This window comes from Lutra lutra, chromosome 2 (assembly GCF_902655055.1).
Source record: "Lutra lutra chromosome 2, mLutLut1.2, whole genome shotgun sequence".
NCBI classification, from domain to species: Eukaryota; Metazoa; Chordata; class Mammalia; order Carnivora; family Mustelidae; genus Lutra; species Lutra lutra.
Window position 1 is genome coordinate 141,137,339 of NC_062279.1, and position 68,805 is coordinate 141,206,143.

At 55.3% G+C, this 68,805-nt stretch overlaps 2 protein-coding genes across 6 annotated transcripts; one reads left to right on the forward strand and one right to left on the reverse strand.

Moving 5' to 3' along the window:
- The first annotated feature begins 792 nt into the window (after positions 1-792).
- On the forward strand, positions 793-36,045 carry UVSSA (UV stimulated scaffold protein A). Of its 5 annotated transcripts, XR_007125246.1 has the most exons (15): positions 1,497-2,645; positions 3,583-3,913; positions 4,547-4,667; positions 5,530-5,922; positions 6,844-6,956; positions 7,215-7,343; positions 15,484-15,589; positions 21,426-21,564; positions 21,978-22,097; positions 22,724-22,907; positions 23,256-23,364; positions 25,899-26,073; positions 27,326-27,432; positions 34,669-34,851; positions 35,258-36,045. XR_007125246.1 is itself a non-coding variant. In XM_047718596.1 (14 exons), exons 2-14 carry the CDS (start codon positions 2,548-2,550, stop codon positions 27,417-27,419), a joined length of 2,112 nt encoding a protein of 703 aa, XP_047574552.1. In that variant the 5' UTR covers positions 793-923; positions 2,546-2,547; the 3' UTR covers positions 27,420-28,669. The 5 variants fall into 5 exon arrangements, 4 of the variants coding, with proteins under 4 accessions (XP_047574552.1, XP_047574551.1, XP_047574553.1 ...); XM_047718596.1 differs by lacking the exons at positions 34,669-34,851; positions 35,258-36,045 and adding an exon at positions 793-923 and having other exon boundaries at positions 2,546-2,645; positions 27,326-28,669; XM_047718595.1 differs by lacking the exons at positions 34,669-34,851; positions 35,258-36,045 and adding an exon at positions 801-923 and having other exon boundaries at positions 2,405-2,645; positions 27,326-28,669.
- Positions 36,046-40,151: 4,106 nt separating this feature from the next.
- On the reverse strand, positions 40,152-44,033 carry NKX1-1 (NK1 homeobox 1). The gene is made up of 2 exons (XM_047719937.1): positions 43,547-44,033; positions 40,152-41,397 (listed from the first exon to the last, which is right to left on the reverse strand). The coding sequence occupies exons 1-2, from the start codon at positions 44,031-44,033 to the stop codon at positions 40,526-40,528; spliced, it is 1,359 nt and encodes a 452-aa protein (XP_047575893.1). The 3' UTR covers positions 40,152-40,525.
- Between the last annotated feature and the right edge of the window lie 24,772 nt (positions 44,034-68,805).

A 68,805-nucleotide genomic window follows, 5' to 3' on the forward strand; every position in this document is an offset into this window, starting at 1 on the left:
AAGAGACCGGAGAGCTGGGCGGATCACCCCCAGGCCCTCCTCCCCAGGTGGGGGTGCCCAGGGAACCCACGGGCGCACACGCGCGGCTGGACGGCACGGGTCGGGACCTGGGCCGCACCAGGGCCGAGCCAGCGCGGGGCCTGGACGAGGCCAGCCTGGCCTGCCCTGCTCAGCGGGCAGGGGCGAGGGGCGTCCTGGAGAAGGACAAAGCCTGGCAAGCACCCTGGCCAGCGCCAGGAGGGGTCCCTGCCTGCACGGCGAGGGCTCCCCGAGCTCACCGCCTCCGGAAGCGGTCACCAGCGCGGGTCGGACAGCGGGGCAGGGAGGGCCAGGGCCTAGTTTGCCGTCCGTGCCAGGCAGCAGGCAGCGCGGGGCGGCGGGGTGTCTGGCACCCCCGGGAGAAGGGCGCACCGGCTCCCACCCGGGCCATCCCGGCCTGCCTGTCGCGGTGTCAGGGCCCGGGAATCGCACACTCCTGGGCGACCGCGGCATGGAGACCACACTCGCACCCCTCGGGCCTGCCCCGCCTTGTCTCGCCCCGGCACCCGCGTACGCGGCCCCTTTAAGAATTTGCTGCGCCCGCCCGCTTCCTTTCTCGCGCCCGCCTCCGCCGTCCCGACCCTCCGGGAGCGCGCCTGAGTCACCGCGCAGATCTCGGCCCCGCCCCGGCGCTCGCGCCTCAGGGCGAGCCACTGGCTGCCGAGCTCGGGGCAACGTGACAGGAGGTGGGCGGGGTCCCCGCCGGAAGGGCGGGCTAAGGGGAGAGCGGTCGCGTCGCCCCTAGGCGCGGTCGTCGCCTCATTGACCTTCGTCACCGCGCCCTTCGTGCCCGGGCGAGCCAATGACTGTGGCGAATTGGGGCACGTGATAGGGGCGGGGTCCCCGTCGGAAGGGGCGGGGCGAGGCGAGCGGCCTGGTACGCGGTAGGTGTCGCGGTCGTCGCGATACCCGGCAGGGGCTGCGGCCGGGCTGGGGTCCTGAGGGTCGGCCTCGTCCCGGGACTGTTTCCGTCCTTCTCCCCAGGACGCGCCCCTCAGCCCCGCTTTCTTCCTGGGACACCAACCCTTCCTCCTCTCCCTCCTTCTCCCCCCTCTTCCTCCTCGTCACACTCTTCGTCCTCCTCCCCTTCCTCCTCTCCATCCTTCTCCTCCCTGGGACACCACCCCTCCTCCTCCCACTCCCCTTCTTCTTCATCCTCCTCCGCCTCCTCCCTCCCCCCACCACCCCCCTCCCCCCGCCGCCCCCCTCCTCCCACTCCTCCTCTCTGCCCTCCCTTGGGAAACTGTTCCCCCTCCGCCTCCTCCTCCTCCTTGGGACACCATCCCTCTTTCCTCTCCTCCTCTAAGGGACACCAGCCCTTCTCCACTCCCTCCACCACCACCACCACCTCCTCCTCCTCCCTGGGACACTATCCCTCCTCCCTCTCCTTCTCCCCCTCCCACACCTCCACCACCACCTCCTCCTCCTCCCCCCCACACCATCTCTCTTCCCCCTTCCCCTCAGGACATTGTCCCTCCTTCTCCCCACCCAGGACGCCATCCCTCCTCCCCCGCTCCCTGGGACACCTATCCATCCTCTTCCGCTGCCCCCTCCTCCTCCTCCTCTTCCCCTCACCCCACTGTCCCCTTCTTCTCGCTAGAACATTGACCCTGACCCCTTCTGCTTTCTGGACGCTCCCTCCTCCCTGGTCACTGCTTTCTTCTCCTCCCTGAGACACCCCCTCTTCTGTCTTGTGTGGCCATGGTGCCCTGGGCTTAGGAACTCTGGCAGAGTCCATGGGGAGGGACCCATGGTCAGTGGGGGATACCAGGAGGGTGCTCCGATGAGATGAGCAGCTCCCTACACCTTCCAAGAGGGTACTGAGTTAGTGTCAGTGACAAACATTACTGCTTGAGAGTGGCTCCTGGAGGGGCGCGTGTACAGTGCTGGGCCCGGGCCCTCCTTCTACCAAATAAAGCAGCCCCCCAGCCAGCCTGGCCCCCGTGCTGCCCCCAGTTTCAGTTCCTGCTGAGTGACCGACTTCCTGGGCCGTCGGGCGCGAGCCTCGCCCTTCGTTTCCCTTCCTGCAAACCTGCTGTGTGCTCAGCCCTGGAGTTCTGGGTGCAAGTGATGCTGGCCCATAGCCACTCGCTCTGCCGTCTGCAGAGGCTTTCTGTGGGTTGTGATCTACAGAGGCTTCCTGTGGGTTGTGAATGAGCCGTGTGCTGAAGGGAGAAAGGACCACAGGCACCTTTGGGAAAAGCTCATTTAAATTTTATCTAGGCAGTTGAATTCTTGGGTTGCTGAGGTACCTCCCACATGTGGAATTGGAGAACTCTAGAGTTACTCTTGTGTTGTGCTTTTCCTGATTTACCACCCAAAATGCTGTGCCCAGAATACCATCTGCATTGTTGTATTTCCGCAGCCAGGTCACATCAGAGGCTAGGGCTGGAGGGGCAAGCCTTGCAGCTCCCCGGAATGCCCAGGACACAGTGAGCTCAGGAAACGTGTAACAGACCGCGAAGGCTAGGTGGTCCTTCCGTGTCTCTGCCACACGTGTTTCTAGATATGGATCAGAAACTGTCCAACCTGGTCGAAGAGCTCACGACTTCGGGAGAACCCCAGCTGAGTCCTGAGAAAATGAAGGAACTGAAGAAAATTTGCAAGTATGTCTTAAGGTTCCGCGTTTCACACTGCCTGGCTCTGCGGGTCCAGACACTCCTGGGGGCAGGCCTCCTGCCACTTTTGTCTGTCAGCCCTGCCTGTCTGCCCCCACCATGGCCTCTGTACAGGGAAGGAACGGCCCAAGATGTTTCCCCCAGGACCCTGCAGGTCCCAGCTCTGGTGGGCGGTCACCTTGTGGGGCAGTGGTCCCAGGGTTGAGGGGGAGGGCATGTTGGGCTTTAATGCTTCAAAGGTGGCCTCAGCTGGGACAAAGTTGAGATTCATTGATTGTCCTTATCCTGTATTTACAAAACAGGAAAACGCAAGTGATTTTGAGTAATGAAGTTTTTAGCTTTTGACAAAAAAATTGCAGCCCAGATCAGGTTTCCCTGGAGACCCAGAACAGCCCAGAACATTGGTGGCTTCTTTTGCAGGGAAGGTAGCTGGGAGGGGAGGCAGGAGGGGGCAGGGTGTATGCGGGCTTCTGCGGGGGGAGGGGCGGCAGGTCCCTTCCTCCTTGCTTCAGTGCCCTGGCACGCCTGCAGGGGAGGCTGGTGACCAGGGGTCTCTGCTCCGGTCGGACGGTGACTCCTTGAGGCTTTGCAGGCCATAAAGTCTCTGTGATGGCCTCTCAGCCGTGGACAGTAACGGGCACGATGTGACGAGGCGGCTGTGCTTGTGTCCCAATAAAACTTGATGGGCACTGACGCTGGCTCTCGTGGTTTTCACATGTCATGAAGTATTATTCTTTCATTAAAAAACGTAAAAGCCATTCTTGCTTGTGGGTCATACAGAAGCATGTGGGAACCTGAGGGCAGTCGTTGGTCCAGCCTGCTCTGGACCGAGGGGAGGGGAGTGGGAGAGTGTACGTCCCTGCTGCTTTGCACACTATGCACACACACAGGATCAGGCCTTGGCAAGGATGACTGGTGTCCCTAGGTCTTCGGAGGAGCAACTTGGCCGTGCCTACCACCTGCTCATGGCCCAGCTGAGCCAGGACCATGCCGAGATCCGCCTCTCTGCATTCCAGGCCATAGATGAGCTCTTCACCCGGTCCCACCAGTTCAGGATGCTGGTTGTTTCCAACTTCCAGGAGTTTCTGGAGCTCACACTGGGCACTGACCATGAGCAGCCCCTGCCGCCCCCCAGGGAGGTGGCCCAGAGGCTGCGGCAGGCTGCCACCCGGGCCATCCAAGGGTGGAATGAGAAGTACGGCGCGGCCTACAAGAAGCTGGCTCTGGGCTACCACTTTCTAAGACACAGCAAACAGGTGGGCAGGCCGCATGCTCTGTGCTGCATTAGTGGACAGACTTGCCTCTCAGGGCCAGCCAGTGTTGGGGGCAGGGCTCCCGGGAGCAGGGCAGCAGGTCCGGGTGGAGGGAGCTGGGACTCTGGTCCTGACTTCATAGAAAGCCAAATGAGAGAAAGGGGTCAGCTTCTCAGATGCAACCCTGTTCTGTGTCCTGGAGTTGAGTCCCTCCTGGGTCTGCTGTGGGCCCTGGTGGTCCTGGGTGCGTGAGACCCACCAGGATTGGCTGCCACCACCCCTGCCCTCCTGTCCGGGCAGCTGGCTGGTCCCCTCTACAGCCTGAGCATGCTGCCTGACACTGCATGTCCAGGTCCCCTCCTGGGGTGTTTCTAGGCCCCGGGGTGGGGCGAGTGGCTCCTTCCACTCCCCCGCACACACGCTCTTCTCAGAGGCATGCTGCTTTCTGGACTGTGGGCTGGCTGTGCTCAGCTGGGGATCAATCATTGCTGTCAAGTGTGTTTCCTTGTGTTTGGAAGTGCTGGACCCCAGGGACCCGGAGGATCTGGCTCTGTGCTGGCACGTCTACTGGGTCTGTCTGACTTATTTTCTTTGTGTTCTGTGCAGTCAGGTCTCACGTCCCCTTCAATTTCCCAGGTGGATTTTCAGGACCTGAGTGCGCGGACTGTGGCAGAGAGAAAGCGGGAGGAGGAGAAGCAGAAGCGCTTGGATAGAATCTACCGGGAGAAGTCTGAGCGGGCCATCAGGGAGATGGAGGGTGAGTGCTTATCAGGCCTGAGGGCGCTGGGCCTGCTGAGCTGCATCAGGGCTTTGTGCAGCCCACCCTCCGTGCCCAGGTTAGGGCAGACCTGAGCCCTGTTCTCAGGAACCTCTGGGTGGCCACTTCTCTCCCGCGCCCCCTGGCGGTGCCGAATGGAAGGTCTCCTTCATGCCTCCTGGAAGGTCTCTTCGCTGGGGGAAGCAGGGGACATGTGTCTGTTCATCTCATGGCCCTTGTTTCCTCTTGCCAGCACCCCCCACTTCCAAAACCTGATGCCTCTGAGCACCCGGCCCTTTCCATGACAGGCAGGCCCCAGCTTAAGGCATTTCTGGCTCTCCTGGCCTAGGAGGAGCCTGGAAGCAGGCCTCTGTTGCCTGAGGAGGGTGCTGGTTGGCCCCAGGCAGATCCCATTGGCAAGTGGCTGGCAGGAATGGAATGGTCGAGATGTGCTCCAAAGGGAGGACTGGGAAGTGGTGTGTGTCCTGATGGCTCCCCACGGGCCTCCCTTGTCCGAAAGCTCTGTCCATGGTGGCACGTCCCACTTGGTGTCCGGGGCACCGTGACCCTCATGGCCAAAGTCCAAACCTGAGGGTGTCTCTGAGGACGTCCCAGAGGGAAGCCTCGTGCTGCTGAGCTGGTGGTTTCCCAGTGATCACCAAGCCTCTGCACGCCCAGGGCACTGGCCTCTGCTGGGGGGCAGGAGGAGACCTATACTTCCATGTGACATGTCACCACCCAGCCTGCCTGCCCCTGGGCCCACCTGCTCCCGGAACATCGCCCTACCCTTGATCCTGGGCCCTGCACCAGGGGAGGCTGTGCCCTGTGCTGGTGGCCCCTACAGGCCATACGTGGTTTGCAGAAATGGCCGAGGAGATCCGGCGCTGCCTCACAGAGGTGGAGAGCTGCTTTCGGCTGCTGGTGCCACTGGACTTTGCCACAGGCCTGGGCACCTCATTGCCCACAGTGGGCTTCAATGTGTCTATGGAGAGTGCCTCTAGCTGGGCCAGTGCCGGGAATCACGGAGACGAGGAGCAGCCCTGCTGTAGCAAGACCCTGCTTGCCTCTGCCGGCTGTCCAGGAGCCAGCAGTGGGGTGGGGCCCCCTCAGACCACCGCAGGGGCCAAGGACGAAGAGGAGGAGGAGGAGGACGAGGAGGAGGAGGACAGTGACAGAGACAGTGACCAGGAAGAATTCGTGCGGTGCCATGGGCTGGGTTCCCACAAGTACATGCTGGATGTGGAGCTCTCCTCAGGTAACTTGTAGCTCCTGCTGGCTGGCCAGGGCTCTCTCCCCTCAGCCATGGGCCTTAGGGCTGCTGGTGAGAGCCCAGACTTTCCCAGACAGTGAGCAGGGCAGAGACTCCAAGGTTGGGGTGAGGGGTGACTTAAGGCTCAGAGTCCGCGGCTCCACCCTGAGGTCCTCCTTGTGATGGGCTGGCCTCATTTTCTGGGGGACTGGGGAGCCCTTGGGGAGGCTGCAGTGCCTGGTCCCCGGCCCATCGGGATCAGAGGGTGACTGTCAGGGATCATGTGCCCCCCACTCTGCTTTGGAGGGAAACATAGTTGGATCGCAACTTCCCACCACGTTCACAAGGATGCCACGTAAGAGGTGGGGCCCCATATGGCCCGGCAGTGTGTGGGGTGTGGGTGGTTGGGGGCCCGTTAGGGGTGTTCACAGGTCAGACTGTGAAGGCTGGTCAGACTAGTTGTGTGAAGACCTGCTGCCCCTGGATCTCTTGGGTGTCAGCAGCCCCAGGGAGCTAACAGCTGTTGGGGGCCAGGGAGCAGGCCATGTGCAGGAGGTGGGGTGCCCGACTAGAGACAGACCAGGTGGCAGGAGCAGAGGGGGGCCCGTGGGACTGAGCCGCGGTATGGGCTGTATGGGGGAGGGGGCTCCACAGCTCCCCGGGCTTGCTGGATGGCCTGGGGCTTGTGTACCTGTGTGAATGCCGTGTGGGGCCTTGGGGTGTGGTGTGGGGGGAGGCATTAGCTTCAGGGTGAGACAGTCCCCACCAAAGCCAGATCTTTAAGTAGCGCATCTGTTTCTCAGGCATGAGGTGCAGGGTCCCGGGCAGAACGTGGCTGGGGCAGGGTGGGCAGCAGTGCGGGTGGTCCCTCTGCAGTGCTGGGTGACCCACCCTGGCTCCTTCAGTGACCCTCATGCTTTGTTCCAGACAGCCTGAGGGTGCATGAGGATGAGGACAACCATGCCGTCATCCAGTCAGCCCGGGATGCGCTCAAGGTTATCCAGAACAAGTTCCTGCCAGCTGTGCGCTCCTGGGTCCAGGTGAGGTCCGCGTGTGCCGGGGTCCTGGGGCAGAGTCAGGGGCCCACGGGGTGTGCAGGGGTGACGCTGCAGGGGGGTGGGGAGGGCTGTGCCATCCAGGGTCGAGGTGAGGTCGCACATGCCGGGGTGTGCAGGGATGACGCGGGGAGGGGAGGCTGGTGGGGAAGGACTGTGTACTCCATGGGGTGTGCAGGGGTGAGTTGAGGGGTTGGGGAGGGTGCCCTGGCCCGCCCAAGTGATGTGCCCCCTCATTGGCAGCTGTTCACCCGCGCGGGGATCCATGGCAGACACTTAGAAGCTGCCATTGACCTGAAGGCAGAATTGGAAACCACCCTGCAGCGGTCGGAAGAGCTGGACATTAAGCCTGAGGAGGGGCGCCAGAGGGAGGTGAGTGCCACCACTGGGCTGGGGAGGGGTGACAGCAAGGAGATCTCCTCTTTGAACTCTTTTCTGAGTCAGCAAGCATCACTGGGCCTTGGGAATATTCTGGTTCCTACTTCAGTGGGAGCTCCTCTCCTGAAATGGAAGCTTTGGCCCAGGGGCCAGAGAGCAACAGGCTTCCCTGCGGATGGAGGGTTGGGACAGGGTCCAGGCAGGAGGGAGTGGCAGAGCTGGGGGGGGGCGGGGGGGGAGTGGTCTAGTCTGGAGAGAGATCCCAGGGCCCTGGAGGAGGAGAAGAAGGCCGTGGGCTGAGCTGAGACCTAGTCTAGCCCCGCTGCACAGCTGCACCCTGTGCTCCCCAAGCACCCTAGCAGAGCCTCCTGTGAGCTGGTAAGGGCCTTCCAAGCTTCAGGGCCTCGTCCCGTCCACCTACATTGCAGCCGAGGGCGCTCAGTGTCAGGGTGCTCGTGACAGACCGAGAATCAGGACTTGGCCTTGGCTTTATGCAGAGGGCCATGTCCTGGCTTAGGGAGGTGGGAGGCCCTCCCAAGCAGGGCCCCACAAAAGAGCTTCTGGGTGGCGAGGTGGGGTGAACATGTGGCCTGGTGCCCCATTTGGGGAAGCCAGTCTAGGCCAGGTGTCTGCTGGTCGTGTGGCACCTCACGGGCCCCATGTGGTGTGGTAGCGGGTGGCTGGTCCCCTTGAGTGCTGGGTCCTGGGGCAAGATTGTAGAGCTGGGACAGGCCCACACTTGTTGATGGGGCACAGGTGAAGTCCATCAGTTCCTGAGATACCTCCCATGGCCTGTGCCAGGACCTAGACCTTGATGTCTGGCATGGACTTGAGAGCCGTCTCCTTTGTAGGTGTCCTCAGGGCCTGCCAGCAGGGTGGAACAGCCAGAGCTGGACTGCGGGGGTGGGGGGGTGTCAGCACAGCTGCTGGCCTCTCAGAACTGAAAAGGCAGATCCCAGAGTGCCCCTCTTTGCCAGGATGCTGGGACCCCGGACCTGGCCCACTGAGAGGGGCCCTGGCTCTGGGTGGATATAACTGTTTCCAGCAGGAGCTCTGGGGTGGGAGGAACAGCATTCCGCAGTGGGGAAGAGAGCAGATTTGGAGCCACTCAGATCTAGGATGGACAGTAGGTGACATGCTGGGTCTTGGCCCTTAGTGACCTTGATCTCTCCAGGGCCACTGGACACCTGTTGCAAGCCCATTGCCCTCGTGTGAGTTTCTGAGCATCCGCCCCCCTGGCTGTCCTCCAGGTGCAGGTGTGGGGGTCCCCGGAGACCGGCAGAGGGCGGTCTTGCCTTTCTTCCACAAAGCTGTGGCATCAGAGGAAAGTTCTGGGCAGGGAGCCCAGCCTTCATGCTCCCTGGTATTTGCTGACCGATGTCCTAGAGGTGTTTCTGTGGGCACAAGATTCCTTGAAGAGCCTTGTTTTGGGGATGTGACCTCATTAAGAAGTTAGTTGTGTGAATTTTGACCAAGGTGGTTTTTTTCTTTTACAGCAAAGGAAGGTTGTTTTCTGGTCTCAGGAGGGAGGTGATCTGGTCAGCTCTTCCCAGCATGTCAGGATTTAGCTCTGAACGTTAGACGAGCCAGGATCATGGCATCAGAGCAGAGGCTGGCCTGAGAGCAGGGAGGGGTGGGGAATCGGGCTGGCTCCTCTGGGTGCCCCCTTTATGGCGCCCTGAGGACCAGCCCCCCTCCCCACCTAGCAGGGGCTTGCACTGGGAAGGAGCTGGGGAGGCACCCTCAGAGCAGCAGGGGCTTTGGGGAGAGCCCTGGCAGCCGTGAGGGCTGGTTGGGCAGCATGACATTGTCCCTCTGGGCCTGGGGTCCACAGTACCATTGGGGCCCACAGGGCCCCGAGCCTAGAGCTGGTGGAAGAACCATCTTGCCTTGTGGCTGTAGAGCCCCCAGGGGAAGGGCCCGTCTCCTAATGAACCCAATGAGGCAGGGGTCCGCGTGTCCCTGGAAGCCGCAGCCTCCCAGCAGGAGGCACAAGGTGCTCAGTGTGGTGGGTTCCAGCCTGCGGCGGCCAGTGAACAGCAGCTGGGAGGCCTCTCTCCGGATGCCCCAAGGGCTGGAGGAGACAGAGTGGGCTCAGGCTCCCTGTGTGGAAGTAGCCCTGCCCTGGGTGCCCTGGGACTGCCAGGGTTGGGCTGCTAGCTCTGCTGTGGCTGCTGTTGTCCCCGCATGGACTCCTGGGGCCCCCACAGGGCCTTGACTATGCTGGGACTGTTGGGTAGCTCCTGCACTGCCTCCAGACAACCAAGCTGGTGGGGGCAGCTCCATGCCACTCCACGGAGCATCGGGGGTACTAGGGGCATTGGGGATGCTGGGGGCACTGGCAAGGGTGGGAGGCCAACCCGGAGGAGCGCTGTAGGAGAAGGGGCCCAGCCCCTCCTGCGCAGGGATAGCAAGGCCAACCTGGGTTGCCTGGGGGAAGGTGGCGCAGTGGGAAGGGAGCGTCCCTGCCTCTGTCAGCGCGCTGACGCTTTCCAGCCGCTTCTCCACAAGCTGATTGAAAAAAGGAACTGCTCTGAAATCCTTGGAGATTGTGCTTACCGCGCTAGCGGGCTGCGGCGCCTGGAGATAAAGCGATTGGGGCACGAGTGGCTGAGTGGCAGCGCCCCGCTCAGGTGAGCGCCGCTTCCCAGAATAGCCGCTGTGTATCTGCCCATCAGCTCCCGCTCCACGAAGGGCCTATGGCTGCAGGAACCACTGCGGTCCCTAGAAATCACAAGCGAGCTGCTCTACATGGTTTGCCTTAGCGTTTCCCCTCCCACAGGGGCTCAGCGTCCTAACTCTGCACAGTAGGCCGAGCTGGGGGTGATGACTTGGGAACGAGGGATTCAGTATTGGAGAACTTCGGACGGATGGGCCGGAGATGAGAACAGACACAGGGCTTCTGGCTGGTATGCCGCCACAGTCAGGGGCCCATGGGGAACAAGCCCTTGGGGTGGGGGTGTTGGAAGGTGGCCCTTTCTGGTTTGGGGTTGCTGTTGGTTTGTACATACTGTTTTTCCTTTGACACAGAGGTTCTGACTTTGAGAAGTATTTAAGCCAGTTTAAATACGTTTAACTGTTTGTTTTATAGAGTGTGTCTCTGTTGTGTTTGGGAGCAGCTAGGGATAAATCTCAGATAGATCGATGTGGAGCATCATTGGGTAGATTTAGTCTTCAGCCTGCTGCCGTGGGGAGTGTAATAATCCACGCCTGCTACATTCATTACACTGATAAAAATCCTTTGTAAACTTTGAAATTGCCTGCGGTTTAATTATGTGGTCAAGATCACCAATTATTTTGTATTGTGTAATTAACAAAATATTAATTTCCTGCCAACTAATATGTCTGAAAAAATTAACTTCAAGCATCAGTTTATGTAAACTCTCAGGAAGATGGGTTTTTTTTAATGGCTGGGTTGTAGGTTTAAGTGGGTGAGATGCTTGTGTGGGTGTCTCCGTTCTCACCGACCAGCCATCTGACACAGTGGCCACAAGGTCTAGACAGCCAGCACATCCTCATTCCAAAAGCAGACATCATCCTGCAGGGCTCTGGGAGGCTTTCTTCCACACCGGCCGCCCCTGCCTGCCTGAGCCGTCTCCCCAGCGGATGGGCCTTCTGGCGGAGGAACTTCCTCCCTCCTCAGGCAGGGGCTCTGGACGCTCTTGCTGTCATCGTGTCCCACAAGTTTTCTGTACCATGGGAACCACGTGAGCGCCAGCTCCCTGTAGGTGAAAAGGACAGAGCGGGAAGCTGGGGAATGAAATGTTGAAGGAGTCAGGCACCCCAGGGAGGCAGGGGAACTAAATCAGCCGGCAGTGGGGACCTTGTGCTCGGCAGGGCCAGTAAACAACCTTCCTGGAGATGAGGCTCCCTCCATCACGCTGAAGGCCACTCTGTGGCTGAGGGCTTGGAGCTGGGGGAGGGGTCCCCACGCCTCCGCCCTTCTCACCAGTGCTGGGAGAGCACACATAGGTTCCCCACTGCTCAGGGCCAGCCCTCTCCCCTGTGCCCTAGGGCCCTGGAGCACAGCCCCATTGCTCCCAGGCTCGCCCTATGCTGCTGTGCACCTCTTGCCCCTGAATACCTTCCCACAAGCAGCCCTGGGAGGTGGGTGACGTCACCTCCCCATTACACAGGTGGGAAAACTGAGTCTGGGGGAAGTCACGTGAGTCTCGGTCTCCAAGGCCACCAGACACCTGCATTTTGCCTGTGCAGGTTGGGCTGAGGGAGCAGGTTTCCCTGTTCTTGTGTGGATGCCGCTTCCATGGGTGGTGAGAACCAGGGAAGTGGCTGGCTCTAACCAGGAAGCACTGTGTGCTCTGTGGTCATGCTATTGGCATCCTGTCCCACAGCTCATCCGCTCCCACGGGCCTCCCCAGGGCAGCAGCCGCAGGGGAGAGGCTACCCGCCTGCAGCTCCCGGGTCACTACCTGTGCTGGGGGACGGATGTGCCCGGACCCCACCTCGCCTTGGAAACAGACCTCCAGGCATCCCATGGCCCCACAGCATGTGCCGCTAGCAGCCCGTTGCCCCGGCGAAGCCCTGGGGAACTGCATCCTGAGCCCATTTGGATCAGACAAGAAAGGGGGCGCCAGTCACTCTGGACACGGCGGCGCTTGTGCACCAGTCGTTCCTGAGCGGGAGGCCATGTGCATGCAGCCTGCTCTGCGTCCCAGAGGCCTCTGCGTGGCCTGGGTGGTGGTGGCCTGGGGTCCCTGTTCCTTTGCACTTGCCCCAGTCAGCCCCGCAGCCCCACTGTCCTCTGCCCTCTGAAGGCGCGTCCCCAGCCACTGGAGATGCACATGAGATATTGGCTGGGCTGGGCAATTTGCACGGCCTTCCAGGGAGGGCATTAGCATATAAATAGCAGATGCAATGACGACCATCACAGCTGAGCACGTTTAATTTTTAGTTTATAAGATAGAATGGGGTTTTAAATGCATGGCCATCAAGCCGCTGAAAGACAAATGCAGTTTGGAGCTCACTTGTCTGACGAGGCCTTACATCATTTTTTTTTTTTTAAAAAGGGAAACAGACACACATAAAACTGAACAAAAGTGATTTCTTGGGTGAAAAGTAATTGAGATTGCGCACCGAGTTAATTAGATCGTACAAAATTTATTTAACAGTCCCAGCTGCATCTCGGGCATGCATTTGGCGGGCAGACCCGCTCCCAGACCAGGTCGCTCTTCCTGTTCCTCCAATAATCAGGAACCCTGATACCCCCACTGCTGTAAGCTGATTGTGTTGTATATTTTAGACGTTTTATTGCTTGTTTAATTATGATCCTAGAAGCTCATTTTTCTAAATCCTTTTAACTGTGGATGCAAATCCATTTTTAGGATACCAGCGGAAGGCCCACAGGCCTCCTCGGCGCCTCCCTGCTGCAGCCGGCTGGCATCTCCCGGTGCGGGAGGCGTCTGGTGGGCCACAGGGCTCTGACCGCCTGCCTAGGGACTCCACCTGTTGGAGAAGGTGGGTGCACAGCCCATACGCTGCAGGGGCGAGGTGGGGAGCTGCAGAATGAGAACAGTTCATAAGTGGACCCCATTTTGAGGACCAGTTGCCTCCTTGTGGCATGATCTCCTTCCTTCCCAGGGTTCTCAGGGTGTCCACACACCCCTGCCCCACGCCCTGCCCAGGGCCTCGCCTCCCTCAGGTCTGGATTCTGGCCACCTCCCTGTCCCACCCCGGGACTGGCTCCGGTGGGGTCCTTCCTGCCGGCCTCAGTTTCCCCAGGCCATGCTGTTTGGCCGGGGTCCTAGAGAGGGTTTTCTGGCCTGGTTGGTGGCGGTGTTCTGTTCTCTGAGTCAGCGTTTGGTGTGAGGCCCTGGAGCAGGGCACACAGGTGTCACAGCAGCAGCCACTGTGCCTAGTCGAGGGGCTTCCTCTGCATCTGGACAGCAGATGTCACTGCCCTTCCCCCATGATCTGGGGGGTTTCAGAGCACTGTCGCAGCCCCGGGAACTCCATGTTGAACTCGGAGGCTCTGGAGTGCGGATTTGCAGATCTGGTGTTAGCAGCAAAGTCCATCTCTGGCCCGGGATCACTACGGGTCCAGGGGCCACCCGTGGCCGGAGAGCTCCCTGCTCACGTGCACAGATGGGCTGTTGCAGAGGCCAGCGGCCCGGCTGCGGGGACCCTGAGGGTGCAGCTCTTACCCCATGGGTCCTCCTGGAGGTGGGTACGACCTGGCACACGTTGTCGGTGCTAATTTAAGAACAAAGAGGCGCCTGGGCTCCCTATTTCATCACGGGAATAAACAGTTTTCGCTGGGGAGGAAAAGGGTGTAATTCCTAATAGTTAGCTAAGCAGCTGAATATTTTTTAGGAAATGAAAATTTAGTAAAAGTCCCTGGTGAAATTGAAGGGTGTGAGTGGTGAATGTAATATTTTATGAAAATGACCCCCATATTTAAAACCCGCCGCGCTCTGTTATGCATTGTAGCACCCCGTCCACATCTACCTTTTAGAAAATTAAAACACATAAATTCTGTTTAGTGTTTGATACGCACTGCACTAGCTGAGAACCGTAATGCCCTAAAACCTTGGGCTGCTTTCCACCTTTCATAAATTCCTGGGTAGATTCTATACAAAAATAATTTTCAGGTCCGTGGCTCATTGTTATTCAAACGTGATTGATCGCCGTCATTTGCCCAGCTCGGGAGTTAAGTGCCCCTGTCATTTCCAAAGAGTATAATTGGGACGTTTCACAGGTCAGTGGTGGAGACAGGCTTCCCTTTTGATCAGTGTTAGACTGATAACAAAAAATTACAGTTTCCGATGATTAATGTCTGCCAAGCTTCCCAGATGCACTGCAGTGGGTTGTGCCCAAACATAGTGCATTTGCATCTGATTATGCCTCCCAGGGGCAGGCGTCCTGGGCTGCAGGTATGGCAGACAGACGTGGTTGCTGGTGGCTGCCACCAGGCCTGGCTCTGTGGCGACGGGCAGCTGTGGGGGGGAGCTGCCGGCATCGGTGACTCAGCTGAGCCTGGGGTGGCCTCCTGCCCCCGGTGTCGCCCAGGCTGTCCATTCTCCGTTTGGGCCTCACTGGTACCTGTGAGCTGTGCTGCAGAGAAATACTTCAGAAGTGAAGGCGTGTCACGAGGTTCTCCAGAGTTTGCCTCCGTGATTGGCGTTTATCCAACAGGGCTCCTCATCCTGAGGAGGATTCCTTCTGGGGGACTGAAACTGTGGTGCGGGGTTCACGTCCTGGTCAGGCTGAGCTGGCCCCCGAGTGCTCCCTGGTGGGGTGGCAGTGGGATTGTTTCCTTCTGGGGGATTGAAACTGTGGTGCGGGGTTCACGTCCTGGTCAGGCTGTGCTGGCCCCCGAGTGCTCCCTGGTGGGGTGGCAGTGGGTCAGGCGCTCCTGCTTCCTCCCTGCCGTGACCCTCTCAGGAAGGAGCGATCCATGTGGTTTGCTCTCCCCCAAGTCCCATCCTGGGGCTTGACCCCTGGGGGGTCACTGAGAATGTGAGGCCATTTGCAGCAGCCTGACTCCCCCAGTGTGGTGGCCCAAACTTCTCCTTGGGAACCTCCATGGAGAGGCCAGATGCTACTTAGCCAGCGGGTTTGGGGCAGGGGTCCGGGTCTCGTGGAAGGAAGCCGGCTCCCTGTAGTTCTTTAGGCCCTCTGGGCAAGCTAGGGCAGAGGTGGCCCCCGCTCCTCTGGTAGCTCTGGACCCCTCACCACATTGACCTGGGTGGGGAAAGGGACATCATTGAAAGGAAACTGTTTCTTTTTGGCTTTTTAACAAGTTACTCTTAAGAACAGAATATTTCAGAAATGCCGTAGTCACACCAGCATTTCCAAGAGCTGCCCCAAGAACTGCCAGACGCTGTGTTTTGGCCTGCAGGGAGGGGCGGTCTTGCCTGTCCTGGGACTCTGGAAACACATTCACTCCGCGCCTCTCCCGGCATTTCAAAGGGCACCAGGCGGTGGGGCAGGTTGAGCATGGTTTAGACTCAGAGCTGTGGATCTGGTATGAGCTCAGGAGTGGGACCAGGCCTAGAGACAATCCTTGGTCTCTGGGCTGTGGTGCAGCCCACGCCTGACCCGCAGAGGTAGGACTGGGAATGTCTGGGCCTCTGTGCTCTGTTCATAGGCAGGTCTGCGGGGGGGGTTTCCACAGGTGGCAGCCCCAGGGGACGAGGATGAGGATGATGGGGACTTTGTCGAGGTCCCAGAGAAGGAAGGGTATGAGGCCTGCATCCCTGACCACCTGCAGCCTGAGTACGGTGAGTGCAGTGGGGGCGGGAGGGGGGTCCTGCTAAGGATGCTGACCCTCAGGGCGTGACCTCACAGGGTCTGGGGCCCACTGAGCAGGGGAGCCAGCCATGGTGGCCACCCTGCCTGCTAACATTGCAGAGCTGTCACTGAAAATCATGGGATTCTCCCCATTTGTGCCCCAGGTCCTTTCGGGCCAGGCTTCTCCCTGAGGCCTGCCTCACCGTGGGCTCCCACTGTCCATGGTGGGCAGGCCCCAGCACTCATTCAGTGGGCACAGCCAGGTTGGTGCTCCATGAGGGGCAGCCCTGCTGGGGAAACACAGGTCTCAGCACAGGGGAGTGAGTCCAGGAGGGGGGTGGGCACCCCAGAGTGGACAGAGAGCCCGCATGGCTCCTATGCCCTGGGGAGAGTGCTGTGGGTATGTGGTTTGACCCTCGAGGTGCCGGGAGACTGCTGGCCGTTCACCAGCTCCTTAGTCCTCAGGCCTCATTGGCCCTGGCGTCCCCACTTATCACCTGTGGAGTCACGGACTTTGCCGCTGGCCCAGGGCTCCTGTGTAGCTCTTGGCAGCGGAGGGTTGTGCCTTGGGAAGTGTAGACCCAGCTGTGACTGCTCTTTCCTGTCTGGGGTTTCCTTCTTTCGCATGTCTGCACCCCAACATGGTGGCATCTGGTGAGAGGGGGTGTGGACCCGTGAAATCCACCCAGCACACACACAGGAGGCCGATAAAAACAAGACCCATGGCTTTTGTGGAGAAACAGACTAGTCGACTTGTCTCTGAATCTATAAGATGAAATGCGAACTTTTCCGCAGGGTGTAGATGGTAGGCAGCTCAGCTGGGGCCTGTTAGGGGCAGCACGCAAAGCAGCACATCCAGACCTGACAGTTGCTGCTGGCACAGCCCTGGTTCCTTTCCTGCCAGCTGGCCGCCAGCCTGGTGTCCTCTCCCTAGGCACCAACTTGGGCGTGGAAGCAGCGGCCACCCATCCTGCCCCCTGCCTGCCAGGGCCTGCGTGCATGCCTCGCCCTCTGCCCCAGCCACGCAGGCCTTCACATTTTAGTTTTCAGGTCTTCCTCTAACCACTAGGCACTCCTCCTGCTCTTCGTTCCTCTGTGTTCTTCTGTGCCTGAAATGGCTTCGTTTATGCTGCCATCCCCCCCACCACCCTGGAGCAGGGGCTCCCTGTGGCCAGAGGCCTCACCTGCCCCCACGAGGGACCTGGGGGCTGCCCAAGGCATCTGTTAGGAGCAGTGAGCGCCCTCCTGTGCCCAGGCCAGAGCCCAGCAGAAGCCCAGCCACACCCGAGGCTGCCTGTGCCCAAGCTGGGACAGTGGGCAATGGGGCCAGGACTGCCAGGGAGCAGCTCGAACACGGTGCAGTGTGGTCACTTCTCCAGGTTTCTGCAGCGGAGGAGTCTGGTGATGGGCAGTCCCAGCCTGAGCACCTCCTGTGGCTAGCAGTGCATCCAGCAAAGGTCGGGCTCAGAGACCCCAGGCCCTGCCCGTCGGGCCTGGGAGCCCTGCACTGACCCTCAGCTGGTCCTCTCGGCCCTTTCCAGCCACAGGCGCTTGGCCTGGCCCTTGGCACATCCTGCTTAGAGGGCACGGAGCCTTTTCCGCAGAAGAGAGAGCTCGGCCTGGGGCTGTGTTGGTAGCCAGCTCTGGTCGTAGCAGGGAGCATGGCTACAGTCCGCAGAGGACTTCATCTGCTCCACATCCACTGTGCCACGGAGGCCATGGCCTCCAGCAGGGACGGTGGGGCTGCCGCCACTCCCAATGGCGAGGTGCTGAGCAGGAGTGGCTGAGGGGACTGGACGACAGGCTGGGTGGGCCCGCCATGCTCATAGGACATGCGCCTGGACTCAGCACAGCCCTAGCACCATGACAAGGGGACCTGCCATCCGCAGCCTCAGCCACGAGGGAGCGGAGATGATGTCCCCACAGAGACATTGCCGATCCCCATAGTCTGCAAGCCTGACAGTGTGCAGTCTGCCTCCCGCTCTGGGCTCCCAGGGCACCTGACCACCACCTCCTCATGAGGCCAGGAGGCCCCAAGTCCCTGGTGCCCATAGCCACGCCTGGCCCATGGAGGGTACCTCAGGAGCCCAGGAAAAGAGGCAAGACTGCTGCCAGGCCACCCTCCCTTTGCTCACGACATCCTGTGTGTAAGCCGGAAGGTCATGCTCATGGCTGACGTGGGTCTGTGTTCGCAGACAGGTGGGCTGCGGGGGCCTGATGGTGATGGACCCAGCTGGACTAGGGTCTCGAGGGTCGGGAGGGCCCCAGAGACAGCTGTGCCCCCGGTGGGCCCACCCTCGCCACCACCCTAAATCCCACTGGGAGCCCTGCGGGCCCCAGGGCTCTGGAGGCTTCCAGACACAGAAGTGTGGCAGCCGAGGCAGTTCATAATGCTGGTTTATATTCCGCCTCTGTTTTTTCAATTAAATGCAGGTGAACCCGCAGTAGATTGGTCTAAATCCACACGGCTGCGGAAGCTGGTGCTTTTTCTTTCTCGTTTCTTTCTGTGAATTTTCAGTGAGGGGCTTTTATCTTCCCCTTAATCCTACCATTTCTGTCAGGACATAATCTCTTTCTCAAATTTACATTTTAATTACAAGGCCAGCTGAACTAGGTAAAATCAATAATGTCAAGCTCGGCGGCCTAACTCCGTGCGGAAGCCGCAGCCTCTCCATTTCCCGCTATCGATTCATCGCTCCCGCCCTGTCTGCCTTAGCGCTCCAGGCAAATGGGTGCCACTTGGTCAATTTAAACAAAAAAGGGGATTTGGGCATTTGTAGGATTCTTTCTAAAAGCAACGGTGGGAGTAAATCTGAGCCCAGCTCCTGTACTGGGGCCTGTGCCCGTCCGATGGCCGAGTGGCCGGCTCTGCTGGAGAATGCTCGCTCCCGGGCTGAGGCACACCAGCTGCTTTTTGGGGTTTTACTTTGAAAGTGTGTGTCAGCGAGATTGATTTTCTACAACAATGTGAAAATGGTCGTGTTTTTTTTTAGCGCTCTGAGTATTTACTCTGCTTTAACACGCTTACCCATCTTTTTAATGGTCTAAAACAACAAATCAATGAAAAATATATTTCATTCTTGTAACTCCTAGGAATTCACATATTGATCCTTCGGCTGTGATTGTATCCATCTAAATGCCACAATGCCCACTTATCAGCCTCCCCCAGCACCCCGGGTGCGTGTGTGTGGCTTGTGCACACTCGTGGGGTTGGCTGTCTGCGACAGGCTCTGCATAGTCAGTGATACGTCTTGTCAACATCCCGAGTGGGGGTTTTGGGGGGTTTCGGGGAGCTGGGGCCAAGGCAGCGTGGTGATGATGGAACCTGGCCTGGGGTCCCAACCCTGGCGGACTTGTCACGCCCGAGCAGCTCTGTCCTCCGCTCTCAGCTGCTGGAACCTGGGAAAGGGCAGCGGGTGGGCTTGCCGGGCATCTGCAGTAGGTGCAGGCACATGTTTCCTGCACAGGGCCTATGGGCTTCTGGAGCCCCTGCGAAGCTGTGTGGGCCACATGCCAGGGAGACCGTGCACAGAAAGGGGCCCGTCCACTGTTGCCTGCGACGCTGCGGGGGACTGGGCTGGACGTCCCCGAGTCGGGTTAGGCTGCCCCTGCTGCAGAGAGCCCACGCCTAAAGCACACACTTTAGTCCTCGGTGCTGCCACGTCCCTTCCAGTTCTCTCTAAATCCAGTGTTCATGAGTTGGTTTTGGAGGGTGCTGGGTGGATCCGTGTTCAGCAGGGCCATCTACACCGCAAGTCTGTGTGCTCAGGAAGGGATTGTCAGAGTGTGTGTGTAGGTTTCTGACGTCTGGGTCTTCACTGCCCTTTGCTCGGCTCCTGGCTGCTCTGTGGCCCAGGGACATGGTCTGGGGGCGCTGAGGTCCCCTTGGTCCTCCTGCCTGTGGTCCTGTCAGGCGTGCATGTGTTCTGAAGGGCTTCCTGGATGCAGCGTCCCATGTGGCTGTGGATTTGGCCTTTTTGGTCTATTGTGTGAGGGTGCACAGAGCCGGCCATGGCGAGCCCCTGAGCCGCTTAGCACGTGTGCTGTGTTTCTCCTTGTGTGTCTGGAGCCTGAAACCCGGTCTTTCTGGAGACATTGTTGTCCTTGCTTTCTCCGTCCCACTCTACAGGGTGAGTCTGCATGGCTGTCTTTAGCTGCATCGTCTTGTTGACTGTTTAAGTGGGTCTTGTGTGGACCACAAGTTGCTAAAAGTTTTGGAACTAATCTGCCTTTTAGCTGATTTTGATCTGTTTAATGAATTGTTTCTGGTTGTTCAGTGTCCCAGACACTTTATTACCCACTGGGTTTTCTTTCCCCACCTTTTGTTTGGTAGGTTAATATTTTTTCTGCTAGTTTTTAAAACATCCCATCAATATTGATAAAATTGTAAGAGTGTTGATTTTTCTGAGAGTTATCCCTTATTTTTGAAAGGTTCATCATGTTTCCTGTGCACGGTCCTGGTCCCGTAACACTGTCTGCACCGCCCTCCCCCCGCGATCCCCCAGCCCAGCACCCTGCTCACCCCAGCTCAGCTCTGGTGCCAGGTGTGCAGTGAGAGGCAGAGATATCACTTTGTGCTCCCGCTTGCAAGCCTTGCCCCAAACTCCCTTTCCTCCCTGACGGATGGATTGATGACTCGCTTGGAGAGTGTTTTCAAAGCAGGCCTTCCTATGGCTCCGGAAAGGGTCTCATGTGTGCGATGCTGTCCCTCACGGGTACCACAGGGTGCTAGTGGGCTAGATAGAAAATTCTAGCTCGTCTTCTCTTTCAAGCTTCTCAAGAGGAGCTCCAGAGACTTCGCATTCACGGTCACTGTTAAAAACACTGGTGTTGGTGGGATGCTTGTCCTTCGCCCTTTCTGCTGTTCCTCTCTAGAAGCTTTTTGGATCTTTCTCTTCATCTTATTGTCCTTAAGTTTCCCTGTAAGTCTACCAGCCATGTTTTCTCTGTCTCTTTCTTGACACCCAGTGGGCCATTTGGGTAGTTCCCAAATTCCAGCAAAATTGGGTGTCTTATTTCTTCACCTGCTTCCCAACTCCAGGTTTTTTTTCTGTGCTTTGGGGGCCAGTAGAGAAGATGCTGACATCGGTATGCAGCACACCCAGTGTCCGCACCTGAGCTGTGAAAGCTGCCGTCTGGCTTCATCCCACGCCCGCTGCCTGGGGTGCCCACCACCTGGGGCGCCCGCTGCAGTCCCTGAGTCATTACCTCTGTCCATTGCAGGGGGGTCTCTGCTCTCCCCTCCTCTTCCGAAGCTCCAGTGTGCTCCGGGCCCCACGGCCCTTGGGGAGCATGCAACACACCTGACCTGCCGGACATCTCGCCTTCTGTCTGGAATATGCTGCTCAGCTTCCTTCCTGGCATGTCACAGTCCTCACATGTGACTGCGCTCAGCCCACGGGACCTCAGCTCCCACAGCGAGTTTGGGGTGGCATGCCTCTGCTGATGCCACTCACACTGTGTGCTGCCCTGGGACCCTGGCCTGCACGGGGAATAGTGTGGCCATACACCCTGCAGAGAGGGGCCGGAGGGGGCCAGGGAGGGCCCCTATGGTGCTAGGAATCTGCCTTCTTCCCGTTCTGAGGATTTGGGGTGGACGCTGGCCTACAAAGCTCTGCAGCCTGGTAGCCTCGTCTCTGGCCATCTCCGGTAGAGGTGTACAGAAGCACCAGCATGGTGGCCTCTTCTGGCTGGAGCCTGGCTACAGGCTGACACGGGTCATCACTGCTGGGCCGTCAGCAGGGGGTAGAGATAGAGCATAGTGCCCCTAGGGGTCGGTCTGGAGTCATGGGAGCTGTGGCCAGGAACAGCTCCTCTCTGTTCCAGGGCTGGAGAAGGATCCTACTGCCCGGGGCTTGCAGGCCAGGAGGACAACAAGGCGGGACGAGGAAGCGCATGACCCCACCTCTGCTGCTGCCCAGCGTCACCACCTACGTGGACACTCGCTCCCTGCCCCGAGCCCCAGGTGACCTCCAGATGCCTACCTCTGCCTGGTGCAGGCTGCCCAGACCCCTCTGGCTGTGTGGAGGTGACCATGGGTGTGCCCCAGGCTGGACGAGCACCTGCCACTGTCTGGGCCTCTGGCTTGCCTGGGAGAGAGGGGTCCTTGGAGAGCTGGTGGGGACAGGTGTCAGACCCAGGAAGAAGTCCAAAGATCCGAGACCAGGTCCCTGCAGAGCTCCCTGAAGACAGCTGGGCTTGGTGCCAGGACCCAGTGGCTGCCCTGGACCCCGAGCCCAAGGTGGCAGAGGTCACTGCTTGGACGTGTTGACCCTGGGGTCTGTGTCTTGAGGAGAGCAGAGGACAAGAGGGAGAGACGGGGCCTGTGGCAGCTCCTGCATGCACAGTCAGCATGTCCTGTTGTTGTGACCTCATTAGGGCGCCTGTGGGACCCGAGGAGGCTGGGAAGCTGGCAGCAGAGCGGGCCCGGGCACCTGTTGTACCCTTTGGGGTGGACCTGTGCTACTGGGGCCAGGAGCAGCCGGGGAAGATCCTCAAGTGAGTGTGGGTGTGTCTGGTCCCATCTTTTCCCGGCCTGCAAACACCACTGGGCCCAGGGCCTAGCTCTGCCTCACACTCCCTGTGGGGCGATCACCACATGCAGACTCTAGTAGGACCACAGAACTGTGCCAGGGGGCGCCTTTTAGACCTCTTCTCAACCTTCCTGTGACTCCCTGGGGAGACGTCCTGCACCGTGCTCCTACAGTCTGGCATCATGGGGTGTGAAGGATTGGTTGCCTGGGCCTAGGGCCCTTCCTGACCCATCCTCGCCCCTCCAGTGCTCTGACTCAACCCTGCACGTGGGCCAGGCCTGGGGCTCTGCGAGGACTTCCCGGAGCTGTCCCTGCACTGTGCCAGCTGGCGCTGTCCTCTGGGGGCCGCAGACAAGAAGGGGGCATAGGTGGATCCACTGGTTAACCTGCTGGGGAGCGTGCAGTCCTGGCAGGCTGGGGACAGCCATGGAGGCTGGACAGGGGAGGACCCTTTCTGAGTTTGGGCTTGTGGCCTGCGACAGGGTCCAGAAGTCTGGGTCCGCTGTCCTCAGACTGCCCTGCCTGGCCTAGCCTTGTGGCCACAGTGCCAGGCAGCCTCCCCATGGCGGCTCTGAGAGTCTGGTGTTGCAGGTGTGACTCTGAGCACCGCTTCTGGAAGCCTAGCGAGGTGGACGCAGAAGTGGACAGTGCCGCTGTCTCGGAGATGCTGCAGAGCCGCTCCATTACCTTCGCAGGGAGGTTCGAGCCCGTCCAGCACCAGTGCCGTGCCCCGAGGCCCAACGGCCGGCTCTGTGAGCGCCAGGACCGGCTGAAGGTGAGGTGGCAGCCATGGCTGGCAAGGACCACAGGCACACATGGGCATGGTTGCCGCTGGAATGGGGCGGCTGTATGGAGTGCTGGACTCTCGCCAGCCCTTGTGAAGCCAGCTGTGGCCCTTGGCGGGGCCCCTCCTCAGAGAGGGCTTGTCCGTGGCTGGCCCGCGTTGCTCCACCACCACCTCATGCCCGGGGTTGGGGGTCTGACGTCCAGGACCTCGGTGCTCTGCGCTGGTTCCTGTATGCCTGCCCCACACAACCCTTCCTGCACCTGTGCTGCGCTGAGCACCAGGTGGCTGGAGTGAGGGAGGTGGCTGTGGCCAGAACTGCTCTCCTCTTTGTCCCAGTGTCCATTCCACGGGAAGATCATCCCCAGAGATGACATGGGCCGGCCCCTCCAGCCAGAGGACAGGGCCTGGGAGCAGAGGCGGCTGCAGAAGGGGGCGGGGCGTGCAGGTAGGTCTGGGGCCAGAGCAGATGCTGGGTGCTATGTGGGGGGATAGCCTGTGTGGGGGGATAGCCTGGGACCCAGCGGCTACCTGCTGCCTCCAGCGTGTTTGTAACTCATGGCAGCACCCCGGGGGACATGGGCTTCTGATTGGGCCAGGTTTTCATATCGCTGCCCCCTGGGAGAAACAGACTCACGGCCAGAAACCATCATGTTGTTTGGTGGCTCGGGTCTGGGTTCTGAATCACGTTTTTAAGGAAATTGGAGAATGAAGGTAAGAAGGCTATTGGCTAAAGCCTGTGCTCCAGAGAGGAGAGCGGCAGGTTCTCCGTAGCATGGGAGGTTTGGGATGTGTGTGTGCACACAGCTGTGAGTGCATGTGCTCGTGTGCACAGGTGTGCGAGTGGGATAGGTGTGCAAATGGGGTGTGCGTGGGTGTGTGCACACGGGTGTCCAAGTGGGATGTGCATGCATGTGTGCATGCCCAGGCAGACATAAGAAGGTCCCAGGTTAGGCCCTGAGCCCCAGGTCTCGGCAGCCAGTTCCACACAGAGGCCATTTCAGGTTCTGGCTGATAGACTAGCTTCAGGCCTTGAACCGCAGAAGTGTTGTTCTCAGGACAACTTGGGGAACTTGTCTCAACACGGTATGTGTGTCAGTGCCCTGTGCTGGGCACGTGCCACAGGCTGGCCACCCCGTGACTCCTGAGGGCCCCTGGATAGCAGGGTCACATGGTGTCCCCTAGAAGTGGCTGTCACTGTCTGGGAAGCATGTGGGTATGTTCAGAATGTGGGGGTTACCCATCAGACCTCTGACCCGTCTCGGAGTCTCTGTGGTTTGTCAAGCCTGGGCTAGGGTCTGGAGGTCCTGGCCATCTGGGGCTTTTGATGTCCCAAGAAAGCCACATTGTGGACCTGGAGCCCCCATGTGCATGGGGGCAGCGCTGGCCTGCACGTGAGGGTCCCAGCCAGGTGGAGTTTATCGTCATTAGTGGGGTCTTTCCCTTTGACAGATGTGAGATTTCAGGCTGATGCTGTGTCTGAGCCCCCAGGCCGGGGACAGCAGCAGGGAGGGGCCCCTGACCTACTAATCCGCGGGGCGAGGCCTTCCCTGGTGGCTCACACTCAGTAGCAAATTAAGTGCGTATTTTTTGTGTCAACCCTGAAGAGTATCTGGTTCTCCAGGCCTCGGTGACTTGTTAACAACAGGTATCGGGCTGCGGCCGCGGGCCGGCGCTGGCCAGTCAGATGTGAAATAGCATCTCTTTACTAACTACAGTATTGATCCCCGCCTCCCTCGCACGCGCAGCAATTTTCTTTCCCTGGCGCTAACCTTGGTGACAATGCGCCAAGCTCCAGGCCCGCCAGCGCACAGGAAGGCCGTGCGGCCCCAGCAGCTATTGATTTTCCTCAAAGGCTTTTAAATTGCTCCTTCATTTTACTGAGATGCTCATTCCATCTCTCCCGGCCGCCGGTATTTTTCCGTGGTGTTTAAACAATTGCTCCATTCACTGGGCCCCTAAACTGTGGTGCCTTCTTATTATGGGAGATAAACTGTTTAGACAGTTTTCCTTAATCTCGGATTAATCGTCCCTGGATCTGAATTGTGCGGTCCTGTACTCCTTCACTTCAAAAAAATCAACTTGGGGAGGCCTAGCCATCTGTCTGGGGCGCACGTTCTGTGGGGTTCCCATGGGCCTGGTGGGCACCAATGGCATGTGGGGTGCTTGGTACCCTCCTGTGAGCCGGGCTCAGTGGCCCAAGGTCTGGGCACATGAGGGGGGCTATGCTGTCACCCTCCTGACCAGGATGCGCCTGATATCACAAAGCCCAACCCCACCTTCCAGACGCAGGCCTGCTCCCACTGGGACCAGGAAGCTGAGGCCAGGATGGGAAGGAGAAGCCAGGGCAGGAGTGGGGCTGTGGGGACCCCGGCATGAGACAGTGAAAGCAACCCTTGGTCCTGGCAGATGAGCATGCTGGCCTGGCTGTGGTGCAGCCCCAGGCTGGCGAGGCCGGGATCTGTGGGACGTGGAGCAGCGTCCCCTGCTGCCTTGCCTGACCTGGGCCGTAGCAGGAAGAACAGAACTGCCCTGGTAAACTGACTCCCTCATTGAAGCCCATTGCCAAGTCCTCTTTGGACAAGTAAAAAAGAAAGCTCAGCCTGTCCTGAGCGCTGGGCCCTCGCTCCCCTGCTGCACCCAAACACCAGTCATCAGATGGGTCTGGCCGCTGTCACCGGGGGCCGGGTGGACTAGTCCTGCTGGAGGCTGGGAAGTAGCCTGCCACGGGCGCCCATCTCAGCTGCCTTCCTGCCCGGGGGGCTAGTGGGTACACCAGATGAAGCTTCTGGGTCCTCTCCCAGCTCTTTTCTGGCATCTGGTGGCACAGGGGCCTGTGGGCCCAGGATGGGTGGGCAGCTCTGCCTTGCCATCCACCCCCTTTGTTGCTGGCCAGCAGTGGGCCAAGAGGGGTCGGGGCTCGGGAGAGAGGCTCTCTGGTCGGTGTCAGGAGTGTCTTGAAATCTTGGGGTCTCTTTGCAGATTGGCAGGACCCCGAGTTTATGAGAGATGTGGAGGCTGCCACTGGAGTGGACCTTGGCTCGTCTGAGTCCAACAGGAGCGCCAAGGGCAAGAGGAGGAAGCATCCTGGCCTCACCGACCTGAAACGGCGGGCCGACACCGCCCGTGCACGTATTGCCAAGAAGGTGTTTGCCAAGTAAGAGCTACTCGCCCCATGCCTGTCCCCCGTCCCTGGATTTGGGGACACTAGAGGGGCCTGAAGCTCGTCACCCCAAAGGGGGTGGATGAGCTTCACTGACCAGCCAGCACTCCCTCCTTTTCTGGTGGTGGGGGGGAGGCCTCCATGGAGGCTGCTGGTGCAGGGCCAGCTGGCCCTGGGGGGCTCTCTTGTGATCCATGCCTCGGGACGTCCGTGTGGGCACAGCAGGCAGGGGAGGCCGGCCAAGACTGGGGAGATGGGAGACACCACATGGGTCTCTGCTTTAGCAGACCTTGGCCAGTGCTGCCAGGGAGGGGGCTCAGGGACGGGGCATCTCCACAGCCCAGCTGTACATGCCTGGCTGCTGGGGACTCGGCAGGGCCCAGGCAGGAAGGCCTCCAGCCAGTGCTCTCACTGCCTGCCCACCACCAGGGCTGGCCAGACGAGCACACTCAGGGTGCTCCTATAGGAAGCCCTGTGAGGCCGTGGGCTCCTTGGTTGGATCTATGCACATGTTGTGGGTGCTGTCAGGCCATCCTCGTAGGGCAGCCTTCTCAAGCAGATGACACCTAGAAGGCATTCTCCTCCATGCGGTGGCCGTAGGAGGCATGCATCCTGGCCAGCATCACTACATACTTGGCCTGTGCAGGGTCGGACAGGAGAGAGCCCTGTGAGCTCGTCCTGTTGGAGAGCCACAGGTGACTGAGCCCCGGAGTCGCACCTGGTGGTCACACGGGCACTTGGAGGCAGCAGGGCATCGCTGCTTGGCGACCTCGGAGGCTTCCTCTTGGGCCCAGGGCCCTGCTGAGCAGGCAGCAGACAGGCTGGGCAGCGAGACACACTTGATGGCCCATTCAAGTCTTTGCTGGCAGGCCTGTGGTGCTGCCCCGCGGCTCTGTCCTAGGGCGCTGTGCATGGGGCTGGGGAGGGTCTGGTGCTGCCTTACTGCCCTTGGTCTGCTCCCCCTCTGGCCTGCTGGGCAGGCTCTGCTGTCAGTCGGTGGTGCAGCCTGGCTCTGGTGAGGTCGGGATCCTGGGGGCTCGGAGCTTGGAGCTCCCACGGGGTTGCTTTAGGCTCCGGACAGGTAGGCTGCAGCCACTTCTGGGCTGTGTTGCCCATCTGCACAGTCTGAGCGGTCTGCATGGGGCAGCCACTGAGGTACTAGGGCCTGATCCCAGCCAGACCACGCTCGGAGCCCAGAGCCCTGGCCAGGCTTCCCTGATCTCCTCTCACTCTGCTTTCCCCACAGGGCTGCTGTGCAAAGGGTGGTCACAGTCATGAATCAGATGGACCGGAAGAAGCACGAGAAGTTTGCAAACCAGTTTAACTATGCGCTGAATTAGAGGGCCAGACGTGGTGTGTGCAGCCCCCCTGGCTGTCGGCCCCTCTTCCGGCCTCCCTCAGCCAGGGTGCAGGATGGGAGCGCAGACCCGGGACTGGGCTGGAACCACAGCCACCATTTGTTGCATGGATTTCTTGGGAGGAAATAGTTCGCGTTCTAATCACAGTGCCCCAGAGGTACTGACGCTCCCCTGCCCTGGGGAGCCACGGCCCTGCCCTGAGGAGCCACTGCCATCCAGGTTATATGGGTCTGGCCTGCCTGAGAGCCTGGAGGTGACACAGGCAGTGTGTCCTTGAAGAGCCCCAACTCCCACTTCCCAGCCTTCTCCCTGGGCAGTGGTCACTCAGAGGGACTTTGAGAAACCTCACACTTTCACATAAACACTGTTTTTAAGACAAGCAGGGTCATGAGCCACTCGGCGTCACCGCTCGCGTTTCCAGCTCACGGAGCACTTTGGTGATGGTTATGCATCAGAATGCCAGCAACTACCTCACGGTTTTCATGTTTTTAAAAAACAGCCTCATACTCTCCCACCCTAGAATTCACCCTTTCAAAGTGTACCACTTAGTGGCATGAAGTGCGCTATATAACCTAGACCAGAACCTGTACACCAGGTTCCAGAACTTTCCGTCACCCCAGAAGAAAGCCTATCCCCATTTTCTGTCACTCCTCTTGTCCTTCCTCTAGCCCCTGGCCTCTCCTGATTTGTTCGTGGCTCTGTCCTTTCTGGGTGGACGGCGTCCTAGCAATGTGTGGCCTTTTGTGTCTGCTTCCTCCATTCACTTAGCACAGCGTCTCCAGGGATCTTGCGTGTTGTGGAATATGGCTGCGCAATGACACCTCCGTATCACAGACATTTGGGGAGTTCTCACACCATTTGGCTGTGATGAGTAATGCTTCTGTGAACATGTGTGTCCGAGTTTTGTGTGGACATATATTTTCATTTCTCTTAGGTTTATGCCTAGAAGTGGAACTGCTAGTTCATTTGGTTACTCTGTGTTTACTTGTTGATGAACCGCCAGACTGTTCAAAAGCAGCTGCCCTGTTGCTCTGTTTTACTTATATTCCTGCCACAGCGCAAGGGGTCCAGTTTCTCTGTGTTCTTGCCAACACATGATCTCTGCTTAATCTTAGACACCTGGGTGTGAAGTGGTTTTTTTTTTTTGTTTTTTTTTTTAAGATTTTATTTGAGAGAAAGAGAGCATGAGAAGGGGGAGGGGCAGAAGTAGAGGGAAAAACAAGTTCCTCAATGAGCAGGGAGCTCCATGTAGGGCTCAATCCCAGGACCCTGGGAACATGACCTGAGCCCAAAGCAGATGCTTAACCAACTGAGACACCCAGGCGTCCCTGAAGTGGTATCTTGATTTGCATTTTAATTTGTATTTTCCTAACGACTAATGATGGTAATTATCTTTTCATGTGCTTATTGGCCATTTGTGTATTTTTTGGGAGAAATACCTATTCAGATTCTTTGTCCATTTTTAATTGCATTGTTTGAGTTGTTAGAATTCTTTATATATTCTAGGGGGCACCTGAGTGGCTCAGTCAGTTAAACTTCTCTCTTAGGCTCAGGTTATGATCTCAGGGTGCTGGGAGCCAGTCTCACATCAGGCTCCCTGCTCAGTGTAGGGTTTGCTTCGCCCTCTGCCTCTGCCTCTCCCCCTGCTTGTGCTCACACACTTGCTCGCTCTCTCGCTCTGAAATAAAAAACCTTTTTAAAAAAGAATTCTTTATATATTCTAGACCCTTACATTGTTTGCAAATATTTTCTCCCACTCTCTTTTCACTTTCTTGATAGTGCCCTTTTTGAAGCACTGAGTTGTTCATTTTGATAACACCCGGTATCTGTTTTTACTTTTGTTTCGTGTGTTTCTGGTCCAAGATTGCCTGGTCCAAGATCATGATTTACTCCTGTTTTCTCCTGAAAGTTTTATAGTTTTAGCTATTAAATTTAGGTATTTGATCCATTTTGAGTTAATTTTTGTATATGGTGTGAGGTAGGGGTCCACCTTCATTCTTTTGTGTGTGTATCCCAGTTGTCCCAGCACCATCTGTTGCAAAATTATTCTTTCCCCCACTGAATTACCATCACACCTTGCTGATCATCCACTGGCCATAAACGTAAGAGTTTATTTCAGGAGTCTGCGTTCTGTTCCACTGACCTACATATCCTTGTGCCAGTGCTGCCGTGTCTTGGTCATTATAGCTTTGTGGTTTTGAACCCTGAAATTAAGTCCTCCCACTTTGGCTTTTTCAAGATTATTTTGGGCATTCTGGGTCCCTTGCAATTCCAAATGAATTTTAGGATCAGCTTGTTGATTTCTACCAAAAAAGGGCAGCTGAGATTTTGATAGAGATTTTGTTGAATCTAGGGATTACTTTGGAAAGCACTGTCATCTTCATATTAAGTTTTATGATTCATGAACTTGGGATATTCTTATTATTTGCCTCTTCTTTAGCTTATTTCAATAGTTTTGTGTAGTTTTCAGTGTACAAGTTTTACACTTATTTCGTTAAATTTATCCCTACGTATTTTATTCTTTTTGATATTATTGTAAACATAATTGATTTTTGTATGTTGGTCTTGTAGCCTGAAACTGTGCTGAGCTCAGTTCTGTGTGTGTGTGTGTGTGTGTGTGTGTGTGTGTGTGTATGTGTGTGTGTAGATCCCTTGGGATTTTCTCTACGCATAATCATGTCATCTGCAAATAGAATGCTTTCTTTCTGATTTGGATGCTTGTCTTTCTTTTGCCTAATTGCCTTGGTAAATTAAGAACTCCAGTCCAGTGTCAAATAGCAGTGGTGAGAGCAGACATCTTCATCTTGTTCCTGGTCTTGGGGAGAAAGCTTTCAGTCTTTCACCATTGAGAATGGTGTAGGCCATGGGTTTTTGTAGGTGCTTTTTGCCAGGATGAGAAAGTTCCCTTCTAATTCTAGTTTGTTGAATGTTTTTGTCTTGAAAGGATATTGAATTCTATCATATGTCTTTCTGTATCTATTAAAATGATCATGTAGTTTTTATCTTTATTCTGTTGATATGGTATATTACATGAATTGTTTTTCATATGCTGAACCACACCCTTGCATTCACGGGATAAATCCTAGTTGGTCGTGGTATATAATTCTTTGTATTTGTTATTACACCTGGTTTGCTAATATTGTACAATTCCACTGACCTAGTTTGCTAGTATTTTGTTAAGGATTTTTGTGTCTCTGTTCATAAAAGAGATTACCACAGACTTTTCTTCTTAATGACGTCTGTCTGGCTTTGGTATCAGAGTAGTATGGGCCTCACAGATTAAGCTGGGAAATGTTCCTTCCTCTTCTGTTTTTTGGAAGAGTTTGTGAAGGATTTATAGTAATTCTTTAAACATTTGGTGGAATTTACCAGTGAAGTTTTGTCCTGGGCTTTTCCTTGTGAGACTTTTTTAAAAAATTAATTTATTTTCTTGGGTGCCTGGGTGGCTCAGTTGGTGAAGCATCTGCCTTCGTCTCAGGTCATGATCCCAGGATCCTGGGATCGAGTCCTGCTTTGGGCTCCCTGCTCAGTGGGGAGTCTGCTTCTCCCTCTGCTCCTATTCCCCCTGCTTGTGCTCTTTTTCTCCTTGACAAATAAATAAAATCTTTTTAAAAATTAATTTATTGTCTTTATTTATTATAGATCTGTTTAGATTTCCTGTTCTTCCTTGAGTCCGTCTCAGTAGTTTCTATATTTTTAGGAATTTATCTATTTCATGTGGGGTTTTGGTTGTAATTTGTTGACATAGTGTTGTTTAGGGTATTCCTTTGTAATGTTTTTTACTTCTGGAAGCTTGCTGGCAATGTCTCTTCTTTCATTCCTGATTTTAGAAATGTGAGTGTTTTCTCACTTTTTAAAATTTTCTTGGCCAGTCTAGCTAATGGCTTATCAATTTTATTGATCTATTTAAAACCCAACTTGTGGTTTTGTTGATTTTTCTCTCATTTTTTTCATTGTTTGTTTTATTAATTTCTACTGATCTTTATAATAATACAAGTTTATAAATTCAAAAAAGTAATAAAAAATAATTTAAAAATTTTGGGTTGCTTTGGGTTTACTCTTTAGTTTCTTTTTATTTATTTATTTATTTATTTATTTATTTATTTATTTGACAGAGCGAGAGAACACAGCAGGGGGAGCAGTAGAAGGAGAAGCAGGCAGGGAGCCCGATGCAGGGCTCAATCCCATGACCCTGGGATCATGACCTGAGCCAAAGACAGACTCTTGATCATCTGAGCTACCCAGATGACCTTCTTTCTAGTTTCTTAAGATAGAAGATTAGCTTATTGATTTGAGGTGTAGTTACTTTTCCATGTAGGTGTTTACAACTAAGTTTTCGTCTAAGCACTGTTGTAGCTTCATTGCATGAGTTTTGGTATGTTGTGTTTCATCTATATCTCCAAGTATTTTCTAATTTCTCTTGAATTTCCTTTACATACTGATTATTCAGGAGTTGGTTTAATTTCCACATACTTGTTAATTTCCCAAATTTTCTTTTGTCATTTGATTTCTAATTTCATTCCATGTGGCCAAAGAATACATTGTGTATAAATTTCAGTCCTTTGAAATTTAAGACTTATTTCATATATGTGCTCTCCTGGGAGAATGTTCTGTGTACACTTGAGACCTGTTGACCTTTAACCCAGTTGTCCTGTCCATTCTTGAAAGTGGGGTGTTGCTGCCTCTGTTATTCTTGATTGTCTCTTTCTCCTTTTCTTTCTGTCAGTTTACTTCATGTGTTTTTGGGCTCTGTTGATAAGTCCATACTCTTCCTGATGGATTGACCCTTTTGTCATGGGGTCTTTTCTGTCTCTATAACAGCTTTTGTCTTAAAGTCTCTTTTGTATGGTGTCCTCACGCCTTGCAGTGTCTACATATGATAACATGTGATGTTGAATTCTATCATATGTCTTCTATATATCACTATATATAGAAGACATAGGACTTCTATATATCACTATATCTTCTTCCATCCTTGTACTTCCATGCAGCTGATCTCTGCCTCCAAGTGTAATATTTAGTTCATTTACCTTTAATGTAATTACTGAGAAGGGAAGATTTATGTCTACCATTTCCCAGTTTTTCTACACATCTTTTTTCTTCTTTTTCCCATTGCTGTGTGTGTGTGTGTGTGTGTGTGTGTGTGTGTGTGTTGCATGGATGTTCACTGGATTCCCCTGTATCTTTCACTGAGTTTTGGGTTTTTTGGGGAATTCTTCAGTGGTGGCTCTGAAGATTCCAGTGAACAAGTAAATACAATCCAGTATGGCTTTGTATCAGCTCCGTTTCGGGAGGCTTACAAAAGCTCTGTTCTTATATAGGTATGTTCTCCACTAGCACCTTTGTGCCATTTTTGCCGTACTAATTACATCTTGATAGATTGTGAGCCTGTCAACAAGGTTTTGTGATTATTGCTTTTTGCAGCTCTTTAAAGTCAGATAGAAAAAGAAAAGACTTACATTATACTGTCTGCTCTTGGGCTGTGTGGCCGCCTTGACCAGCACTCTCCGTTTCTTGTGGATTTGGCTTGTGTCTTTCACTTTGGTCTGCAGGGTGCCCTTCAGTGTTTCTTGAGGGGTAGGTCTGCTGGTAATGAATTGTCCCAATGCTCGTTTATCTGGAATGTCTTAACTTCTTCACTTTTGAAGAATAGCTTCACTGGATTTTGATATGTTGTTAATAGTTTTTCTGTTCTAACACTTTGAATGTGTAATCCCACTGCCTTCTGGTGTCCACTGACGAGAAGCCAGTGTTAATAAGCTGGGTTTTTGGAAGGTGCCTTGTACACAGTAAGTTGGATTTTTTTTTCCTTGCTACTTTCAAGATGCTCTTTGTCTTTGACTTTTTTTTTTAGAGATTTTATTTATTTATTTGACAGAGATCACAAGTAGGCAGAGAGGCAGGCAGAGAGAGAGAAAGGAAGAAGCAGGCCCCCTGCTGAGCACAGAGCCCGATGTGGGGCTTGATCCCAGGACTCCGGGATCATGACTTGAGCCAAAGGCAGAGGCTTTAACCCACTGAGCCACCCAGGCGCCCCTGTCTTTGACTTTTGACAATTTTAAAATGTGTCTAGTTATGGATCTCTTTGTGTGTGTCTTCCTTAGAATTCATTGAGCTTCTTGGGTATAGAGGTTGTCAGTCATCAAATTTGGGAGGTTTGGGGACATTATTTCTTCAAAAAGGTTCTTTCTGCCTCTGTGTGTGTGTGTGTGTGTGTGTGTGTCTGTCTGTCTGTCTGTCTGTCTCCCTCATGTCGTTGGACTCCCTTTATGTGTATCAGAGGGCTGGTGGTGTCTCTCTGGTCCCTGAAGCCTTGTTCATTTTTCTTCATTCTTTTTTCTGTTCCTCAGAATGAACCTATTGGTCTATCTTCTGGGTCACAGATTCTTTCTTTTGCCAAGTAAAATCTAATATTTACTTGCTATAATGATTTTTTCATTTTTTTAAAAGATTTTATTTATTTATTTGACAGAGATCACAAGTAGGCAGAGAGGCAGGCGGGGGGAGGGGGTAGAGAAGCAGGCTCCCTGCTGAGCAGAGAGCCTGGTGTGGACTCGATCCCAGGACCCTGGGATCATGACCTGAGCTGAAGGCAGAGGCTTAACCAACTGAGCCACCCAGGTGCCCCATGATTTTTTCATTTCACTTGTACTTTCCAAGTCCAGAATTTTCTGTTTGGTTCTCTTCTATAATTTCTTTTTACCAATGTTCTCTATTTGGTGAAACATTATCTCATATTTTAATTCTTTAGACATGGCTTCCTTTACTTCTTTGAAAATATTTATAAGAATTGGTTTACAGTGTTTGTCTAATAAGTTCAACATCTGGCCTTGTTCAGGGACCGTTTCCATTGACTGCTCTGCTCCTTATGTATGGGCCGTACTTACCTGTTTCCTTGTGTGTCTTAATTTTTTTGTTGAAATTAGACATTTTAGATAACATAACGTGGCGACTCTGGAAATCAGATCCCTTGCCCCACAACTTCTTGTTGCTGTTTATTTAGTGTCTTTTCTGGACTAATTATTTAAAAAATTGTATTCTTTGTCATGCTTGGCCACTGAAGTATCTGTTTGGTCAGCTTAGTGATCACTAATGATCAGAGACTTCCTTAAATGCTTCGATCCAAGAAGTGTTGTGGTTTTGGCAGAAAGCCACGCATGTGTGTCGGGCACACCTTGAACACTCAGGCAGTTGCCGACTCCGTTTTAGCTCACACTTCCTGCTTGTTCAGGGCCTCAAGCTCAACCAGTGGTGAGAGCTAAGTACTCTTCAAGTCTTCTGAGATTTTTCACCAGCGTCCTTGGTCAATCGGTGTCGCCATTGCAGGCCACTGCATTGTTCAACAGTAGCCCTGATTGTTCTCTACAGACCCACACTGAGCCAGTTGAGTCAGGCCAGGAAAAAGACGAGCCTGGTGAGTGGGTTTTTTCCAGGTAGCAGCCAGACAAGTTCAGGAGTGACAGGTGGAGTTGAGAGGAGTGAGGGTGGGGTCTTGGGGTGCCCCAGACCCTGTCTTCCCCTCCCGGGGGCTGCTACGGCTCTGAGGCTGCTGGGTATGGAGGCCACTGCAGAGCTGGAGAGAGGGTGTGGGCATAATCAACTGAAAATGCCACAGGGTTTGCCTTCCCACCAAGATTGAGCCATTTTTCTAGGATGAACCCTGCTTGGATTGTTATGGGTCTTTGGTTAATTTCCAGAGTTTTGAAAAAGTTCTTTTTTCAGTTTTTCCCCGGGTTCTGTGGCATTTCGAGCTGTCCAGAGTGCTGGGCAGGAAGACCCTTCCCCTGCCCTATATACTGTACTTCGCTGTCCTGCCACAGGTGTGCTTGGACACGCCCGTCTTCACACACAGCCGCACGTATCTGTGGGCTGAGGCCCTGGGACTTCAGCTTGCTTTCCCAGAAACGACCTTGCAAGAACACTGACTTTGGAACCCTCCCTCCCTCGGCTTGGTGGCAAGCATCCTGATCTTTACCAAGCCCCATGGAACACTGGCATCTCAGGGCTATTATTCACTTGTCTTTTACGAGGCAGGTGTTGAGCATTTTTTCATATGGTAAAGCGTTCTTCCTGGCTCCTTTTCTGTGAATTGTATGTCCATATCCTTTGGTCATTTTCCTGTTGGTTTATTAGCTTATATAAGTTGTAGGAGCTCTTTGTTCATTAAGAAAATCAGCTCTGGAGGCACCTGGGTGGCTCAGTGGGTTAAGTCTCTGCCTTCAGCTCAGGTCATGATCCCAGGTTCCTGGGATTGAGCCCCTCATCAGGCTCTCTGCTTGGCAGGGAGCCTGCTTCCCTCTCCCCCTCTGCCTGCCTCTCTGCCTACTTGTGATATCTCTCTCTGTGTGTCAAATAAATAAATGAAATCTTTAAAAAAAATGAGCTCTGACAAGTTGCAAATATTTCCCATCTGCTGACTTTGCTAATATTTTGCCACGTGGAAGTTCGTGTATCTGTGTCCCTTCCCCCCTCAAAGATTCTATTAAAAACTTTCTGGGAGCACCTGGGTGGCTCAGTGGGTTAAGCCTCTGCCTTCAGCTCAGGTCATGATCTTAGGGTCCTGGTATCAAGCCCTGCATCTGCTCAGCAGGAGGTCTGCTTCCCCCTCTCCCCCTGCCTCCATCTCTGCCTACTTGTGATCTCTCTCTCTCTGTCAAATAAATAAATAAATAAAATCTTTAAAATTTATTTTTTAAAAATCAAGTAAAAATAAAATTTTTTTTGGCTGTGTTTCCTCTGGTACTTCTACGTGTTTCATTTCCACATTAAATCACTGATTTGTTTATCACTTACTCTCATATAAAACGTGACCAGGAAATCCAGTTTTCTATTTCAGACAGCTGCTCAGCTGTGTCATCCACTTCATGAAGAATCAGTGTTTCTTGAGCTGATGTGGAGCCTTGCCGTCTCATGTGATACCCACAGACAGCGGTTCTGCGCAGGAGCTTTCTCTCCCCCCATCAACTTGCCTCTGTGTGTGTTACCACACTGTTGAGGTTACTGTAGCTTTGTGCTATGTTTTCACGTCAGAGACTTCTTTCTGTTTACTTTGAGGCAACAAGAGGTGTGTGATGGAAGAGGGCGTTTTGTGAAACTTAACAGCACAGGGCGCAGGTGGAGCATGGGGGAGGGGCCCTGCTGTCCCCATCCAGAGCAGACTATAGGAGGGAGGAACGGCAGGGCACAGGGAGCATCACTGCAGAGTCATGGCCTCAGCACTGGGGTTGGACGGACCATTACAGAAACAGGGTGTCACAGAATTAGCTGACTCCAACACAGGATTTATGTGCGCTTCTGTCATGAAAAGCCTTTAGGTGGGGTGTCCCAAGCTGGTGAGAAGACACCACGGTGCCACTGGGGCGTTTTGCTTGGTGGCATCAGTGCATAGGGCCTCCATCCCTAAGGATACCTCTTGGCCCAAGTTGGCTGCTGGGGCTCCAGCCATCCCAGGGTATGGGGACAGAAGGAGCGGAGGGGGTGTACCTCCGTTTCCTGTGGAGAACCTTTTCAGGTGCCCTGCTGCTTCCGCCAGTCTTAGTCACCTGGCAGTGTCCAGCTGCCCAGCAAGCAGAAATCCCCAGTTATGCTGGGGATAGGCATCCAGCTACCAGCAATTCCTGTGTCCAGGCAAGAGGGTGAAGAGATCAGCCATCAGCTGGCTGCTCTGAAAGGGCCATCACACAGGATGGAGTGGGACGTGGCATCCTGGAGTTGTCACCTGCCTATGGGGGATGGAGCCCTGGGATGGAAGAGAACCTCCTTTCACCATAGACCTGTATGCAACAGTGTCTACATGTGACAGTCCCTACAGACTACAGACCCCTGAGAATGATCTATTTGACCTCCACTTCCTCCCCAGCTGTTAAACCACCTGCTGTCCTGGGTGCCCCTGGCTCTATGTCCAGACTTACCCTCCCCATAGAAATGTCACCCCCCTCAGGAAGTTTCACCCCTTCCCTTGATTAGCCTAGGAAGGTCCCTCTGAGCTGAGTGACACTTCAGAGCCATGTGAACTTCAAGTGGCCCAGGGCAGAGACCGGGGGATCCCACATTGGGTCCTGGGTACCACTTTGGGGGTTAGTGGATGTCACCGATAAGGCTGGCTTGCTGGGAGCAGGGAGCGAGCAGTCAGAAGTGACTCTGCAGGTAAGGGAAGAGGAGCAGGAGGGCAGAGGCAGTGACTGGCCCAGCAGAGGACTATGGGACTGAAGAGACAGCCACAGAAGCACCCTCTGTTGCCACGTGGGGGAGGGGACCATGTGGATGAGGGCAAGAGCTGGGCAAGTGCTGGCAGGAGAGCGAGGACAGAAGCAAGTCCTGGAGATGGGGAGTGAGAGTCTGGGGGCCACACTCCCCGACAGCCTCCCTTGGTGAGGAGTGGTCATGTGACCAAGCTCAGACCAATGTTATGAGCAGCTGTTTTACATGGGCTTCTGGGAAAGCACCTTAAAAGGAAAAGGGGTGTACCCCCTTCTCTCCTCTCCTTCCTATCTGCTGCCTGGAATGGGGATGTGATGGCCAGAGCGTTGCCCTTCATCTGGGTCCCTGAGGATAAGCTCCCAGCCCAGGAATGCTTTAGCACACAGTGGGATGGAAGAGGATTTCCAAGAACTCTGTGTAGGTGTCATCACTGCCTGGGCTGCCAGTGGCCAGATTTCCATCACGTAAGAAAAAATGAATAATCTCCTCTCAACTTGTGTTCATTTGGATATTCTCTTTCATGCAGCCCAAACCAATCCTAATAGCAACCCACCAGAGTGCCAGCCGTGGGCTGGCTGAGTGGTGTGGGCAGTGGCCTCATGGGGAGGGGGCTCTGCCTCTGTCTGGGCTCAGCAGTGCCCAGGCAGGAGACAGCGCAGCCTTCGGACAGGCCTGGATTTGTCCAGGTGCACATCTGCAGAGCCTGTGCCTTGCTTGACAGGAGGCAGGGATGAAAGGGGAGTAATCTGGGATGCGGGTGGATGCTGACGCAGCCAGGACTGGTCCTAAGAGCTTGAGGGGGGACCATCCCAGAATGCACCCAGATCTTGGAGCTGAGACAGCCCTTCGTAGCACTAACACCAAAGTGGGGCCCCCATGGTGGGGGGACAGCAACGAGGGGCTAGGAAAACCACCACTCACCTCCGCCTCTAGCTCAGGCTGGGGTGCTGGCTCACGGAGGCCTGAGCACCGTGGGCTGCGGGGCGGACTCGCAGGGTGACTGTACCTGGCCTATCACGTCTTCTCCCTCCAGGGCTATGATGGAGCAGGCCCCACTGAGCTCAAGCAAGGGGGACTTTGGGAAAACCCCTGCACCTTTGCTGTTGTCCTCCCTGCGCCCAGGAGGTGGAGGCTATGGCTTCTTGCTTGGCAGCCCTCAAGCCCAGCCAGGCTAAGTAATAACACTGATGATTTGAGTTTAGGCCAAGAGCCATCTGGAACTTTCTGGAGCTTTGGGTCTCCTCTGTCAGCTGCCTGTACCCTGGATGCACAGGCCTCAGTGGTGAGACAAGGGGTGTCCTCACCCCCTCCACCCTCTGCTGTTGGATTGCACAGACACATCGGGTCTGCTGAGCTTTGCCAGCCAGAGAGCCCTGCTCTTGGGCAGACAAGGCAGCACGGTTACTTAGAAAATTTCCTGCTGCCAGTGCTGAGCAGGTGGAGCGCAGAGAAGGGGTGGCAGGTGTGTATGGGGTTCTGAAGCAGAGCAACGTCCTGCAGGAGGCCAGCCCCAGCGGTGGGCAAGGTGGTCCCAGCCGCTTCTACCCCCAGCCCCACCAGCTGGGGACTGCCCCTCGGTGGCCCTTTACCCACTAGTGATGGTGAAGCCAAGGGGGTCGCTCTCTCCGCTGCTGCCCCAGCAGGTGTGGGAGTCGCTGCCACCCATCATTGCCCGCCCTCCGCTCCCCAACTCAGCCTCCGCCCTCCTCAAAGTGGGTGCGGCTGGGTGCGACGTGGGGCGGCTACCAGGATTCTGAGAGCTCAGCCGGCTCCTCCCGCGGAGGGGACGCCGCCTAGAGAAGACACATCCCCGAGCGGAGCCGGCTCCCTCTGTGGCGCAGGCCTCGGCGCGGAGCAGTCACCGCGCCGGGCACCCTGCTGCCCCTCCCGAGTTCTTCCCAAGTCCGGGGGTGCTGCCCCAGGGACCCCTCCTCACCGCGCCCCAGTGCCTGCATCCCCGCAGCTTCGGCTCTCGAGGCGGGCAGCCGCCAGCTCAGGCGCCGCCGCATCTCCCTTCCCCGCGTCCCCAGGGCTCCAGGAACCGTGTGCGGCCCGCGCCCAGAGCGGGACCCGCAAGTCGATGCGCCGGCCTGGAGCGCTACCTGCTGCCGGGTTTGCGGTCCAGCTCGGACGCCCTTGGGCAAGTCGCTGGAGCTTGGGGAGCCCCAGGAGCTGGTTGGTCCCTGCGGGGCCTGGGGGTGCAAGTGCCCAACCCGAGCCGTCCAGGCCAGGCCTGCGGTAGGTGCCCAGAAGACAGTGTTGCTCCTAGCCCAGACCCTGCGCCCGGCTCTGTCCGGCGGAGCGTCCACCACCCCGAAGAGCCCCCTAAGGCAACACAGAGGAGGAAAGGGATGTCCCTAAAGCCCTGGGTCCCAGGGTGGGGGGAAGGAAGACGCGGGGACCAGGGCCTTTCAGAGGACAGACTTAGTCACCCAACCCGAAGCCTGTGTCTGTGTGTGTGTTCCTGTGTGTCTGTGTCCCTGTGTTTGTGCGTCCCTGTGTGTCTGTGTCCCTGTGTCTGTGCGTGTATGTCTGTGTGTAGGGTGTTGGGGGGGGGGGGCGCTACGGGAGGGCAGAGTTTGGCCAGGGGACACCGGGGCCTGAACGCAGTGCCTGGTCCAACGGCCCGAGGCACCTCCGATGCGACGAAGTCCCCACGGACGCGCGCGGGCAGGCGGGAGCCTGAGGAACGCGGTGCAGCCTCCTGCGGTTTATTGATTGAGAGAAGTTCAGCAAAGTGCTTCCGAGCGGGCCGAGCCCGGCCCCTACGCGTACAGTCCATAATAAACGTAAAACTCTTCTGTAGCAGCCGGCTGTGTACCGAGTCCACGACTGCGGCCGCACAAGCCCGGTGGCGGGCGCCCGAGGGTCCCCGTCCGCCGCCGCGCTCAGAGGTGCGGCGCGTAGAAGGCGGGCGCGCCGTAGGTCTGCGAGCCCAGCACGAAGGGCGACAGCACCGCCGGGCTCGACAGGAAGGGCAGCTGCGCGGCGCACACCAGGCCGCTGGGGCCGTGCGCCGGGTACCCGGCGGGGCCATGCATGGCGAGCGGCGCGCCCATGGGCGGAGACGGGCTGAGCGGGCTGAGGCCGCCAGGAAGCCCGGCGCCCGGCCCCGCGCCCGGCCCCGCGGCCCCGCCGCCGCCGGTCGGCGCGCTCGTGTCGGCGCCAGGGTTCTGCTTCTTCCACTTGGTGCGGCGGTTCTGGAACCAGATCTTCACCTGCGTCTCGGTGAGGCTCAGAGACAGCGCCAGGTTGAGGCGCTCGCACACCGACAGGTAGCGCGTCGCCTTGAACTTGTTCTCCAGCGCCACGAGCTGCTCGTAGGTGAAGGCGGTGCGCGCGCGCCGCGGCTTCCCGGACTTGGAGTCCGAGCCCGTGCGCTTCCGCTTTGGCTTCGTCGCCGCTGCCGCGCCCTGCGGGGTCGTGCCCGCGCCCCCCGGCGCCGCCGCCGAGGCCCCAGGCGGGACGGGGGCTCCGGGCGAGTTCCCGCGGGGGCCAGGCGCTGCAGCCTCGTCCACCGCGCCGGGGGGCGCCTCGGGCTCGGCCGCGCCCGGGCAGCCCGACCCGCGGGCCGCGAGGCCGCCGCCGCCTCCCCGAGCCTCCTCCGCGCCGCGCGCAGTCCCCGCGTCGGGCGCCTCGTCGTCGTCGTCGTCGTCGTCGGGCGCCTCGTCCCCGCTGTCCGCGCTCGGGCTGCGGCCACCACCGCCGCTGCTGTAGCCGCTGGCCTCGGCCTCGTCCGCCTTGCAGGGGTCGCCGGCGTCTGCGGGCGGGCGGGGCGGGGAGGACAGGACAGTTAGGACGCGGCGCCCTCCCTTCCGCGCGCTCGTCCCCTCGGGCTGTCCCGCCCCGGGAAAGGTTCCCTCCTCCGGGGTCGTCGCTTCTCTGCCTTATTGCCCTCCTCCTCTTTTTCTGCCCAGCGCTTTCGTTCTCCTTCCCTCTTCCCTCGGCGCCCGCCCGTCCGCCCGCGTCTGCTCTCCATCCCTCGCTCGTTCCCTCCTCTCGAAGCTTCCCCTTCGTGGCGTCTGCCCGAGCCGGGACGGCCAGTGCCGCGCGCGGGGTTCACGGCGGAGTGAAAGCTCCGATCGATCCGCGGGGCAGATACAAACTTAATTAAACTCATTTTGTGTAATGTACAAACTAGTTAACGGCCATTTAATTTATTTCGGCGTATATTACCCTCCAATTACAGAAAGGCGTGGGCCAGCCAATTACCGGGCATTGTAGAGCCAGCGGGCCAGAAGCCAGGGGTGGGACTGGAGCTGCCTGCCGGGAGGGGACTTCTGGGGACCAACCAAACCTGGACTCCCTGGCCCCACTTCCACCTCAAGCCGCAGCCCCAAAACTTGGCAGCCCCTCCGCCCCTCCGCTGAAAGCCCACAGTCCTGGGTCCTGACCAGAAGGTCCTGGCCCCGCAGTGGGTCCTGAGCAGAGCTAACTTGCCGGGGGTGGGTGGGAATTCCCGTCTCCACTAGGCTCAGTCTGAGAGGCAGCCCGGATCCTCCAAGCAGAGGCCCCTGAAGGGCTGCATTTCCAGTGTGGAAAATTTGGAAGACAGAGTCTGTCCTGGGGAGGGCCTGGGAGGCCATCTCTGCAGACTGCACCCCACAGGTGGTGGTGGTTCCTGGGCACATGGTGGTCACCGAGCAACCCAGTCAGGCACCAAGACCCCGCTGTTGTGTCAGGTTGGCATCAAGAACCCAGGCAATAAATGTCAAATCGTGGGCCAGCAGCCTTCCCCAGAGTGACAGCAGAGTTTGCATGGGAATCAGCAGGGCAGGTGTGTGGGGGTGGCGGGCACCCACACCCCGTAGCAGGAGCAGGCTGTCCTCTAGGGGATCCTGAGAGCACCTGGCCATCTAGCTTTGCCTTGTTGGAGGTAGTCGGAGGAGGAAGACGGCCTGACCAGGCTACCCCTGGAATCAAGAGACAGGGCCTTCCGCTAGGATGGACTCCCCATGCGGGTGGAGGCTCTGGGTGGAGGCTCCCAGAACCCTGGCTAGGCCAATAGCGGATAGGTTCCCCTCCAGCCAGGCTGGGCTTGCTCTTCCTTCATCTCCACCCCACATGGAACCCACCAGCCCATGTACCCGGAGGGCCCTATGCCCCAAGACAGCGACCCCAGCCCTGTCCAACCTGCACTCCCGTCCCTGCTCAGCGGAGGGGCTGGGACGTTGGAGGGAGGAAGGGCCGGAGGAGGGGGCACCAAAAGCAATCAGGAGCCGGTCGAATGCAATTCTCGATCAATAGCGGCCCCTAATAAGTGTAATAGGTTTTAATCGAGTAATTATCCGAATTTTGACCCTATAATTTAGATGTTCGGGGGGAGTTTGCAAGGTGCTTGAAAGAGATATGCATGCTGCCGTAATGGGATATCGACCCGGCCGGGGGCGCGGGCCGCCCCATTACCGGCCGCTTTCCGCCGCTAAGCACATTTCCCCTTAACTGTAATCGAAGGGATTTAATTGTTTTTCCAGAGATAACCAGCGTTTTGTCACAATTAGTCTGATTTGTCCAAAAAAGAAAAAAAAAAGAGAGAGAGAGAGAGAGAAGGAGGAGAAGGAGGAAATGGGGAGGGAGGCCTCCGGCGGCCGCGGTGGGGGCGGGGAGGTCACGAGCCCTCCGCCTCGCAGGTCCCCTCCTCCTCTGGCACCAACTACCTTCCAAGGCCGGCCCTGAAGCCCCGCAGCCCTGGGACCGGCCCGGCGGAGCCATCCCAGGAGGCGCGGGGCGGCCCCGGCCCCGGAGTCCGGGTCAGACGGAGCCCCGCGCGCTGCGAACTTTGCACTGAGCCTTGGCACACAGCTAGCTGGCCCGGCTGGCCCGGCTGACCGAGGGGACCGGGAGAGTAAACGTAAAGATGCGGCCCGTCCCCCGGCTCCCGCTACCGGAGCGGGCCGCGTCCTACTCACGCGGCGGCTCAGCTCCGGTGGCGGCTCCAGCTCCGCCGGCGGCGGCGAGGGTGCGGCGCTCCAGCTCCTCCGCGCGCGGCGGGCGTCCCGGGGCGGCGGGGGCCGGGGCGCACGGGGCCGGAGCGCACGGGGCCGAGGCGCACGGGGAGCATGCGGAGGGCGCCACGGGGCCCAGAAGCACACAGCGGCGTCTTCTGCTGTTGAACTTGTGGGGGTCCAGAATGTCCAGCACCGAGAAGGAGGTGGGGCGCGGCGGCGGGCCAGGGCGAACCGCCCCGGCCCCCTCGGGCGCCGCGGGCACCGTGTCGCTGGCGGCGAGCGGCGGGGGTCCGGCCCGGGGGAAGGCGGGAAGCTCGGCGCGCCCGTCCATGGCGTCCCGGGCGGTGGCAGCGGCGGGCGTGGGCGGTGTGGGCCCCGGGCCGGGCCCGGGCGGCGGCGGCGGCAGCGCCGGGCCGTCCCCGGGAGCCGCCGGGCCGCTCGCGCTCATGCCGGCCTCCCGCCGCTCCGGCCGCTCGGGCCCCGCCGGTTACTGGGCTCCCATCCCTGGCGGCCCTGGCGCTGCCGCACGGTCTCGCGCTGGCGGCCGCGGCTCGCCTGGCTCTCCGCACCGTGCCCCGCGCTCCGCCGCTGCTGCCGGGCGCTGCCTCCGCCGCCGCCTCAGGCGCCCGCCGCGGCCGGCCCGCGCATTTATGGCGGCCCCGCCGGCGGCGCCCACGCGCCCACACGCCGCACACACGTGCGCCCGCAGGCGGCCGCGGGGCTCCGCCGCCCTCGTTAGCGCGCGCGCCTAATTGGCTGCGAACGGTCCCGGGCGGAGGAGGCGGGCCCCGCGCGGGACGCACGGACGGAGCCCCGGGCCCGACCGACAGACGCACCGCCCGGAGCCCGGGTGCGGGCCGCGAGCCGCTGTCGCGGTCAGCGGCGCGTCGCTGCGTCTCCGCTCGTCCAGAAACGGTGCGCCTGCCTCCTGGGCAAAGGGGAGGAGACAGCGGTGGCTTTTAAATAATTGCGGGATCAATCGGTGGAGGGGCCGCGAAGGCCCCGGGGCGCACGGGCGGGCGAGCGCTAAGACTTGGCTGGGACATCCCGGCGCGGGACGCGGCGCCCAAGCGGCTTCTCTGCGGGCTCAGGGCGCGCGGTCCTGCCACTCCGGCGGTCCCCAAGGCTCCGGCGTCCCTCAGCGGCTGGGGCGGGGTGGGTCCTGGGGACAGACTCGGGATGTCTTCCTCGGTTCTTCAGCCCCCTCCCACGGGTTCCGTGGACATCCGTCCCGCCTCTCCCGGTCGCTCCTGCCGGGGTCTCTTCTCGCGGCTCCGGGTCGCCGTCCCTCCAGCCCCTCCTGCTCCCGCCCCTTTCGCGTCGTCAAACTAGGGCCCGGCCTGTGTCCCCGCGAGGGGCGGGGCCGGCGGCCCTTGGGTCGCTCATTAGAAGTGGGATCGAAAGTGAGGGAGGCTGGACGGCCCTCCCACCCCCGCCCCCCAAAATGGGGACCGAAGAATCCTACATACAGCAGGCGGCCTACATAAAAATCGATATGCAAGTAAGGGGACACATTACGGCAAACTCTTCCAGCCCCACGCCCGGAGAAAGAAGAAGGCCCTCGGTCCGGGTCTTTATTTGCACATATTTCTCCACAGAAGCGATGTTCGCACCACAGGGCCCTGCGGCCCTCGGAAGGACCGGCCAGCGTCCGGCGTCCGAGGGTAAGACCACCGCTGCTCCTGGGCAGCGCCCTTCTCCCTTCCCACAGCAGAGCCGGCGAGCGCTTGGGCCGCTGGTGGGACCCAGGTGGGAACCGGCGGTGGGAGCGCGCGTGCGAGGGTCTTCAGGGTGTGAGGCTGTTTGCGATGGGCGCGAGTGTGCGCGCGGGCGTGTGCATGAGCGGTGTGCGCGCCACCTCTCACTGCAGTCCCCGGAGCCTGCTCCGCACACAAGGACGGGTCCTTTGCAATTACCGCGGGCAATGATCCTTTGGAAGCAGAAATTAAAAGTTGGGAGAAATAATGGGGGACCAATCGGCTGTAATTTGGGCCAAGCTCGGACATGCTGAGCCTCAGGGAGGCTGGGACTGGCGGGGGGGGGGGGGGGGGGCGCCGAGGAGGCAAGGCCTCCCCTCTCCCAGTCCATCCCCTCCCCCGCATGCTGGTCCATCCTGAGATTCTAATCAGACCCACAACACTGTGTCCTTCCTTGCCAGGACTTGATTATTCTTTATCTTTAAATTATAAATCACCTCTGGGGGAAGGAGGGTGGATAATCTCTCATCACAGGGAGGTAATTATCTCCTTCCCTCCCCCACCTTCCTGGCGGGACTCTTAGGCTCTCTCTACCCCTCCCCCAGCTAAGTTTGAATATAGATGTGCACACCCCATTCACACACACACACACACACACACACATACACATACAGTCATTCAGCAGGATGCGCCACATACAATTCCAGATTCATTCAGGAGCACCTAGCTGGTCTGAGGCGCAGGAGCCACAGAGGCTCTCGGTGCCCAGCAGCCAGCCTCACCTGCACCCGCCAGCTTTGCGCTGGTCTCAGTCCTCTCTTTAAGTCTTTCCAGGAGGATGGCACACAGAGCCCCTACCTGCAGAGTCCCTGAGCTGTCACTCTGCCCTCTGAGGCACAGGATGAGGTGCGCTAGGGCAGATCTCCAGTGCAGACCTTTGACTTGGCTCTGGGTGGTTGAGGTTCAGTGTGACCTAGAGCATCACGACCTCCTCCTGTGCGTGCTCACACTCCATGCCACACACAGTCTCTCCCTATCTACCATAGGTCACCAGGGGAGGCACAAACATGGCAGTCACTACCCCCACACCCTGCTGGGTGGGCAGGGGCAGGGTGTGGATCTTTCACCCCCGTTTTACACACCAGACACCTGCAGGTGAGGAAGAGAAATGGGACGCCTCTTGATATAACTTTCATTCAACATAAACCCACATAAAATGATGTTTTATATAATGTCAATATAGTGTAATGTATGGTAAATAGTACTAAAGCATAGTAAACAGAATACAGTATATTAAATATGATACATACTAAGCATAATGAAATAACATATTGTAATATACAACCATATATTCACACACTCAGCACAGCAGGCTGTGCTCCCTGCTAAGAGGTGGGGATTGGTTCAGGGCTTAGTGCTACTTGGACAAAAAGTGCTGTGACTGTCCTGGAGTTTGGAGTCACCAATATTCTCCTCCTTGGCTCTCCTCTCCCCTCTCTTCCCTGTGAACTCTCTAATGGGAGCTGCAGCCATCAGAGTAATGAGCTGCAGAATCTGACCCAGGGGAATAGGGGCAGGGCAATGGGGTGTGAGGGGAGGCCTCCAGTGCTACATAGAGGACCTTGGGTCATGTTCCCATGAAAAGAGGGGGTGCTATATGAGGACAAGGGTCAGGGAGATCACGACATCTGCTCCTGCCCCATGCCTCCCCCACGTCTAAAAAACAACCCAAGTAAGTCATGGCATTGCACAGCCCCCGTCCTACTCTCTCAGATACCCAGGAACAACCCTCCCCTCCCCCCAACTTCAACTCAGAGCTTCCAGGGCTATAAAGACATCCTTTCGCTCCTAATCACAATTGATTGTCAATTAGACCCTCATTTGTGCAATCTTTGCCCATCTGCCATATCGGGTTATCTCTAAGCCACCAGCTTCACTTGCGGGGCCCCAGGTGGGCACTGACAGGTGAAATCAGTGCCTGAGATAGGGATGCCTCTGCCTACATGGTGGACAGGAGACACCACTTCATTGCTAAGCCTCCACTCACTGCACATCAGGAGGACCAGATGGGGTCACTGGGAGGCTGGGCGAGGGGCTGCACCAAAGCAGGAAGCAACATGGAACAAGTGAAGAAATCTGGGAGAGGGACTGGTGGTGAAGTGACGCAGGGAAAAGTAGTGGGTGAGGGCTGAGATTATGCAGAAGAGGAAAGGGAAGAAGAGGAAGGGGAGGTTTTTGAGGGAGAGGGATTGGGGAGAGTGGAGCATCTAGCCCTTTCAATCCATGGCCATTTCCTCTCCCCACATCAGAGTTTTTGGAAGTTTGGGGTGTACAAGAGCAGAAGAGGCATTCCTCTACTGCCACTAACTTATGTGCTTATGAACTCCCTCCTCCATGTCTTCTTCTGTCAATTATGGAGGCCGGATTCTATGTGATCTTTAAGGTCCCTATACCTTCCCCTTGTGAGTTGAGTGACAACACTATCACAGCCTTCATCGTACATAGGGGTAGGGGCCTCCCTTCTCTTGCACCTGGAGAGCTTTATTGGACAGAATGGAGGGGCAGCAATGTTCTGGGGTCTACAGGGCACATGGATGGATAACCCCCACTTTCTATAATGTTGGCTTCATGCAAAGCACACCCCATCCCAGACTGTCCAGCACTCCCCAACATCGCCATGAAATATGCAGGGAAGAGATTATTACCCCCATCTACAAGTTAGTGTTCTGACTCCTTGAGTTCATACTGGGTCCTGCTGATGACATGGTGCTTTCTCTGCCTGGGCCATCCTCCTGCACACCTTTGGGAAGGATGCAGGAGGTAGAGGCGGAGATGGAGAACAGAAGGCTTCTACTCTCCTTCCTTCTGCCTCTCCACCGGCTCCACTCCATGGTGAACCCTTTTGCTCATCCAAAGTTTGGAAAACAAGACAGGAACTTTCCGATTTTCGTCTTCTTTACTCATCCTTTAAGATACGCCTCTCCTGAGGTCTCCTGACTTCTCGAGCAAGGGTACCCCACCCTCAGAACACCAGAGAAGAGAGGAAATATGGGCAGCTGGCTGCGTTTGCCGACTGCACAACCTCGGCACCACAGGCAACTTCGGATCCATGGACAGCGCCGTTGCACGTCAGTACCACCGACAGCGCCGCCGCCCTGTTCCGCCCAGGACTAAGCCTGCTCCCGCGCGGTCAGCACCGCGGACAGCGCACACAACCTCCAGGCGTCTTTGCTCTCCCTGGTTATCAATCCGCTGACTTCTGCGCCCCGCCCTTGGCTCTCTCCCCGACCTCCGGGATACCCCAGAGGAGGAAAAGGGCGGCAGGGTGTGTATGGTGTGGCGTCCTGGCACCGTATATGCTGCGCCCAGCTCAGTCACCATGGCTAAGCCAGAACTAACCAAAGCGCCAGGGATTTTTACAAGGTTTTCACTGCCTGGGTTTGAATGGTTCTCTTTGTAAGCTGTGTGAGTTCAAAGATGAAGAGCACATAGCCCTGGGCCAGTTCATGGAAAGGGGTCAGTCAAGTGCAAAGGTGAGGTTTAAACCCTTTAAACTTAAGACAAAAACAAAATTGCAGATCATCAAAACTGGGAGTGGCTCTCAGGCTGTGTGTGGAGGGTAGGACACCCAACTCCCACATCAGCACTGGGGAGGTGGTGGCCAGCTTCCTCTCTTGGCCGCAGAGGACATCCTAGTTCCAAAGGGTTTTCTGACCAGAGCTTAGGGCAGGGGTGAGGATGACCATTTCACAGATGGGTGAACTAAGGGTGAAGAGGATTGATCAAGGTCATCCAGCCAGTATGTGGTGGAACAGTATGTGAATGCTGGGTCCTACTGATGCCAGCATTCTTTTTTTTTTTTTTTAAGATTTATTTATTTATTTATTTATTTGACAGAGATCACAAGTAGGCAGAGAGGCAGGCAGAGGGAGAGGGGGAAGCAGGATCCCTGCTGAGCAGAGAGCCCGATGCGGGGCTTGATCTCAGGACCCTGAGATCATGATCTGAGCCGAAGACAGAGGCTCAACCCACTGAGCCACCCAGGCACCCCTGATGCCAACATTCTTAATGTGCAAAGTGACAGATTATCAACAACCAGGCGCCAAAGGGAAGGCAGTCCAGGTGGGGTATCCAGAGGGGTCCTGGCTGCTGCAGGCTCTCTCTCTTCAGGATGCCCCTTGTTGCCCTTGGCCTTTCCAGCTGCTTTGCCTGCCACTGGTCCATCTTACGGGACAGCAAGGATGTCCAGGTTCAGTCATGTCCAGGATAGCCACCTTCTGTCCCTGTCCCCGCAAAGTCCCATCAGTACCCAGGGTTTCAAGGGCAGTCATTCTCACCATCAGTAATCACCATAGTAGTCTGGGCTTTCTATGGATTTTTTTACCCAGTGGAATGCCCTCTGTTTGGAAGTGAATGGCTCAAAGACTCCTTGTGAGTCGGGCATCTGGGGATGCCTGGGGCATAGGGTGTCAGGTTTCTGCTGATGGTCTCCTCCTCTTCTTGCTGCCAGTGCCACAGCCTAGCCCTCTGGTCCATCCTCCATCATTCGAAAGCACAAATCAGATCACACTCCTCTTCCAGAAACATCTGAAAGCTGCCATGGTCCAGGGCTGAATCTGGGCTCTGCAGCCTGGCATCAAGGACTTCCTGACTGGATCCTGTAGGCTATCCTACATAGTCCCTAAACCTGCACCCTGTACCCCGGGCTTCTGAGCCCGTTGGTCAACCTGCCATGTGCCTGCACCTGTTTCCTCATTCAACCGTGCCCTTGGCCACTTGTCCAAATGCATCATTTCTTCTTACTTTAGTGGCAGCACCACCTGGAAGACATCTGATTTTCCCAGTGAAAAGGGAGGTGCCCTCCTGAGTGTTCCTCCAAACCCTGAGCTTCACTCTGTCCTGTTTTAACACATCATGGGACATTATCTGTTCACTTGTGGCTCCGTCTTCAGAGTGTGTGTGTCTCACTTAGCTCTGTGTTCCCCCATCAGAGTAAGGGCAGAATGTAAAATGCAAAAAACCATGTTTACACTGACGAGGAAAATTTGGAAGACCAAGTGCTGAGGGGTAGGGCAAGCATTTCGCCCACCCACTCTCAGTCACCCCAGTAATGGTTTGACTTCCTGCTCTAGCTCTCTGGCCCCTCTAAATAGGGAAATGGCCCTGGCTGGGGAGTAAGGGCCTTGGCCACCTTGGCTCTGTCTTCCACCAACAGGGGGTCTGGCACTGATCAATTTTCTCCTTGGTGTAGTGGAGTCAGATGGTGTCCCGCCCAGAACCCTTCCCAGATTCCCACTCAGATCCCTGCTTGGATCCTTTCCAAGACCCCCTCCCAGATCCTTGTCTATACCCCAGCTGCTGCTGCTAAGAGTGGAGGGGCTCAAGCTCACACCCATGAACTACTCAGGAGAACTGTCTTTAGTTGATAGGAGACCCATTCCCAGAGACACCTGGGGGGACCTCACCCCTCCTTCATGAATAGACAGCTGTCAGGATTTTTACTCTAGAGCTCCCCACAGATCAGGCTAAGAGGACTTCAGCCAAAGGCAACCTGGCTCTGTCCTTCCCCTACCTCTCCTGCACTGCCTCCTGGATTTCTCCTCCCTCAGTAAATCCCAGGGGCCCAAATCTGTGCCTCTCACTCTGCTTGGGTCTCAGCAGGGGTGACAGGATGGGATGGGGTGGAGACTGACCGGGGAGGTCCCTGCCCAAGGGAGGACTTAATTATCCCTGCATGCTGTGTGTCTCTGTGCACAGCTTGATTCGTAAGTGACGATATGTCTGCGGACATGTGGACATTTACTGTAATGCTTCTTGTTCCTCACTCCCCTGCCCCTCCCAGCCCCATCCAACTGGAAAAACTCTAATTAAATCAGAAATGTCATAGATTGGATAAGTTAACCACAGTTTTTTCTTTCCCTTCACCTCTTACTCGGTTAAGGCCTTGCAATGGGCAAAGTACACTTTCCACCCACTGAAACTATACTTTGGACACATGGCCTGCACTGGACAGAAGTTTCCAGGAGCCAACTCTGAGCTCACGCCTTGGGAGCATCTGTGTTTTGGCCTCTTGCAGCTTCTGCTCTCCTCTGTGAAGAGAACATGCTCCAGACATTCAGCTGGGTCTAGGAATAAAGGTCTAGAGCCCACCCAAGCCCCCAGGATAAGTCCAGTCAGGGGCAGCCAATGGCAGCTGATCAAGGTCCACAAGCAGGAAATGGCCGGTCATGGCTGTGGACTGAGAGCTACAGGGTTGTTTGTTACTCAGCCACGCTGTAGCAGAAACCTGACTGATACAAGTGGGGGCACCTTACTGCCTGTGGCATCCTAGAGGTGAGAAGGTGTGGCCTCTGCAGTCCCCACCCATTGTCCGTTCACAACCCATGTCACCTGGCTCTCTTCTGTGTCCCACAGTGACCTATTCACTGTTCATCCATCCCACAGTCACAGGGCTCTTTCCTGGACATGTCCACAGTCACCCAGTGTCAGGTACCGTGTTTCTTCCCCCACATCTCGTCCCATGGGGGGCTCACTCCTTCATCCACCATGCATTCAGCTACTCTCCAAGGCATACCTCCAACAGTTTCCACCCGAGGCGCCCTGAGGGAGGGAGGGGGCCGTCATGAGGGCTGGTGGGAAGGTTAGGCATGGAGGACCTGGCACTTCCCTTGTGAGGAGGAATGGACAGCACACAAGGAGGAAGAGGGGAGGGGGCCTGGGGAACCCGCTCAGGGTGCGAGGGGGGTCCAGGCCAGGTACACAGAAGGTGTTCAATAAATGCATTTAGTGAAACTGTTCCTGCCCAGCATTCACGTGCCACAGTCACATCGGCAGGACTCACTCAGGGTCGGGAGGGCAAGTGGTGGGGGGCGTCAGGCCTCCTAATGAGCTTAATTGAGGTTAATGCCTCTTGCACGGCTCCCTGATTATTAAATTATTATCACACGCGTGAATCCTAATTAGAATTTTGAGTAACATTCCAAGGGAAGGCTTGGAGGAGATTCTGGAACGCTGCTGGGGTCCCGGGCGCCCAAGAGGCTGCGGAGAGTGGGAGAGGGGCATGTGGGGGTGGAGGTGGGGTTAAGCTCGTGCCCACGGGGACAGGAGGCATTGGAGGGGAGCGGGTGGGGTGAGGGTGGGGTGTGAGTGTGCGCGGGACGGGGCTTGTGCAGCGGGTAGGAGTGCGGGGTGAGCGCGCGCCCGGCGGGGCCCCGCAGACAGGACCAGGATCCGGAGGATCTGGGGAGACTCGGCCCGTCCCCCGACGACCCCCCCACCCCACCGAGCCCCCTCACCCCGCCGAGCCCCCTCCCGTTGGGGGCGGTCTGTGAGTGCGGAGGATTCCCACGGCCTGCCGGCAGCGGCTACAGCGCTGCGGGGGGGGGGGGGGGGGGGGGGGGGGGGGGGCGGGGCAGGAGGGGCTCCGGGCCGCACTTTCCCTCCTCTCCCGAGGCCCCCCGGGAGGTCGCGTCCCCGGGACCCCTCGCTACTCTGAGCCGCTGGGGCTCGCGGGCACCCAGCCCGGGCCCTCGGTGAATGAATGCACGCTGGCTGGGACGCGTGTGTCCGTGTCCCCCGCGCGCATGTTGTGGTGTGTTCACGCACACGTGTGGCTCCGCAGGTGCCTGCCGGTGCGTGCGTGTCCACGTGACGCGGTGTGCGTGTCCGTGCGCGTGGCCGCCTGCGCCAGGTGCCGGCCTGGGTCTGACCCAGTGGGTCGGCCTGCGAGGGGTCCCCGGGGTCGTCGGGGCGCAGCGGACGGGGCTGAGGCTCCCGGCGGGGCCGCGCACGTGTGTCCCGTCCCTCCACACCTCCCCTCTGCACAGCTCTGCGGGCGGAGCCTCCGGGGAAGACCGGCTGGGGGCAGCGGGGGCGGGAGTCCAGGGTCCCCGGGGAGAGAGACAAATCAGTCGCACCTACCCTGCCCTGGAGAGCGGACTCCCTCCCTCCCTCCGTCGCTTTCTCTCTGGCTTTCCCCTTCCTCTTCTCTATTTATTTTTCTCTCTGTTGCTGAAACATATTGAAGGGGAGAAAAAGGGAACATTAAGATCCACTGTGAGCCGAGCGGCGGTTTAACGATTTCAAATGAGCCCCGGCTTGGGTGAGGACCTGACAGTCCCCGTCAGGATGGCAGATGACGGCTAAAATTACCCCGGAATCAATATTCTCACCGGGTGTCCCGGGCTGATAAGCGCGGCCAAGACAATGTTGACTATTAAAGTCGACAGCTTGAGATATTACACTATTAGTTATGCTATTTTTAATAATCTATAATATTTGGGCTATAATTAATTAATTATACGGGTCAGATAATATCTAGGGCTGGAATGAGGTCTGAAGGACCTATTACGGTGGTAATGAGAAAGGAGAAATCTAATCTGGGGACAGGTGCTGGGAGGGCTGGGCTGCAGCCTCCGGCCGTTGCTGCCTATCCTGCCGGTCTTGCCCGCGCCGCTGGCTCCCTCAGAACCAGGGGTGTTTGGGGTCCCAGGCAGTGGGGCTCCTGAAGCTTGGGTCTCTGACCCCAGCTCTGAGCAGCCAAGGGGGGCTTTGCCTGTCCTGCTGTGAGGTGGGTACCCTAGTCTGTGGACCCTCAGCTGCTTTCCCATCTTTCTCTACAGTGGGGGTTGGGTGCCTGGAGCAGAGGGGTCCCCCTGTTCATGATGCTCAGAGCACATGTGCAGGGCTCACCTCGTGACCCCTCCAAAGCTTTCTAGATGATACCCGACAACAAAACCCAAAAACCCAGGCCAGTGGCCATGGCCGGAGAGGCCCTCACCTGCCTCCCCACTTCTCACTGGGCTTAGCACTGCCCTGCCAGGACACCTGCGCTGCTGTGCCCTCCGCCTAGCTCACTCCAGCCCCAGGGCCTCTGCACTGGACTGCTCTGCCTCTGTCACCAGCTTCTCACTGATATGCCTTTCTCTGCTCCAGCAGCACCCCCTAAAGGCCCTGGCCCAGCTTTTCCCCCCAAAGCCCTGCTTTATTCATTCACTGATGGAACCGAGGACTGACAGAGCCGCTTGGCTGCTCCTAAGGTGACCTTTGGTGAGCACTGCCGGTCATGCTGTGTATAAGACCAGGACAGGCACCGTGGTCTGGAGTGAGCTGCGGCAGGTGCAGCCATCTGCTGCTTCCCTTCGTCCTTCATGGGCTGCACAAAGCCTTGCTCTTGGCCGCCAGCCCTGGGCAGAGCAGCCCGTTCCCTCACTGGGGTATGCCACAGAAACCACAGAATGAGCTGGTTCTCAGGAGGCAGACCCTGAGAGGGCGGCTGGGAAGCATAGGGTTTTGTGCCCAGAAGTGTCCTGGAAGCGGGGTCAGGCGGTGCCTTAGAGTTAAGTCTGCTCTGCCCAGTGAGCTTAGACCTCGAAGGAGCCTGCGGACCTTGACCCTCTGTGACCTTCCTGACCTCTGCAAGTCTGTCGCCCTTGGCAATTTGGTGCCTTCCCCTTCCCTGTCCGTTGGCCCCCAGGCCTCTGCCCAGATGACCCTGTTCCTGTCCCCAATTCCTCATTGCCTGGCTGCCCACCGTACTAGGCTTGGGGCCAAGGTTGCACTGTCCGCAGATAATTCAAAGATCCCGCCTCCCAGGAGACAGCCAGCCCAGGGCACAGTTAGCAGAGAAGCCCAAGCAGCCCTGGAGCGGGGAGGGGGGCATCTGGGGCTGAAATGGGCAGGAGCCTGGTGTGGGGGCTCCGTGCTGGTCCAGCCTGCTGTGGGGCCGTAGGAAGGATCCTGGTCCAGCCTGCTGTGGGGCCGTGGGAAGGATCCTGCTATCTCCATGTTCTTAGAAAATCTGTATCCTTTCTGATGATGAAGGTAACGTGCCCTTGTGGAGACATGCCAGGTGGGGGAAGCCTCTGCAATCCAGCCTCACGGCAAGACCTCAGGGCACTGTCTTGCCTGTTTCTCGTTTACCGTGTTTGCTGCTTTTTAAAGATGTGCACATTGGCACGATCCATGGCCTTCGGTCTCCGCTTCTCCGCCCCACCATAAGTCATCTGTACCTCATCCAGAGACCTGAGCGAATTATCACTCCATTAGCTGCAGGTTACTCTAAACACGTTGCCATGTGGATTCTTTTTAGATTTCCATCCCCCCTTTAGGAAGAAGCAGATACGAGTCCCTGGGTTCACGGGAAGGTGCATCACATCCCTTGGTGCCCGCCTGGGTTCACGGGAAGGCAGCCACGCATCCCTTGGTGCCCGCCGTTCCACACACAGGGTGGGCAGATCCCCTCCATGGGAATTTGCTAGGAAGGATGCAATCTTTCCTCAGTGAATATTGATCAGGTGTGTTTTTAATTTTGGGGGAACTGCCTTTGTCCCTTTCCCATTTGTTCAACTATTGGGTTGTTGTAATAGATTTTTAAAAACCCTTTATCATAAAATATGTCAAACGTACACAGAAATGCGGAGAGGAGCCCTGCTGCTCAGGCTCAGCAGGGTAACAGCACATCCCACGACCCCATGTCCTCACTGCCACGCTTATCTTGCTGCGATGGTTGGAAGCACATCTTCACACACTGTGTCCCTCCACCTCCAAACGTCTCAGTGGAGAAAAGGAGGCAAAAGACATACAGAGTGGAAAGGAAAAACTCAAACTGTCCCCACTTTGTGCAGACAACATGAGAATCCATCTGGAAAACCCCGGCAGACCTACAACGCATTCCCAGGACCAGTCAAGGAGGTCAGAGGATACCACCTATAAAAGGTCAAATTCCTACATATAAGCAATCAAGAACTCGAAACTGAAATTATTATTATTTTTTTTACAATATCTCCAACTTAAGGAAGTTCCTTCCTGATCCTAGTTTTCTGTGAGTTTTTATCATAAACACATTGTTTTATCAAATGTTTTCTCTGCGGTGCCCTGTGGTTTTGTCTGTTACTATGGTGATGGGTGATGGGTGCTGAACCACTCTACATTCTGGGGATGAAACCCGTTGGTCCGGATGTTTTTGCTCTTGCTCTACACTGCTGGATTCGACTTACTAATATTTTACTGAAGATTTTGCACATGTGTTCATGATTCTGTAGCTTCTTATCTTGTCCTATCCTTTTCTCCTGTTGGAATTTGGGGATGCTGCCCTTATAAAATGGGAATGTATTATCTCCTCTATTCTCTTGAAGAGATTATGAAGAGCTTTTTTTTTTTTTTTAATCTTTAACTATTTTGTAGTATTTGCCAGTGAAACCATCTGGGTTCAGAGTTTCATTCTTTAAAAGCCTATGAACTATGAACTCAGTTGCTTCAGTAGATAGAAGGTATGTGGGATGTTAGTTCTTGGGTGATTTTGGATGTTTTGTGGATTTCAGGAACCTGGTCCATCCATCCACATTGCGGAGTCAGAATCTGTATACATGGAGCAGACCCCACTCTGCATTTCATGCCTGTGGGTTCCACAGTGGTGACGTCTTTCTTCTTTGTCATCTGGCTGGAGATTTATTGGTATAATAGTCTTTTCCAAAGAACCTGTCCTTCCTTCATTAATCTTACCTATAATTTTTCTGTTTTTATTTTTACTGATTTGGGCTTCATCTTTCTTATTTCCTTTCTCTGGTTGCTTTGGTTTTCTTCTGCTCTTCTTTTTTAGTTTACTAAGGAGGAGCTTGGATTCTTCTTTTCCCATGTAAATATTTAATACTATAAATTTCCCTCTAAGTGCTGCTTTAACTCCATCCCACAAATAATTTTGATACTGAAAAACTTCTTTTCACTTTAGGTTCAATGTTTTTTCGGTTTCTCCTGAGGCATTTTCTTGATCTGTGGATTGTTTACAAGTGCATTAACTTTTGCACCTCTGGGGTTTTTCAAAGACCTTTCTATGTTGATTTCTACTTTAATTCCATTGTGGTCGAGCACATACTTTGTGTACGTGTAATTCTTTTAAATACTTTTAAAAATTATGTCGGTTTTATAAGCCAGGATCTGATCTTTCTGAAGAATGTTCCATGTGCACTTAAAAATGATGCGTATTCTGCTGTAGTTGGATGGAGTGTTTGGTAATGGCCTTTAGGACCAGGTGGCTGTGGTGCTCAGTTAGTTCTGCCTCCTTGCTGATTAGGTGCTTGTTCTGCTGACACAGGGAGAACAGTTGAGGTCACAGCCATCATTGTGAATTTGTTATTTCAACTTGTAGTTCTATCAGTTTTAGCTTTATGTATCATGAAGATCTGTTGTCTGGTAAATGCACACTTAGGATTTTATGTTTACTTGAAGAATTGATCCTTTTATGATTATGTGATTCTCCATTTACTCCTGGCAATTTTTCTTCATCTGATATTAGTATTAGGTATCCATATAGTACCATATAGTACCCATATTGTACCCATATACTATATGAGCATAGATCTCTTTTGATTACTGTTTCCATAGTCTATCCTTTTGCACCCTTTAACTTTTAATTTACCTATATAGTTATATTTAAGGTGGATTTGTGTAGACAGCACATTGGATTTCTCTCAGTCCTGTGTAATGATCTCTGTCTTTTAATTGGTGGTTTAAACCATTGACATTTAATATAATTATTTATGTGTTTAGATTTGGGTCTAACACTATACTGTTTTTTTGCCTGTTCATCTCATACCTCTTCTTCTCTTTTCTCTTTCATGCCTCTCTCTTCTCTTTTCTTTATAATTCTTTCTTTCTTCTTGTATTCCACTTTACTCAGTGGGTGGTTTATTTTGTTTAGTTTATACTATGTCTCCTTGTTTAATTATGTTTTCAGCAATTGCTCTGGGAATATCACACAGACACTGAGCTTGTCACCAGTCTGTTTCAAGTGAATATTTTGCCACTTCCAGTGGAATGCAGAAAATTTAGTCCTCAAACACACCTGTATCCTCCTATTTATAGCTGGGGTTGCCTCATTACATCTGCATACATGGATATTCCCCAGACCATGCTGTAACTTTTGTTTCATGCCTTCATATATATGTTAAAGAAGTACGAAGTAAATCAGAGTTTCGTGTAGAGAGTTCTGATTTCTTTTGCTTTGCCCCTGAAGTTTCAAGTTCTCTTCTGGTGCCATTTTTCATTTGCCTGGAGAACACTTTTTAGAATTTATTTTAGAGCAGGTCTGCTGGCAACAAATTCTCTTCACTTCCCTCATTGGAAATTGTCTTATTTTGCCTTAATTTCTGAAGGATTTTCAATGGATATAGAATTTTGGGTTGGCATTTTGATTCTGTCGGTACTTAGAAAATGTTCCTGGGGCACCTAGGTGGCTCAGTCAGTTGAGCATCCAACTCTTGATCTCAGCTCAGGTCTTGATCTCAGGGTCACAAGTTTAAGCCCCACATTGGGCTCCACATCAGCATGGAGCTTACTTAAAATGAAACAATGCATTAAAAAAGATGTTGTTCCACTGCCTTCTTGTTTCCATGGTCTCTGATGAGAAATACATGGTCTTTCCAGTCATTATTTCCCTTATATGTAATTTGTCATTTTTTTTAATGGCTGTTTTAAAGGCTTTTTTCATTGTCTTTGGTTTTCAATAGTTCGATTATGATATTTCTGTGCATGGGTTTTTTGGAGTTTATCTTCTTCAGAGTTCATGGAGCTTCTTAAGTCTGTAAATTTGTCTTTTATCAGATTTTGGAAGTTTGGGGCCACGATTTCTTCAAGTATTTTTTTTTTTTGAACTTTTTCTATTCTTTCTGGGACTCCATGTAGTGGCATATCTCAAGACTTCATTCCTTTTCATTGCCCAGTAATATTCCACTATGTGGTTACACCACACTCTGCTTATCCATTCATCAGTTGGCAGACATTTAGGTTGTTTCCACCTTTTGCTATTATAAATAATGCCATGATGACCACCTGTGTGCAAGCTTTATGCGGACAGATGCTTTCATTTCTCTTGGATATATATTTAGAAGTGAAGTAGTACACGGGGCGCCTGGGTGGCTCAGTGGGTTAAAGCCTCTGCCTTCGGCTCAGGTCATGATCCCAGGGTCCTGGGATTGAGTCCCACAATGGGCTCTCTGCTCAGCAGGGAGTCTGCTTCCTCCTCTCTCTCTGCCTGTCTCTCTGCCTACTTGTGATCTCTGTCTGTCAAATAAATAAATAAATAAAATCTTAAAAAAAAAAAAAAAAAAAAAAAAATGAAGTAGTACTGGGCCAAGCAGTAACTATATTTAATCATTTGAGGAACTGCCAAATTGTTTATGAAAATATCAGCATCATTTTACATTCCCACACCACTGTAAAGGGGTTTCAACTGCTCCACATCCTTGTAGGGATCTGTTATCTGGCTTTCTGATCTAGCCATCCTAGTGGATGTGCAATATCTCATTATGGCTTTGATTTTATTTCCCTGATGACTAACAAGGTTGAGCATCTTTTCCAGTGTTTACTGGCCATTGGTATATCCTCCTTAGAGAAAGTCTGTTTGGATCATTTGCCCATTTTTAAAAAAGATTTTATTTATTTATTTGACACAGAGAGAGATCACAAGTAGGCAGAGAGGCAGGTGGGGGCGGAGGGGGGAGCAGGCTCCCTGCTAGCAGAGATCCTGATGTGGGGCTTGATCCCAGGACCCTGAGACCATGACCTGGGCTGAAAGCAGAGGCTTAAACCAATGAGCCATCCAGGCACCCCTATTTGCTCATTTTTAAATAAGGTGAAAGTCTTTTACTATTGAATTTTAGGTGTTCTTCATATATTTGAGATTCAAAGTCCTTATCAGTATAGGATTTGAAAATATTTTCTTCCATTCTCTGGGTTGTCTTTTCACTTATTTAATAGTGTCCCTTGAAGCACAAATGTTGTTAACTTTGATGAAGTCCAATATGTCTCTTTTATTTGTTGCTGTTGGGTATCATACTAAGAAACCACTGCCTAACCTGAGGCCATGATAATTTACCTTTACATTTTCTTCCTAAGAGTTTTATAGTTCAGTTTTTACATGGTGTTTGATTGATTTGGAGTTAATTTTTGTATGTGGTATTGAGTGAGGCTTAAGCTTCATTCTTTTGCATGTGGATATCCAGTTTTCCCAGCATTGGCTTGTTGTCCAAAAGACCTGTCTTTCACCCACTGAATGGTCTTGGTACGTTGTCAAACATCAGTTGACCATGGACACAAGTCTATTTCTGGACTCTGTCCTGGTCCACTGATCTCTGTCTCTCCTTGTGCCAGGACTGCTACTCTTGATTCACTATTGCTTTGTAGTTAAGTTTTGAAATTTTATTCTTCTTTTCAGGATTGTTTTGGCTATTCTAGGTCTCTTTCAATTCTATAAGAAAATTTATAATCAGCTTTGATCTCAGTTTGTACAGAGGCCAGCTTGGATTCTGAGAGGGATTGCATTGAAACTAAAAATCAATTTGGGAGTATTATCATCTTAAAACAATATTTGGTCTTTTGACTCCATTGAAACACAGGTATCTTACCATTTATTTAGGTCTCCTTTAACTTCAGCAAATATTTTTGTACTGTACAGTGTACCAGTGTTCACCTCTTAGGTTAAATTTATCCTAAGTATTTTATTCTTTTTGATGCTATTGTAAATGGAATTGTTTTCTTAATTTTATTTTCAGATGGTTTATTCATATTACAGTTTTAAACTTCATTTTTTTATTTGCAATTCATCTTTTTTCTCTCATGCTAAAAATCTTGTTTCCTAACGACCTTAACATAAATTACTTACATGCTTCATCTTATGATATATCTATAATAATTTCAAAATAGTAATGCCAATGTTTCTATTAGCAAGAGGATCTCCAGTTGCAATTTAAGATTTCTTTATGCAGTTTTTTGTTTGTTTGTCCTTAGAATAAGTCACACATGGGCATACACATAAAATACTGTAATTACGCGTCACCTAAATTAATTCTTTTTTCTGTGTGGTAAGTTCATTAGTTCCCAGTTTGTTTTAATTTCTCTGCTGGGTTGATTTTCTCCATATATATATATATATATATATATATATATAGTGTGTTTGTGTGTGTGTGTGTGTGTGTGTAAAGCCTTTACATAGCTCCAATGCCACAATTATATGACAAAGCACCTTCGCAGATGTCGTCCTTTTATCTCATCCCCTCTGGCCTGTTCTGCATCAACCTGTGTTACACAGAGCTGGTCACCCTCACACCCTCTCCCCCCACCCCCAACAGGCTCCCTTCCTGGGCCTGGCACCTGCCTAGCAGAGCCCCCCAGGGTCAACAGGAGAGTGCCCTCATATTTAGCTTTTAAATGACCCCTCAGGCCCATTCCTCTTTGTAACGGCCCCACATTTGAAGGCTACTGTCTTGGTCCTTAAGTATTTGAGCCGCTAGGAAATAAGAATGACTGATAATGCTATGTAGCAAGCACCACCCCCACCTGGCACGCAGATAGCTGACTCTTGGCCCCAGGCAGGGCAGACTCCTTCCATGCACGTCACTCTACAGCTCTGGAAAGTTTCTGTCAGAGGTTCAATCATCAAGAACAGGGCTTTCCAGGCCACTTGCTCATTCACTTGACACATGTTCTGAAACTTGGCTGGGCCTGGGTGCACAGAGATGACTAGCTGTCCTTGCATTCAATCCAGCAGGTCAGGCTTCAGCTGGAAAGCAGACGCTGGGGGACTCAAAGGAAGGCAGCAGAGGGGGACACTGGAGGGGGAGCCTGTGACCGGTGGTCTGACAGGCCCCTGCCATCACCTCTCCCTCCTCCAGGGTCTTCTCTCTTGGCTCTGGGGCTTTGAGGCCTTGCAGGATTTCTGGAGGATTGAGGTGGGTAGAGGGTGGGCAGAGGCCTGGAAAGCAAGGAGCTTCTCTTTCTGGGGATTTCTGCTCGGACCAAGCTGCTTGGCTGTGGAACGCTTGGCCACCCACAGGGGGGTGAGGGTTCTGGATTCATTTGGACATTGCTGTCTTGTCTTTGAGGTGCTTCTTCTTGTGGAGTTGGCTGGAACCAGCTAGGCCCTTAATAAGTGGGACCTGTGATAATCAGTTTGCCAATCTGAATCGGAAGATGCAACCTCTCTGCTGGGCTATTGCAGAATTAAAGCTCAGGCCTGGTGGGTTTTCTGGAAGTGTCCGTGACCTTCATTTCTAACGGCCTGGTGGCCTCTTCTCAGCTCCATCAGGCTAACCACAGTGCTTTAGAAGGCAAGGAGCACATTCCAGTGAGCTCAAGCCAGGGTATCCACAGGCATTGGGCTGGAGACCCAGCAGACAGTTCTAGGAGGAGGGTTGTGAACCAGGCTTCAGAGCAGGTGTTAATGGCTGTGACCAGGGTCTTGCTGTCCTGCTGGGTAGTCAGAGGCCTGGCAGGTCCCAGATGGTCCATCTGTGGGGTTACATGTGCACACATGGGGCGGGACCTCTGTCCACCTACTGGCCTAGGGATCAGGAGCCTGAGGCCTGTGTGGGACTGGGGAGACGTGCCTGGGGGGCAGTCTAGGTGGCCATGTATGGTAGGAGCTGGTACAGTTTGGGGGCCTGGGAGGGGCGGGCCTGCTGGATGGGAGCACGGGTGAGGGCTATGTTGGGTCTCTCCCCATGTTTCCCTTTCAGTAGGAAGCAAAGCTCCCTACAGGATTCGGCCCCAGGATGGTCCCTGTCTGAGCCTGGGTGAGAAGCCATGGAGGCCCAGGTGTCTTCCTGGGATAGGGAATGGGAGGAGGGGAGGAGGATGGATGCACAGCTGGATTTTGTCACATGTACTTCTTCCCGCAGCCAGAGGCCTCCGGGAGCGGGCAGCTGGATTTAGGGGTCCAGGTTGGGGGAGGGTACAAGCTGAGACAGCAATTGGGGGGGGTCACAGTGCTGTGGGAGTGGTGAACCCTGAGGTGACAGGTGGAGGGGGCCAAGGAAGGGTGGGTCCTGCCAGCTGCGGGGGCAAGACCCTGACCCCTCCCGTGAAGCCATCACCATATGCTAGCCGTGTGCACTCACAGGGCACCCAGGAGCCTGTGGCCCTCAGATCATGTGCCAGATGCCCCCCTTACTGTCTTCACTCTCCAGGCCCAGATCTGAGGAGGCAGCTGACGAACCTGCAGGATTCCTAGGAGGCGAAGTTTCTGGAACCCAGGGAAGAAAGGTGTTTCAAACTGGTGGTCTGGGGCCACAGCTTGCTGAATATAAGTGACACCTGTGGGCTGACCCCTGGGTCTTGGGGTAGAGAGTCACTGATGATCTTGGAAGGTCCTAGTGGGCGGCGGGGGACACAAAAGCCAGCCTTACTGGCACAGAAAGGAAGGAGAAAGTGGCTGATGGCTTGGGTGCTTTGCTGGGAGGGGGTGCCCATTGGCCTTGAGGGCTCACCACATCCCTGCTCTAGGCACTTGAGGCTTCTATTGGCGCCTATTGTTTCAGCCTGCAACTGGACCTCAGGGAACGCCCCATGGGCTCTGTCCTCTGCTGTGACCCTCTGGACACCTGCCCAGCATCAAGCAGGTAGGCAGACCCTGCTCTGCATGGGGCCCAGTCTATGATGGCGGTTGGACTTGGTGAGACCCAGGTGTGAGCACACCTGCCCAGGTTTTGCTGGGAGGTTCTCTGGCAGGTGCAGGTCACATCTCCCATCAGGGGACCCAAAGTAAAGGAGGTATCCCCAGCAAAGTGGGGCTTCATCTAAGCAGTAAAAGGTCTGCACAGCAAAACAGAGGCCCCTCAGGAGGAGGGGACCCCACCTGGAGACACCAGCCTGCCACCTTCCCCATGGGTCCCCCGTGATCCAGCTGACCCCACAGCATTCGAGCCAGTTCTGTGAAACGAACCTCTTGACCCATAGATAAACGCCGCTGGTCTCTGCTTGGGGGAAAGCATCCACCTGAGAGGTGAGCTTCCATAATCCGGTCCTGATTCATCCATTCTCTGCACTGAGCACACTGCAGGCGGGAGATAGCCTTCCCTCCTTCTGTAGCGGGGTGGGGGCTCTGTACCCAAGCCAAGGTTACAAGGTCCTAACCTGCTGTCTAGCAGGCAGGCCAGGCCTGAATGTGCACACTCGACAGGCTCACACTCAGACTCACACTTGACACACCTGTGCCTGGGCTCACGCTCGACGGGCTGGCACTCAGACTCACGCTCGACAGGCTCACATTCAGACTCACACTTGACAGGCTGGCACAAGGCCCCTTCTTCACTGACACCATGCTCTGTGGGCTCTTCTCCTGCCTCTGGACACCGCCCGCCTGCCTTTGCGCTGACTGCTGGCTGTGTTTGGCTTCTGTCCTCTTGTCACAGAGCCCCCGGGCCCCACACCCCTTCCCAGTGTCCAGTCTCCATCTGCATCCTTTCCAGGGCAGGTCTTTTTCCTGGGATCCAGTCCTGCCCATCCACTGCCCACCGCACAGGCCCTTCTGGGCATCCTTCCTGCAGCTCAGAACCCCTTTTCCAACCACACATCCAGAGAATCTCCTAGGTCTCCTGTGATCCAGGCTGGGCATCTCCTGCCCCTCCTCAGCTCCATGTCTAAGCAGCACTGGTCCTCATGCTCTCAGCTTCCAGATATCGCCTGCAAAGACCCTTCCCTCTGTCTCCCCCAACCATGCTGCTGGGCCCCTGAAGACCCCCCCCCCAAGTTCTGACCAGTCCTCTTCACCTTGTGCTTACGTCATGCCCCTTCCAGCATCCACACTCCCCTGCTGTGGCCTCCACACCTAGTGCAGCCCTCAACCTGCCCCCCCAGTCACCCGCCCCCCCCCCTCAAGGGATAGCATGAAGTCTGCAGCCCCTGACAGTTCTGCTAGAGGCTGCCTCCTCCCCCTGCAAGGCACTCAGGATCAGCATCTTGTGGTGGGTGGGGGCAGGTCTGACCCAAGAGCAGGCGCCCCAGCCCGTGGGTCAGCAGCTGCGCAGCAACAAATGGACTGACGAATGACGGAACATCTTGGCCATCCTGTGTCCAGGTCGGATGGGGAGAGGCCCCTGTTTTGCCCGCCTGGAAACGCAAACCCCCAGGGTCCTGTAAGATGGCCTCACCCAGTGTGGCCCGTGCGTCCCCACACCCTCCATCATGGCTGGGGTGGGATGAAGGTCATCTCTGCTTGGTGGGGGTGACTGAGGTGCCCGGGCGTTGCCCTGGCCAGGGTGGTGGCTGCTGGGACCTTGTACCACCATCCTTGCATTGTTTGTGGTCCCGAGAATCTGCTCTGCCTGCCCCTGGAAGCCCCCACACGGTTGCTGGGGAGCCAGGGCCCACGTGGCATCCCCCCGCTGGAGCGTAGTAAGGGGGCAGTTAGCTTCCTTGTAAATGATGTCTTTTTGCGGTTGGGGAGCCAGAAACAGGAGGCCCCATAAAAGGCACTTTTATTTCTGTTGTCGTGAATAAATAAAGCCTGGGAGACGGGGCCGCTGTTTCATAGGGGCCATGAGTCCCCTTCTCTGCTTTAAGTGTCTGTCACATTAAGGGAAAAATACAGCCTCCTGCCACCTCTTGCCGCTAAGCTGGGCAGGCCTCAGCTCCCCAGACCTCTGGGTCTGTCTTGGGCCTCCCTCCCTCCTGCCAGGGCAGGTGGGATGTGCTGGGTCTGGCCCCAAGCTGTGCGTGAGCTACTTCAGGCCTGGGAGAGGGGGCAGGCAGGAGCACCCAGGTCAGAGCAGGGGTCCCACCTGCCCTCCGCCTGCTCTAGGTCCCATCCCCCCACCTGTGATATGCTTTAAAGACTGGGAACCTGCCACTCAAGGTGACAGACTGGCCCCCAGCAGGTAGCTTAGCTGTCCGGGGATAGGATTAGAACCTGGGACCCTGAGCTCACCCCTGAGAGCAGGGAGCGGGGTACATGGAGACTTTGCCCCTGCGCCCCCAGGAAGGGGGGACTCTGACCCCTCACTTTCTGGGGTGTGGTGGGATCTCCAAGCTGAAATGAGCTGAAATCCTGGGATGGGACACAGCACCTTGGTGTGGGATTCTGATCCCAGGACTGCAGGGCGTGAGTGGGGCAGGCCACCCTGGTGGGGACGAAGAGGCTGAAATGCAGTGAGGAGAGCCCGTGAGGGAGGAGATGGCAGGAGGAGCAGCCCTGCCATCGTCCCCAGGGCCGGACCAGCTCTGGGCAACTGCCCCCACTCAACCCCCGCCGGAGTGCCTGGATCACATGGAAGTTGACAGAGGGCAAAGCCAGAAAGGAGTCTCTAGAGTCTGGGTGGTCACAGTGTGAGTGCTGGCTCGATGTGCCCCAGGGCATCCATGGCAGAGGTCATCGCTCACGGTTGCAGATTCTCTGTGATTGACCAAGAGCATGTGCTGGCTGGGTTGGCAACCGATGGAGAAACAGCCACAGTGCAGAGAGAGGCACAGGTGGGGTAGAAAGAGACAGAGAAGGGGAGGGAGTGGGGAGCGGAGACATCAGAGAGCAGGGGGCCTGGTCTTCTCTAAGCCCAGCCTCACCCCAGCGTTCCTGTTGGCCTCACCACTCTGAGTTGCACTTCTGTCCCAGGGATCCGGAGAGCTGTGGCCTTGTTCTTTTTTTCTTTTTTTTTTTTTTTTGACAGACAGAGATTACAAGTAGACAGAGAGGCAGACAGAGAGAAAGGAGGAAGCAGTCTCCCTGCTGAGCAGAGAGCCCAGTGCGATCCCAGGACCCTGAGATCATGACCTGAGCAGAAGGCATAAGCTTTAACCCACTGAGCAACCCAGGCGCCCCAGTGTGGCCTTGTTCTGACATGGCCTCCCCTTGATTCTCCAGATGTCCCCAGCCATCCTTTGTAAGATAGCCCTGTATGCCTCCAGGTGTGGACCTGGGCTCAACTGATCTCCCGGGACTGTTTCTTTCTCCTCACACTTTCTCATGCCCACACAGCAGGTGTGCCTGCATGTGGACCAGGCTTCCACTGGCCAAGGTGGGGACAGAAAGAAGTTTCTGGGCATCACTGACCACAGGGTTTGGGCTCTTGAGACAGTTCAAGTTTTGTGAGCTCCCTGCAGGGGATGGGCATGAGGTCAATGTACTGGTTAGGAGACTGAATGCCCTTCCTTCTGAGACCCAGGCACATTCAGTCACCCACGTATGCCTCCTCACTGGAAAAAGGGATGCTGGCCAACAATGGACATGTCACAGCATTATTGTTGCCCTTGTTTCCTCCTCAGAGCCCAGGGCAGAGAGAAAGACTCTTAGGAGACAGCGATTTCCATTGAGGACCAGATGAAGCAGCAGGTGTGAACACAGGTGCGGGTGTAAATACCGGCAGGAGCTGAATACAAGGCAGGTGTGGACACATAGCAGGTGTGAACACAGGGCAGGGGTGGACACACAGCAGGTGTGAACAAGATGTGAACACAGGGAGGAGGTGAACACAGGTGAGGGTAAACACAGGCAGGTGTGAATTCAAGGCAGGGGTGAATACAGGGCAGGGGTGAACACAGGGCAAGAGTGGAGACACAGCAGGTGTGAACAAGGTGTGAACTCAGGGTAGGGGTGAACACAGGGCAAGTGTGGAAGTGCCGTTTCTCAAGAAACAAGGGTCACTTTGCTTCCTCCCGAGTTTTGGGTGCATCTTGCTTCTACTGCTTAGGCAATGACGGGGACATGCCTGCAAGTAGCTGCTCAGGAAATACTTGCTAAATTCAGGAACAAAAAATTACTGTTTCTGTATAACTGGTGCTAAGTGGAATGTCACTTGGCTCTGCACATCTGCAGTTCATTGTGTCACATTTCCTTGCCCACATTTGGCCACAGCTGGTCTGGCACTGGGTATGAAGTTGCTCTATAGCTCAGAATTCTGTTTCCAATGACACACCCTTGCTGGTGCTAGACCTACCATCCCTGTGGCTCTGCACTGAGCCACCACCACCACCACCACCATCATCACCATCGCCACTATCATCACCATCGCCATCCCATCATCACCACCATCACCATCTCCATCACCACCATCATTACCATCACTATCACCATCATCATCGCCACCATCACCACCATCACATCACCACCATCACCACCATCATCACCACCACTACCATCAATTTCTGTATTTCTCTTATAATGTTTCTCAAGTATCTACTGCATGCTAGATGTTTGTACATTTTATTCCTCCCTGTAAACAACCCAGCCAAAGAGGTGTGTACTGTTCCACTTGAAACTATTCCCTCTGTTTTTAGATAGCTAAAGAAAACTGCTCAAGTTCCAGAGCTTCTAAGTGGAGGAATTAGTATTTGCATTCATATCTATCTGATTCTGGAGCCTTTTCCCATGACCAAGAGCCATAGCTTCTTTGGCCCTCTGGCCCAGTCTGGGGCAGGTGCCCCCACCGTCCCCTTCCCATCCTTCCATCCTGTGGTCATCATTACGTATCATGGCCTCTCTCTGTCACCCTCACCAGACTACTGAGTGGTTGGAGCGGGGGACACCAGTGTGCGGAGAACAGTGCAGGGGCACAGAGGTAGGGGCCTTTCAGTGTTCCAGCAGGGGTGAGCGACTCCCGGAGGACAGACCGAAAGAGAGGGAAGCCTTGTATCTCTGACCCCTCCCCATAAGACAGTATAGGTAACCTGGTAGTTCAGACTGAAATGTAAGCTATCGGCTGGGCCTCGTTCACCAGAGGGTGGGGATGCTGTGATTGGAAGGTCCTGAGTCTGGCGGGT

What these genes read in the sequence shown, in the direction of transcription:
- UVSSA (XM_047718596.1), top strand. Translation starts at nt 2,548, where the DNA reads ATGGATCAGAAACTGTCCAACCTGGTCGAAGAGCTCACGACTTCGGGA. An exon ending in GAACTGAAGAAAATTTGCAA is followed by an intron (nt 2,646 to 3,582) that starts GTATGTCTTAAG and finishes TGGTGTCCCTAG; the next exon opens with GTCTTCGGAGGAGCAACTTG. An exon ending in GGATGTGGAGCTCTCCTCAG is followed by an intron (nt 5,923 to 6,843) that starts GTAACTTGTAGC and finishes GCTTTGTTCCAG; the next exon opens with ACAGCCTGAGGGTGCATGAG.
- NKX1-1 (XM_047719937.1), bottom strand. Translation starts at nt 44,033, where the DNA reads ATGAGCGCGAGCGGCCCGGCGGCTCCCGGGGACGGCCCGGCGCTGCCG. An exon ending in CACCGGAGCTGAGCCGCCGC is followed by an intron (nt 41,398 to 43,546) that starts GTGAGTAGGACG and finishes GCCCGCCCGCAG; the next exon opens with ACGCCGGCGACCCCTGCAAG.